Source organism: Polyodon spathula, chromosome 3, assembly GCF_017654505.1.
Source record: "Polyodon spathula isolate WHYD16114869_AA chromosome 3, ASM1765450v1, whole genome shotgun sequence".
Taxonomy (NCBI): Eukaryota; Metazoa; Chordata; class Actinopteri; order Acipenseriformes; family Polyodontidae; genus Polyodon; species Polyodon spathula.
Window position 1 is genome coordinate 83,514,353 of NC_054536.1, and position 68,514 is coordinate 83,582,866.

The 68,514-nt window shown below is 38.7% G+C and overlaps 1 protein-coding gene across 1 annotated transcript; it reads left to right on the forward strand.

Moving 5' to 3' along the window:
- Nucleotides 1-4,960: 4,960 nt before the first annotated feature.
- On the forward strand, nt 4,961-59,636 carry LOC121313518 (guanine nucleotide-binding protein G(olf) subunit alpha-like). The gene is made up of 12 exons (XM_041246167.1): nt 4,961-5,584; nt 23,214-23,286; nt 23,830-23,884; nt 24,031-24,150; nt 35,274-35,371; nt 49,731-49,785; nt 50,150-50,223; nt 50,672-50,730; nt 50,918-51,038; nt 52,098-52,228; nt 52,610-52,677; nt 59,008-59,636. The coding sequence occupies exons 1-12, from the start codon at nt 5,158-5,160 to the stop codon at nt 59,152-59,154; spliced, it is 1,428 nt and encodes a 475-aa protein (XP_041102101.1). The 5' UTR covers nt 4,961-5,157; the 3' UTR covers nt 59,155-59,636.
- Nucleotides 59,637-68,514: the final 8,878 nt, after the last annotated feature.

Here is a 68,514-nt window from a genome sequence, read left to right on the forward strand (position 1 = left end):
TGCCGCGAATTACAGGAGCAACTGTAATCATTTACCAATGAGTGACTGTATAAATAGGGGTCGAAGTGATGTATCTGTTCCTTCGTTTGGTTTAAAAGCTATTGAACCATAAGGACTGTGTGAGAGATCCCATGAGAAGTAATAAAGAGACGTGTTTTGTTTTGTTTGTCTGTCATTGTCTTCTTGTGTATTACTAAAGTTCAATTGGTGTGTTATTTTGTGTGTGTGTGTGTGCATATTACTGTTTCTTGTATATAACCATAAACCTATAATACTAAAAAAAAAAAGTAAGTACTTAAATGTGCCAAGGGCCAGCACTAACCCGAAACAGCACTGCACAATTGTCATTAAATAAACTGTATCACCCACCACAAGCACTGCTGCACGCACCCAGGACTGGTGATTGTGTTGGTATTACTGTGGGGCGGATATTTGTGCTTATATCTGGGACTGCAACCTGTTGTTATTTACGTCGCACAGTACACATTGTTGTTTATTGCCAGGGTCTTATTATTTGGTCAGCAGACCTGGATACAATAGAATACCTTTCCGAATGGATTATAACTCTCCTTGTTTGTTCATTGCACACTGCATCACTCCTGCACCTCTACACAATCAACCACTTTGCCAGTCAGTCATTATAAACTGGTGGAACTTTGCCCGCTCCTGAATGAGTGGCTTGAAACCTTATCAGCATTTTTTATGAGTCATTGCTAGCAACAAGATATGTCTGTTGTTTCTGTATTGAACAATATATTACAGTAAAGCAATTAGCCACTGTTGGCAGAGACAGTACCCTCTCCTTGAAAGATGTAATTCTGAAAATATTGAGGTGCCTCAGAGTATATTGCAACAAATCACTTTCACACAAACAAAATGAAACTTGTTTTAAAATAAACTGCCCATTTCAATTATAACTTATCCTTCCCATTATCTCTACTCAGCTTATATTACACTGGCAAATAAATAACAGGAATAATAAAGTTGTTATCTTTGGGGACTGTGATCTGGATGGCTGCAGGGGTGACGTCAGACCAGGAAATGAAACCAAAACAAGGAATTGCGGGGCAAAACTGAGACGCTATGGCGCTCAGTGCTTTTAAGAATATAAACACTTTCAAACAAAAGGGCACATTTGCCAAAAGAACAAACAAACAAACAAACTATCTAACTAACAGACAAACAATTATCGTGTTGGTTGATAGCCAGCATGTATGGCAATTATTTTGAATTATGTTTTTGTTTTTATTTCTCCTCCATCTCCACACCTGCTCCCCACTCAGGAACACAATAATCCTGAGTGAGTAATCTACTAATTAATCATTCACTTTAATCCCAGCACGTGAACTAATTTGTACATTCCTCATGCCCACATACTAATAAACATTTTATCTGCACGTGAAGTGTGCAATCCCTGTGCCTAAATACATATTACAAAACATGTGCTGCATAGCCCAATTTATATTTCAAATCATCACCATAACAGCTATTGATAATGACAGCACTGTTATGGTGATGTCTGAACATTGATGTAATTGTTAGACTTTCAATATAATAGGAAAAGTATATTTCATTTGACCATTTGGATATATAAATATAAATATATGACATTTCAAGCTCAAGTTATATTTGACAAAATGTATATTTAACTTTGCCAAGTTGTTTATGTTTATTAGTCTTTATCTAGATCCTCTCTAGATGATATATATATATATATATATATATATATATATATATATATATATATATAATATTATATATATATATTTGTATAACATATGTACAACATATTTATATTTCACTAAGTGATCTACAAAATATATATATTATATATCGTATATATATATTATATATATCGAGAAGCTCTGGAAAAAATTAAGAGACCACTGCAAAATTATCAGTTTCTCTGGTTTTACTATTTATAGGTATGTGTTTGGGTAAAATGAACATTTTTGTTTTATTCTATAAACTACTGACAACATTTATTCCAAATTCAAAATAAAAATATTGTCATTTAGAGCATTTATTTGCAGAAAATGACAACTGGTCAAAATAACAAAAAAGATGCAGTGCTGTCAGACCTCGAATAATGCAAAGAAAATAAGTTCATATTCATTTTTAAACAACACAATACTAATGTTTTAACTTAGGAAGAGTTCAGAAATCAGTATTTGGTGGAATAACCCTGATTTTCAAGCATAGCTTTCATGCGTCTTGGCATGCTCTCCACCAGTCTTTCACATTGATGTTGGGTGACTTTATGTCACTCCTGGCGCAAAAGTTCAAGCAGCTCAGCTTTGTTTGATGGCTTGTGACTATCCATCTTCCTCTTGATCACATTCCAGAGGTTTTCAATGGGGTTCAGGTCTGGAGATTGGGCTGGCCATGACAGGGTCTTGATCTGGTGGTCCTCCATCCACACCTTGATTGACCTGGCTGTGTGGTATGGAGCATTGTCCTGCTGGAAAAACCAATCCTCAGAGTTGGGAATTTAGGAGAAATGTTGTAGTAGTTTATAGAATAAAACAAAAATTTTCATTTTACCCAAACACATACCTATAAATAGTAAAACCAGAGAAACTGATAATTTTGCAGTGGTCTCTTAATTTTTTCCAGAGCTGTGTGTGTGTGTGTGTGTGTATATATATATATATATATATATATATATATATATATATATATATATATATATATATATATATATACACACACAGAAAATAGGAGGCACTTTTTTACACAGAGAATTGTGAGGGTCTGGAATCAACTCCCCAGTAATGTTGTTGAAGCTGACACCCTGGGATCCTTCAAGAAGCTGCTTGATGAGATTCTGGGATCAATAAGCTACTAACAACCAAACGAGCAAGATGGGCCGAATGGCCTCCTCTCGTTTGTAAACTTTCTTATGTCATTATGTTATAACACGGTACACGGCAGGGAGGGGGTTAATATCCTTCCTGCCAAAAACATGTGCGAATGCACGTTTGTGTGTTTAATTGTTCATTGTTTTATTATTAATTATCCCCTGCATGTGGTGATCATTGTAAATTAGAGCCAGGTGCAGGGTATTTAAAGAAAGCAGCCAGTGAGCTCAGGGCTGTTACTGTGATGAGGGCCTGGTTGATGGTGTTTTCAGCTGTTAGAAAACGGTACTGTGTGAAAACCTGTTTTGTAAGTTTTTAAAACAGGTAAATAGCCTAGCTGTCCTCTGTGATAGTTAGGTTCAGGTGGTTTTTAGTTATTGCTCAAAACAGAGCTAGGTGTTTTGGTGTTTATTAAAAATAGTGTGTAAGCGCTGAAACCACCATTTCCGTGTCCTGGGTCCTGTTTTACAGGGGCAATGAACCTGTGTGAGTTGCAATTGTGTTACTATCTATCTATATATCTATCTATCTATCTATATATATATATATATATATATATATATATATATATATATATATATATATATATATATATATATATCCCTTTAGTTATAAATGTGTTGTAGAAATGTATTTATTTTTTATATGTGGTGTTGTAGTGCGTATAATGAGTTACTTTACACTTTCATACATTACAGTAGTGAAAACAAAGACAAATAATGTACTTGTACACACTACAGTATTAAAAATAGATGCAACTTTAAAAGTAGACACACTTCAGCTTCTGAATTCATTCATGCTGGGTATAATACCACAAACCAGTGCCAGGGATTAAGCTCAAACATTTGTCTTGGTTTCATTGTACAGCTATGTTTGCATTTTTCTATTAAGCCAATAAATGAAATGTAGGAGGCAAACATGGACAACTTGTCACTCTTAAAACAATTGTGTACAGTTTGATTTTTATTTGAAGGTGTTTCATTGAAAAGATAAGGAAAAGATTAGAACTGGGTTTACATTTGGTGACAACAAGCACTCCCCTATGGGCAGCTTATGTTTACTGTAGTAGTCCAGGGGGAAGAGGGAGGGGTAAACAACAAACAATCAGAAGTCGCACTAAAATGCCACTGCCAGGAATGACTGACTCGGATGGAATCAATAAAACCTGTTTTGACCTGCATCATTTACTAACTTTAAAATGCATGTTCTTAAGCTATATTGACAAGCAATATTATCGCTGCCCCGCCCCTTCTAATGAAAAAAAAAAAAAAAAAAAAAAAAAAGCGAAAATAACTTTTTTCCAGGTAGGCAACAGGGCAGCCTTCCTGCAACAGTCTAGCTGTGACTAAGTACTAAGAAGTTTCATAGTTTTAAAGTTATTGATGAACTAACAAAAAGAATTCAGGAACTGCTATTCGATTGAAACCAGCATCTACCTTGTTCAGTTAATACACTAGGGAAACGTATTTTTTTACATAAAAGAACAAGTGAAGATATAACTGTTTCTCTGCACAATGAAAGGGAACTTGTGAACATGTGTCTGCACTGAGAACATCAGGATAGTAAGGTGTTCAAAGTGCAAACACATTTTCACTTTGAACATATGCAATGGTTCAGTAAAGTTGCAAAGAAAATGGCACAGAGTATACTGCCGATTTGTGGACACTTCTATCATAAAACCGTGTTATGCAGACGTTTTACAAGCTTGTTTAAAGACTGTAACGTTAACATTAATGATGGACATGTAGGGAATACAGACTTATTTTATTTGAAATTACCCTGTGGTTTGTTTGGGAGGGAGGAAATGTGATAATCCGATAATGAAAGGCAATAATCAAATGCGTCCCCATTATGTTTGGTTTGCTGTACTTATTTTGATGAAATGGTTAAAGGTCAATCACTGTCTTTGTTTGGCTGTATTATACTGTCCTGCAGAATAAGGTAATGTTTGCAGTACCTCGGAATTACTTATTTAACTCTTCCGTCTTCGATCCATTTTTCACTGGTTGTTCTTTTGGTTTATTTACGGTAAGGTGGACCAGTAATGTCCACTATGTGTGTGATCAGGTGATCCACCAACTACGGAACACAAGCGGACTAGAGAAAATGCGAAATGGTATATAGTAAATGTGAGGGCATAATTTACTCACCTTTTAGACCTGCATTTAGATTCAAATCCTATTTTTGGAGCTACAGAGCAACAATGAAACGCTGAAGCACAGTCTTTGACTTGTATGTAGAAGGGCTGCGTTTTATTATTTATTTATTTATTTTATAAATATATTAAAAAGAGAACATGGGGTCGTGTTACAGTCTTCGTCTATTTGGTGAACCTAGTGGGTCCATATCTGGTAGTACTTCGGACCGCCACAGGGACACAAGGGGATATGGCGAGACTGTGCCCCTCCGCGACGGCCAGATCCGCCGTAGGGACGCTGGCAAGCTGTCCTCTGGGGACCTCCGCCGTGGGGAGACTACTGACGGTGTGCTGATGCAGAATGGAGGGGAAGGAGGAGGAGGGAGAAGCGCAGGAGCGGAGCGTGATCTGCAATTGCAGCTTTTGCAGAAGCACAGCAATCGGAAGCAGCAGAAAAACTATGACAAACGGCGTGTCGAGGAGAAGGAAGCCAAAAAAGCGGCAAAGAAAGTCAGTAAAAACATTGACAGAGCACTGAAGGAGCAGAAACGTGAATACATACAGGCCCACTGGCTGCTGTTACTGGGTAGGTGGTGCAAATGCGCTTCTCTGTTGAAAGATAAAAGCTGTCACTCTGAACTGTGAGTCTTGAAACACAGTTACCAGTTCCATGGCATAATTGTAGTATTATTGTTTTATTTATTTTCTATGTAGGTTATGACATTCTTCGTTTTACACGCGTGGAACCTCGGCATGTGTGAAAGCAGCTTCATTTAGGAAGATTATTCGAAATGCCGATTCTTTAAATGCATATATATATATATATATATATATTATATATATATATATATATATATATATATATATATAATAAAATGTATTGCAGGTGCAAATCAGGAAATCCTTCCAAGTCTGCTGTGAAGATGTAAAAACAGAAATATTATTTAAATGTAGGGTTATCCCTTGTTTTGCAAACTGTAGTGCTGTCTTTTTTCTGAAAAGAGAAACGCGCACTCGTGTTACAAAACTAGAAATAAACACTTCAGAAATGTACTGTATTAATGAAAGTATTCTTTAGCTAGTAATTGTGTAGTTGTGTAATATCAACAGGTGTTTCTGTTTAAGAGCAGCCAAATTCTAAGAACATCCCACCAAGAGGCGCAAAACTACCATTTATTTTTTTAAATTGAAATACCTACAATTTCTTAATTTGACAGTATAATAGGCTTATATTTTAGTGATGTAACTGCTCATTAACTAGTGAAGCAATAAAAAAAGTGATATCTCAAATTTCTGAGCAACTGACGTGACTTAGTTGTGTAAGACTTTTCGGAGACATCATGTGAGTTTCCACAATATAAAACCACTGCAAGTATCGTCTTCAACAAGGCGACTTTAATCAGGCACCAACAATACAGTACAGACATTCAACATGAACTCAGGACTGAGCGCTTGCTGTGTGCGCACCGTCAACAAGTTACTTGCTTTCCTGCTGAGGGGGGAACTGTGTTACTACTAAATATTCCCTCCAGGAAGGCTATCTCACGTACTCTTGTGTTGATACCATTTCAGTATGTTCAAAAGCAACTTTTAGTTTCTATTTAAAAAAAGCACATGTATCAACTATAATTTGCTTACTTTTAAAGATTACATTTAATTTAACTTTCACTTGTTAACAATCAATGTTATTTAAAGTTTCTAATTGACAACTTCTAACCCTTGCTTAAACATTTAAATATACCCATAAATGTTAGTTATTTGTCCAGTTCGTGACTGCTTATTTTATTACAATGGGCAGTGTTGTGTGATACTCTGCCCTTACAGATCCTGCCCTGTGCCGGTGAGATGAGATGACGTTAAAAGCACTAAAACCATGACTGTTTTGCACCATGGTTTAGACGATCGCTTGAGGTGCGTGGGATTGCTGGTTTGTGCCCAGCCTCAGCCCTGTTACAACAGTATACTGTAACCCTTGTAAATTGTGTTGGATAAATGCGTTTGTTTATTATTTATTTATCTGATTCCATCATTATTGATGTTTTTGACATTACGTGCCCACACAAAGTGAAGTGTAACCCCCTCAAATTTTTTTCCTAGCCCCCCCTCACCCCCACAGCCTCCTCACCAGGAAGAGCCTGGCACTGCCACTGAACAACATATATATAATATATATATATATATATATATATATATATATATATATATATATATATATATATATATATATATATATATATTAGCATCAGTAGTTCTACAGCAGTAAAATATAATGTAAAATATTTTGTCTCTGCCGCATACTTCACAGTTGACTTTACAGGTAAATAGACGAGACACTGACTTCTGTGAGAACTCTTTTGTACATACGAGTGGTTATTAGTGTGCTTCTGAGGTGTGGCCATCTCTTGATTTATATTTATTGATTTATATTCTGCAATAAAAAGTTGTTTTTAGGTTTTGTACTTTGTGCCAAGCTGCATACATGAATTTAGCAGGAAGAGAAGCTCATGCTAGTCTTGCACTTGCTCTTGGACTTCAGAACTAACATTGTTTAGATACATTTTTTTTAATTGACCAAGTGCCAGCAGTCAGGCATAGCTAAATCTACTGGGCTGTGTTTGTACTCGCAGCATGAAGAAGTCTCACCTGTGTGTAGGTTCATGCAGCTGTAGAGGAGTGTGGCAAAGTGGTTAACTGTGTGCAGATGTAAGTAATGCAGCAGTGATTAATAAACAGACAGACAACAATAAACCAGGTGCAATGGTGTTTATTTTTATAATCCAATTGGATCAAAATACAGCAAACAGTAATGTTACAAGCAATACAGTGACATGTATTGCTTGGTTGTAGTCTGTGGGTTGGTCACAAAATAATAATAATCCCGTACTTAAACACCCGCTCTTAACACAAAACCCATACATAAGTCCACAGTGCGTGCTGAAGTACTCGTGGTGTATTTACAGTTTATTCATGACACAGTGCAGTGATGTCCGGGTAAGTGCTGGATCATTCAGCCGTCTAATAATAACAGTGTATTTTTTTTAGACACGACAGAACCAAAACAAAACAAACGCTCACGATAACAATTCTCCTGTTCTGCTTCCAGTTCACCATTAACCATACAAAGGAACATACCACTTTGCTTCGTCCCATTTTGTACCGTCTATCATGACGCCTTGGTTAATGAGTGCAGCAGCTCCTCCAGTCCACTACTGCCACATTGTTTCTGTTCCTGGTTGATGATTTAGTTTACTGGAGCTCACAGGTCGGGAGGGAGATGTATCACCAAGAATCATTTTGTCTTTGTCACAGATAAGGTGTCTGATTTTTAACAGATAAGGTGTCTGATTGCTTAAACTCCTGCCTCCTTATTATTTAAATATGTACTGAGGGCTGTGAGGCAGCCTTAGTCCTGTGTTTCCCAAACCTCTTTCTTGGGACCCTAGTGTTGTTATCTGGTTTTCGTTCCGCCTGAGCTCTCAGTTACTTAACTAAACCCTTTACTTATAAAACTTAAAAGAAGAAAAGACTAAAGTGTTTATTTATTTATTTAATGTATTTTAAGAGGTCAGTATGAAACAATCAGAAGAATTTAATTTAAGTACAGATAACTCTGGTCACCCTTTAATGATGTTGAAGATCTTTTGGTTCTTTATTTGTGTTTAATTCAATTTGGAATATGCAGCTATTTCAAAGACAATGCTAATAATACACTTTGAGTGTAGTTCTGAAACCCAGGACTGGTGTGAGATTCCTGCCTGATTTAGTGCATGTGTTTAGTATTAACTATGCCTCCAGAGGTCTCGACTGTTCATTGGATTTATTTATGTAATGTTTTCATTGAATCTAATGTGCATTGCCCAGGTCAAAACCTTGATCAGAAAGCATAAAAAAAACCCCCAAGCATATGAGGCGCCATTTCAGACAAAAGTATGTCCAATATGTCCAGTGAAGGGTTGTGTTTTTCAGCACACAAGGAATCGGGTTGTGCTGCAATGGGTCATGGTTGGCGAGGGAAGGGTCATGTTCCTAACCGTAACCCCTGGGTAAGAATACTGATAATAAGGATGTTGCAGCAAATGGTATGGCACCAGCAGTCCTTGTGATACATCCACAGCATGGACAGCTTGGCTCTAACATCTATAACTGGGATCTATAACTGGGACTTCCTAGTTGATCGTAGGTGAAGCGTTGTTGCACTCTTCTCTCTCTGGTAGGATGGACTCTGCTCTCTTCTGATGATCCTGCTGCTGGTCCCTCTGGATACATCTATGTTGGAGGCTGGTCCACATCTGTGGCATGATCCTGAAAGTGTGTCTTAAGGTCTTCTGCAATCTGTTTACCCTCATCATGGTTGAAGGTTGCAGGTATGCCGTCTTCATCTCCATTTTGGGTACTGGTAGGATCAGCAGCTTCAACATGAGTTTGTGGATAAAAAGGATCTACTCCTGGATCTTGATCTGTTTCAACAGGTTCAATTTCATAGTCACAAGCTTGTGCACGACATTGAGAGGGGGTGAAGTACTAAAACCTTCATTTTCACTGTCGCTAGTTTCACCTGGATGCTGTTTACCAATTTGCGGTTTGCTGCTGGACTTGGTTTTCTTCTCTTTTCTTGATTTTTGCACTGCAGTACCCAAGGGCAAATAATCGCAAGGTAGTAACAGATTTCTATGTAGCACTCTGTTATTGCCTTTTCCATCTTCTGGCTTGATTTCATACACTGGGCTTACACTTGTTCTGTTAACAATGACATAGATCCTATCTTCCCAATATGATCTCAATTTACCAGGTCCACCACGTTCAGTCAGATTCTTCAAGCACCCGATCTCAAGGCATGAGTACAGTACTTTGCACATTTAAATTGTAGCAGTTTTTACTGTGATGTGATTAATTCTTTGTACACTTGACAGTGCGATCGTGGGCTTTTTTTCATTTGTTGTTTCCACCTCTGCACTTAATCTGTGTAGTCCACCTGTGTAGCTGTGGGTTCAGGGGACAGTCTGAAAACTATCAATAGGCAAACGTGGAGATCTGCCTAATAACAGCTGGAATGGAGGAAACCCTGTTGGTTTGTGACGGGTGCAATTATATGTATAAATTACTTTATTTAGGGACTCTTTCCAGTTGGAAGTTTGATCTTCAGGAAGTGTCCTTAACATTGCTAACAATGTGTGATTCATGCGTTCTACTTGGTCATTTCTTTCTGGATGATATGCAGTGGTTCTGGGTCTTGCAGTTTGGCAGTAGTGCTGCAGCCTGTGAAAGAGCTGGTTCTCAACTGCACCACCTTGGTCGTGATGAAGCCGTTTTGGGAATCCAAACCTCAAAGTAAAGTCATTGAAGATTTTATCTGCGACAGTCTTTATCCAGATTTATTGGTGGATGGATAGGCTTGAGCGAATCTAGTGAAGTGGTCAGCAACAACCAGAATATACTCATAGCCTCCAGAACTCTTCTCCAAATGCAGAAAATCTATGGATACAAACACAAAAGGCTGTGATGTAACAATGTTGGTTAAGGGTGATATAACTGCACCAAGGCATCCATGTGTAAGATGAATGAGAGTGTGAAATGTGGATATACCATTACTGGGAGCTGTATTAAACAAGCAGTTAATTGGTTCAACACATTTTGGTGTTATGATGTCAATGTAATAGGAAGATGTGAAGAGACCTGGCATGACACTATACTTTTAGACTCAATTTTTAATTTTTTTTTTAGCTTTGCTTTGCAATTTGGGCTCTCTTTCAAAGCTGGTGAAACACTCAACAGATCATACAGAGTCCTTGATGTATTTTCGGTAGTAATTAAAGAATTCTAAAATTTTCCAGAATTCACTGACTGTTGATGGTGTCTTGTCTTTAAGTGCTTGTACAGCTGCTGTGTCATTTGGATCCATCTTGTAGCCCTGTTCAGATATAATCATCCCTAAGTATTTAACTTCCGTCTTGAAAAGCTCACATTTATCTGGTCTTAGCTTAATGCCGTATTCTTGAAGTCTGCAAAGCATTTTTCTAAGGTTTTCTACTGTTCTTCAAAGGTTGTGCTAAACACTAGGACACTATCTAAATAAGGGACACATACTTCATCTCTCAGGCCTTTCAAACACCCCTCTATGCATCTTTGAAATGCAGCTGGTGCATTCATTAAGCCGAATGGAATTCTAATCCATTCGTACAGACCCCACAGTGTTATAAATGCCATCAGAGGTCAACTGTCTTCATCTAAAAATCCCTGATGGTAAGCCTTACCTTGGTCTAAGATTGAAAACCAAGTCATACTTCCAAAACTGTCCAAGATGTCCTGGATGCGAGGTATTGGCTGTCGATCAATAACAGTCTATTCAGCTCCCTGTAGTCAATGCAGAGGCTGAAGGTGCCATCTTTTTTACGTACACATACTACAGGAGATGGTGAGTTTGATTTTTTTCACCCATCCTTGAGCAATTCAATCTTGTAAGTACTCTTTTACTTCTTTGTATAATGGTCGGGACACAGCAATGTACATTTTCTTTATAGGCGGAGTGTCATTCAGTTCAGTTTTCATTTTCAAGGAATCATTTTGATCCATAACATCTTGGTTTCTTGAAAAAACTTTTGACTCCCTGTTTAACATTTTCCTAAAAATTTCTCTTTGTTCTTCTGTGAGATGGCTGACATCAACTGGTGGCTCCCACTTTTCCATGTCAGGTAAGCTATCAGAATTTGTTTTAACTTCGCTGTTGATCTCTGCTTCAACAAGGGCATTCACACTTCCAGTCTGCTGTGGCAAGGTGGTAGACATTTCTTCATTCCTTCTAATATCAATTGTAATTTCAGATTTAATTAACTGCAGTTTCCCAGCACAGTTCAACTCCTTAGAATGACATTATGCTCAGTAGGATTACTAACTGGGATTGTTATGTCACACCATGGTCGTTTTGGAATCTTCACTAAGATTTCATTGATGTTCTGGTCTTCTAAGCTACAGGCAGTTACATCTGCCTCAAAGTGCTGAAGCCCTCTCTGAATTGAAACCTGTGAGTGCAGTACACTTCACATTGATACTTTTGCCTTTTGGAATTGTCACGCCTCGTTTTCCAACTTTTACTACACACAGATCTTCAGATTGATTACTCTGGATGATGTTTACAAGGGTGAAAATACTGTTAAGTTTTACACAAGGTAAAGCTTTTGTCAAGCGAATGACTAGTTGGTGAGATGAAGTATCTTGAGCCTTACAACTGTCCCTTTTAACAATCTCTTTAATGACATATCCTAAAATTTGTGTTTCTAAGTTGTAGCTACTCACCAACACAGGCACAGTCAGAGCTTTGTCATGTGGGTCCAGGTGAAACTGAATTTAATTCCACCCTTTGAAAGAAATTGATGTACCATTAACGGCTGTGAGGTCGTCCATTTTCAGACTCCATCAGTTCCTCTAGCTGTCGAACCTGCATATGTGGCAACATTTTCTCTCCACCAGTGTTCAGAGACCATACAAACTTGAGCTCATCTAAGGCTTCCTCTGAATCCTGTTGCTGGGCTGCACCAAGCTTTGGTATCTTATGTCGAGCACCTGCTCCAATGTTAAGATATTTCTCTCTCATTGCTCACTACAACATTCAACCTTTCAAACAAAAGCTTATCTGAAACATTATTATTCTGCAAATCTGGCTGCATTATAAGAACATAAGAACATAAGAAAGTTTACAAACGAGAGGAAGCCATTTGGCCCATCTTGCTCGTTTGGTTGTTAGTAGCTTATTGATCCCAGAATCTCATCAAGCACCTTCTTGAAGGATCCCAGGGTGTCAGCTTCAACAACATTACTGGGGAGTTGATTCCAGACCCTCACAATTCTCTGTGTAAAAAAATGCCTCCTATTTTCTGTTCTGAATGCACCTTTGTCTAATCTCCATTTGTGACCCCTGGTCCTTGTTTCTTTTTTCAGGTCAAAAAAGTCCCTTGGGTCGACATTGTCAATACCTTTTAGAATTTTGAATTAGGTCGCCGCGTAGTCTTCTTTGTTCAAGACTGAACAGATTCAATTCTTTTAGCCTGTCTGCATATGACATGCCTTTTAAGCCCGGAATAATTCTGGTCGCTCTTCTTTGCACTCTTTCTAGAGCAGCAATATCTTTTTTATGGCGAGGTGATCAGAACTGAACACAGTATTCAAGATGAGGTCTTACTAGTGCATTGTACAGTTTTAACATTACTTCCCTTGATTTAAATTCAACACTTTTCACAATGTATCCGAGCATCTTGTTAGCCTTTTTTATAGCTTCCCCACATTGTCTAGATGAAGACATTTCTGAGTCAACAAAAACTCCTAGGTCTTTTTCATACATATAAGAACATAAGAACATAAGAACATAAGAAAGTTTACAAACGAGAGGAGGCCATTCGGCCCATCTTGCTCGTTTGGTTGTTAGTAGCTTATTGATCCCAAAATCTCATCAAGCAGCTTCTTGAAGGATCCCAGGGTGTCAGCTTCAACAACATTACTGGGGAGTTGATTCCAGACCCTCACAATTCTCTGTGTAAAAAAGTGTCTCCTATTTTCTGTTCTGAATGCCCCTTTTTCTAAACTCCATTTGTGACCCCTGGTCCTTGTTTCTTTTTTCAGGCTGAAAAAGTCCCTTGCGTCGACACTGTCAATACCTTTTAGAATTTTGAATGCTTGAATTAGGTCGCCACGTAGTCTTCTTTGTTCAAGACTGAACAGATTCAATTCTTTTAGCCTGTCTGCATATGACATGCCTTTTAAGCCCGGAATAATTCTGGTCGCTCTTCTTTGCACTCTTTCTAGAGCAGCAATATCTTTTTTATAGCGAGGTGACCAGAACTGCACACAATATTCAAGATGAGGTCTTACAAGTGCATTGTACAGTTTTAACATTACTTCCCTTGATTTAAATTCAACACTTTTCACAATGTATCCGAGTATCTTGTTAGCCTTTTTTATAGCTTCCCCACATTGCCTAGATGAAGACATTTCTGAGTCAACAAAAACTCCTAGGTCTTTTTCATAGATTCCTTCTTCAATTTCAATATCTCCCATATGATATTTATAATGTACATTTTTATTTCCTGCGTGCAGTACCTTACACTTTTCTCTATTAAATGTCATTTGCCATGTGTCTGCCCAGTTCTGAATCTTGTCTAGATCATTTTGAATGACCTTTGCTGCTGCAACAGTGTTTGCCACTCCTCCTACTTTTGTGTCGTCTGCAAATTTAACAAGTTTGCTTACTATACCAGAATCTAAATCATTAATGTAGATTAGGAATAGCAGAGGACCTAATACTGATCCCTGTGGTACACCGCTGGTTACCACACTCCATTCTGAGGTTTTTCCTCTAATCAGTACTTTCTGTTTTCTACATGTTAACCACTCCCTAATCCATGTACATGTGTTTCCTTGAATCCCAACTGCGTTCAGTTTGAGAATTAATCTTTTGTGCGGGACTTTGTCAAAAGCTTTCTGGAAATCTAAATAAACCATGTCATATGCTTTGCAATTATCCATTATCGATGTTGCATCCTCAAAAAAATCAAGCAAGTTAGTTAGGCACGATCTCCCTTTCCTAAAACCATGTTGACTGTCTCCCAGTACCCTGTTACCATATAGGTAATTTTCCATTTTGGATCTTATTATAGTTTCCATAAGTTTGCATATAATAGAAGTCAGGCTTACTGGTCTGTAGTTACCTGGTTCAGTTTTGTTTCCCTTTTTGTGGATCGGTATTACGTTTGCAATTTTCCAGTCTGTCGGTACCACCCCTGTGTCAAGAGACTGCTGCATGATCTTGGTTAGCGGTTTGTAAATTACTTCTTTCATTTCTTTGAGTACTACTGGGAGGATCTCATCCGGCCCAGGGGATTTGTTTATTTTAAGAGCTCCTAGTCCCTTTAACACTTCTGCCTCAGTTATGCTAAAGTTATTTAAAACTGGATAGGAACTGGATGACATGTGGGGCATGTTGTCAGTATCTTCCTTTGTAAAAACTTGTGAAAAGTAATCATTTAACATATTTGCTATTTTTTTTTCTTCCTCTACGATTTTGCCATTTGTATCTCTTAAACATTTAATCTCCTCTTTGAATGTTCTCTTGCTGTTGTAATATTGGAAAAACATTTTGGAATTGGTTTTAGCTCCCTTAGCAATGTTCATTTCTATTTCTCTCTTGGCCTTTCTAACTTCCTTTTTGACTTGCATTTGCAGTTCTGTGTACTCTTTCTGTGTACTTTCTTTTTGGTCCTTTTTTAATGCTCTGTAAAGTGCCTTTTTTCGCTGAATATTTTTTTTTTAATTGATCTATTAAACCATTTTGGCAATTTAGTTTTACATTTAGATTTGTCTACTTTAGGGATATAATTGTTTTGCGCCTCTAGTACTACATTTTTGAAGAACAACCATCCTTCTTCTGTGGGTGTTTTCTCTATTTTACTCCAATCTACTTCTGTTAGTCTCTGTTTCATGCCTTCATAGTTTGCTTTTCTAAAATTGTAAACCTTAGCTTTAGTCTTTACTTTTGAGGATTTAAAAAACACTTCAAATGAGACCATGTTGTGGTCTGAGTTTGCCAGTGGTTCTCTGACCTCTGTTTTAGTTATTCTATCTTCGTTATTTGAAAAGACTAAATCAAGGCATGCCTTCCGCAAACTCTTTATCTTTGTGCGGGACTTTGTCGCAAAAGCTTTCTGGAAACCTAAATAAACCATGTCATATGCTTTGCAATTATCCATTATCGATGTTGCATCCTCAAAAAAAATCAAGCAAGTTAGTTAGACACGCTCTCCCTTTCCTAAAACCATGTTGACTGTCTCCCAGGACCCTGTTACCATATAGGTAATTTTCCATTTTGGATCTTATTATAGTTTCCATAAGTTTGCATATAATAGAAGTCAGGCTTACTGGTCTGTAGTTACCTGGTTCAGTTTTGTTTCCCTTTTTGTGGATCGGTATTACGTTTGCAATTTTCCAGTCTGTCAGTACCACCCCTGTGTCAAGAGACTGCTGCATGATCTTCGTTAGCAGTTTGTAAATAACTTCTTTCGTTTCTTTGAGTACTATTGGGAGGATCTCATCCGGCCCCTATAATGCACACACTGTCATTTTGCAGCCCAGTAAGTACTGACTGAAGAAATGTCCTTTGCACTAAAATAGGGTCATATTTCAAAATGCAAAAACAAACCTTTGCCTTAAATCTAGAGTTCAAACTAAAAAATCTCTCTGGGTGTCTATCTGTGCCCTTGGGATGCACTTGTCAACTCCTGATACAGTTCTCTTACATTTTTTTTCAAAACAAGAGAGATGTTTAGCACGTTAGTATAACTATGTACTCTGTATTAGGACTGTTTGGTAAAGAAACTTAATTTCCCATGATCCCAGTGATCAAAAGTCAGGTGACATGTCCATGGGAATTCAGGGGGTTTTAAAAGCATGCATAGTGATAGAGAGAAGAGAGAGGAGGATAATGGTGGTTACTTTATGCTAGACAGCAGCGAGCTACCGAGCGGTATTGTCAGTTTTCACCATTACAATTAAGTGCATTTTAAACGACAGCTGTTATAGCGGTGTGCATTATAGCGGAGCAGAGTCAAGAACAGCTATGTTTCATGTGCACAGAAAGACGGAAGCAATGAGATCGAATGGGTGACCCTGTTTGTGACCAGAAAAGGGTTCAGAACTCCAGAGCCAAAGGTATCTGTGTGGATGGACTACAAAAATACAAAGCAATCAAAGCCATGGTATTATATTGACGTTTCACTCATCTGCTTACTTCCCTGATGTGTGTATCATTCACTCTGCTTACTCCCGCTGTACAAGTTATATGCCAAACTGAACATGTTTTAACAGGCATTGTTCTTATCAGTGCAAACTGTGTGCACATGCTGAATGTACCAAAGCCTGTAGTACATAGACTGTCCCCTGTGTTCATTTCTTTTAAGCAAAGGACTTTACTATATGGACTGTGTTTTCTTAAAACAAGGCGGTTTTGCATAAAATGCGTTTAAAAGAAAAGACCATTATTTTGTATGGACTGTGTGACCACAAATTGGCCTAAGCAGTCTGGGTTAAAAGGAAGACCCAGACACTTATTTTCTTTAGTGAACAGGGGTGTAACCAAGTGTAACCAAAGAAAACCCCAAACAAAGCAACCACGACACAGACTGTGTTACATAAGTTTTATTTGGTCGTGGAATTTCAAGCGGACAGGCGGCTGCTCAGAGGCTGGCTGCAAGTCAGTGTCCGCCAGCAGGGTGCGCCAAACTCGCAACAAATGAATCCAAAGGATCTTTGAAACGCCGTACGTACCTGTTGTTCCTGTGTGGGCCACACAGCGGTGCAATCTTCCTGGCGCAGAGGGCGATACCAGCTGTAATACTTACCTGCTTACCTCTAAAAGGATTATAAATACAATTTTTTTTTTTCAGAGTAAAACAGGTTTAAAAAGCTCTGCAAATGTCCGTGATAATTCTTTGAGCGCTGGATGTGGAAGCAGCTATCTCCTTTGTTTGTGTCCATGTTTATATCTTTTTGGCTTCATTCGGCTCCTATTGGTCTCAGTCGGCAATTTAAGGGTTTTCTCGGCTTTTTCTAGTGAAAAAATTATTAGAGACCTGTGCTTTACGTCTTTTTGATGATGTCGGATTGGAAAAGGAAAATTGTAATGTCAAACCTGGTCCGACATAGTACTGCAAAAGGATAACTCGCAAGTATTTCCTGCCCAACTCATGTGATAACTCGGAAAACTGTGGAAACAACCTTTTTCACCCACTCGAGTTGTCCATCAACTCGAGTTCTGGGAGAATTCAGACCAATTCGGGCACACTCGAGTTGGCTGTCTGTTAAAACAAGGCAATAGACTGGAGAGAAGGCTCATAGTGGGAAACTAGAGCTCCCAAGGGAAGAACTATAGTTATCTTCAAGCTATTTAACAAATAATATTTAGTTTTTGAAATTTTTTTAACTGTACCCACCCAGCACGTGCACTTGCCATTTGATAAGACCTTAGACGAGGTTAGTTTGACATGTTGAGGCAAACCTGTGCCCCGTCTTTTAAAATCGCTTCGGTGAACAAGTTAATGAAGCCTCCCTGAATTTTGGCTTTACCGTAGTGCAGGATTAAAAACAAATTAAAGCATGGTACCAAAGTCACTTCCCTGGAAAACGTCTGATTGCAGCCATGTAGCGCTCTATAATCGGGCGCTTACAACATTTGCATTAGCGTTGGTGGCTTGTGCTATGATTAGAATTGGCCCCTGATCTTTATAGTTGGTACACAAAAAAAAAAACATGTGTTGTTTTTTTATTGCCTCATAGGATGTGATAAAAACAATATTGCATATTGTAAAGGCAAAGGGGCCCTGCAGCAGAGAATTGCACCCCTGAAAGGCCTTCACATTTCTTGTCTGTCAGAAAATCAGGTATCCGTTGGCTGGAATCCCCAATTTGCTGTTAAGGTATTTTGTTGTGCAGTACCTGCCTCAGGCCAGGGGAACACAAAACATTTATTTCCTGGAAAGAGGCATTTAATGGACAGATATTTATTTGTATTGAATGGTATTGCGAACACTGGGCTGAATGGAACAGCCGCAGCGGTTACAGATTCTTTCCTCTTCCGGATTTCCACCATTACAGTTCTGTCCCAAGTCATTAGTAACCAAACAGCGTTCTCCACAGATGGGAATTTAGACAGATGACAGTTAAAGGATTTACAGGGGACTTCCAAAACGTCTGTCTCAGTGCTACAGGTAGATAATGCATGTGTTTGTTAGCAGACTCTTGGGAGATGCTTTTTCTATTATCCCTAGAGAATTGCTTATCCAATTATGATGTGATTTGAAAAGGACTTTCTTTAGCACAGTTAATAAGTATTACATTGTGGGGGTAGATGAAGGCCTGCTGTTTTTTTTTTCTTTTTTGCATAAATCTAAGCTCTTTTCAATGTGATACAACTTTGTCAAAAGCGGTTGCGAGTTTCAGATTATGCAAGTATAAGAAGGCAGCTGTCCGCTTGTCTGTATGTTAAACTCAGATTTCTACATGTGCATTCAGTTTCTAAACGTCATGGGGATCAATTCTTTCAGTTTTCTTGATGGCACTGCTATAGTTTTTTTATTATTTGTGGCTTGGGATAAATGTCACTGACAAGCTTGTTTGTTTTCTTGCAAAATGCCTTTCAAATTCATATAGTATGGAGACCACAGTACTCTAATAGTCTGTGCTTGGCCCAAACTTCTATTCACATAAATTTGAAAGAAAAAAAATACATAAAAGCTGGAGTCCGTGGACTTGCCAACACAAGACATGGATTCCACAGTCATTAATGTTATAGAGAAAAGAGTATTTGTAACTTTGAAAAATATAAGCAGACCACAAGTCTAGAGGAGTTTTGTAATGGTTTGTGTGTATTCCTAATATATCCTGCAACCATTTATTGAGCATTCACTGTGTTTCTGCATCTGCTGCCCCCGCGTCAAGTTTAACCTACCCAACAATGCCAATAAGGATCACTGTTTTTATGTCTAACCTGTTTGCAATTAATCCATTTAGCATCAGTCACAGTAATCAAGATATTTGTTGGCTTTATTTTGGACCAGTGGTGAGTGTGTTCAACACCTGGGTTAAAAATCTGTTGTACAGTACTGTGAATGCTGATCTTGGTCATCTACTTTTGCATGATACTGATAGTTCTAAGTTAGCAATGGCAGCAATGAATATATTTATTTGTCTTCTATTGCATTTATAACACTAAATTGCAAAAATGTCTAGGTATTTGCAGTGCATGTAACAAGAGTTAGTATTTTGGTTTTGCTTAGTTTTTTTGTAGCAGTTGTGGCGATATCTTTCTGTTCGCATGTGTTCGTGTGCAGACACTGACCAACTCTCAGGAACCAGAAAGTCTGAACTTTTTATTTATGGTGTTTATATAACAGAACTATAAGAAGTTGTGGATGTCGCAGACACAGACGGATCTGTTCAATCTCTGGTAGCACAGCGTTTTTTCCAGTCTTAAATAACAGTTCTAAACTGTTTTTACAAACAATTCTCGGGTACAATGACCTACTTTTTAACAAAAGTTGAAACAACAACAAAAGGAACTTCTCTGGTACCGTGTCTGTGCGGCAGCCAGCAGCACGTCGACAAAAAACAATTTCCCAGACAAAAGGTTCCAGCCTATAAACTGTACCTGAGCCAGGCTTTACCATACGATTCATCAAAAAAGTAACTCTTTTTTTTTTTTCACATACACTCTCACCAGATATTGTACATACGGTTTACACAACCACACTATGGATGATCACAGTGTTTTTCGAGATTTACGATTATACTGTAAATACAGTATGGTGGTTTACTGTCATGATTCTGGTAGTTCTAAGATTGTATTTACTGTTGTGCCAGGGGTACTTTATTTTGTATCTTGTATTGCTTTTTTAAACACTAAATTGCAAACAATTGTGTTATCTAATTTGGATACAAACCACACTCCACAGAAGCAAACTCGGCCCATAGCAACAGCAGGCATACCTTCCTTCCTTCAAAGCTATTAGTCATGTGACTGAATGTCAATTCCAGGTCTTACTGTACGGCTTCCAGGTCTTACTGTATTGCCATACTTGATTGAAAGTTATAGAGGCGAAAAAAAAAAATAAAACATGTATTTTTGATGCGAGCGGTTCACACTGCTTGCGATGCAACGGGCGGCACAGAAATGATGTGGAAATTACGATTTTGTCCCAACGCAGCTAGGGAACTGACCAATAAGGAACAACTTCCCTTGCGCGTCTTCAGTAAACAGTGATGTGCATTTGAGGAGAGTTTTGGAATTCGGATCCGAACCGGGTATCTGTCATTTGAGTCTGATTCCAATTCCCAGAGAGCAGAAAATAAGTCAAATTAAACTCCTCATAGCCAACAAAATGCAAATATATAGTCTAGCTAAGTGCATGTTTTTTCTTAATTGAATCCCAGTGCTTATTACGAAAAAAGTCACGGCAAAGATAACACACAAAACAGAAATGAGCTAGAAGCTGATCAAAAGGGAGTTCATTGATGCTTGTTTATTTCGTCATTACAGTGCATTTGCTAGAAGTTGCAAAAACATAATTTGCTCCAACTCACAACCACACACTCTTGAGAGCGAGATCTTTTATAGCAGGTGATCAGGAGCTAATGAGACAACTGGCGATCATTTATCTCCTGACCACCTGCATTCCACATGTGAAGGCAGGGAGAGGAAGGTTAACCCTCTCCCTGCTGAAGCAACACAATATTAAATAGCGGGCGGCTTTCGGCCCCCTGCATACATTTAAACAAAAGGGATTTTCATCGTCCAATTTTAAATACACATAATAATAATAATAATAATAATAATAATAATAATAATAATAATAATAATAATAATAATAATAATATGTATGCACAGGGTCAGGGAGTAACCCGTCATAGCTTGCAAATAAAAAAGAATTTGGCAGCCATTTAACATGTAATGTAGACATAAAATTCAACGTGTCGTGATAGTATTGAATATCATGATACGTGTGCATGGTATCGTATCGATACTCCCTAAATGAACTATCGCAGAACACTACCACTAAGTATAAACGTGTCAGTTATAGTTATCAGTTCTATGTGTATGATTCGTTTACCTTTAAGGGCTATTCACACTATAATGTTTATTTGCAGCGTTTTCTATTGTGAAAATCAAACCTATGGAATTGAATAGCATCTTTCACACTTGAGCCTAATTGCTGTGAAAAAAAAAAAAAGCGAAATTCGCTGCGAAAATAAAAATAGAGATTTTTGGACAAAAAACACCGTGATCACCACCCTGTCCTGCTAAATGTGGATCTATCTGTGAAGGCAATATGGATCGGGTGCAAACTGTTGAATGGTTATTGCTCCAAAGAAGAGAATGATCTACACAAACGTGCATGTATGTGTATATCATATCCTACAAATTCTGTTGCATTTATTTAGGTAGTTGTGAAATTCAAGAGGTTATCTCTCTCACACACACACACACACCCTTATCGGAGTCCCGATAGGTTGGGTGTGTGTGATTAAAATATTTATCCTTGACTAGAATGCTGTAATACTTATGGAACAAGCATATTATGAAGTACAGCAATGTTCTGAAACGTCTGTGTGCTTGTGTGTGGGGTGGGGAAACACAAATTATTTATATAATCTAAGTCAGAAAAAGAATGAAGGATTTTTAAATATGGTGATTGTTTATTGTAAAAACAAAACAAAAAAACAAACAAAAAAAAGAGTATTCTATATCACACATGTAAATCTGCATGACATAAAACTATTGAAACGATCCAAACTTTGTATATTAGTGTCCCTACACTCATTTTCTGAAAACCTTCACTTAAATATTAAAGTGATGTATGATGAAAAACGTTTAAAGAAAAAAGCACAGTAAAATACGATGAGATCCTTTTAAACGTGCAACCAGCTCAGAGTTTGTGAATTGAAGTAATCGGTTCTCTAATGCTACTGATTTTCTTAAGTCTGAAATATTGTCTATGTAGTGCTAAACGAGATAAAAAAAAAAAAAAAAAAAAAACCATCGTGCCTGTGTCGGTATAATTTACATTTTCAAAAATGGCATTTGTGCGTTAAACAAGATGGCCGTCTGACACATTGTTGAAAAAAAAAAAAAAAAAAACTTTCAAAATATTCTTCTGTGGAACTGTTGAAGTTGCTGATTTTAAACTTGGCACATTGAGAACTGAACACGCTTAGACGGGTACTGATACTGGGGCTTGGGGGCCGTAAGACTGCCTGGCAGTTCTAGTATGTATTTTTACATTTATTATTTGTTTTATTATATTTGCTGTTTAATAAAGTAAAACATTGAAAGATGGATTGTTTAGGCAACAGCAAAACTGAAGATCAACACGTCGACGAAAAAGCACAACGAGAAGCGAATAAAAAAAAATAGAAAAACAGTTACAGAAAGAAAGACAAGCGTACAAAGCCACACATCGCCTTCTTTTATTAGGTAAGCTGTAAATGTGTCTTTCAAAACTATACATTCATGGTTTTTCCCTTACTTGTGTTTGACAGCTTATATGTCAGGGATAGGCTTTGTATGTATTGCGACGTTTTTGGTTTCAACAGCATTCAATAAGTGCCAGCGAGAAGGGAAATAAGATTTATTTTTTTAACTGGTCTTTTTTTTTTATTTTTATTTTTTTTTTTCATTTAAGGGGCTGGCGAGTCTGGAAAGAGTACTATTGTCAAACAGATGAGGATTCTGCACGTCAATGGATTTAATCCAGAGTGAGTGAACTATATTTAACCCCATTTGCACGTCTGAAACGACGTTTGTTACGTTGCGTTGTACTTGTAGGGTTTATTCTATTGTAAATGATATTATACGTGGAATGACATTACATAGATCAGTTGGAATAGAAAATGTATACATGTAGGGTTTCATTTTTATTTGTGTTATTACTGCAGCGCTTCTCGGGCCCAGAGTATAGCAACAACATGGCGACTACTTTCAACTGATTACTAATAACTCATAACCTGAAACATGGGATTTCATCTGCTATCACATAGGCTACTAAAATAGCTAATCATGAGAAAATAGATCATCATATTTCAGCTGTCATAACTGGATTTAATTTGATGTAGTTCAACATATTAAGTTACATAAAATGAATGAAATAAATATATAAATAAAGTGTGTGTGGAAGAGTCAGAATTAGTCACCCATTATTAAAAGACTGCAGAAGTTCCAATGAGAGCTCCCATTTTCATGAAAACATTACTTGTATTGAGTTTTGTAAATAAAATAAGATGTCCTCCTGTTTCACACAGAGAAAGGAAACAGAAAATCCAAGACATTAGAAAAAATATGAAGGATGCCATAGTGGTGAGTGTGCTATCATTTTTTGTGGTTGGTTGCCTAAAATTGCACACTTGCAATCCCATTTTGCTGATCAGGCTAGATTTTATTCTTATTTTATCCTGTATTTATGCAGTTTAATGCCTGTGTTTTTGTTTTTATCCGCTTTATAGACTATAGTTTCAGCGATGAGCATTTTAATACCCCCAGTTCCATTAGCCAACCCGGAGAACCAGTTCCGAATGGACTACATCAAAAGCATAGCTCCGCTCTCAGACTTCGATTACACACAGGTGAGAAGCATGGGAGTACCACCTCCATTACCTCATTAAGTATTCAACTTGCTGGGGAAAAATACCTGTTTCTAATTTTTATAAAGGTTTTTTTTTTTATGCTGTTGCTAAAAGCAGTTTTATGGCAGTTTTCTTGTTTGTTTTAGATAAAGTTAAGTCAGGTGTTTTAGATGCAACTGTTTTATTTCTAATTGTTTAGGTATTGTACCATCCTGCTTAAAGGAAGACAGTAGCAAAAGCTCCTCTGATCTCCCCAGGCTAAAAACTAAAAACAATATGTTCAGTCTTTCTGTGTGTTATCTTTTGCGCCTTAATACAGCAGAAACATTATCAACACTATCGGCCAATGGCGTACTTGGCATACCCAGGATAATGTGCTTACAAATGTGTTGACCGGAAGTCTTCATCTTATTGGTATGTGTTTTTGAAGTCCAAAATTGAATCCGGATGTTCATTAGCATGGATTTTTGATATCGGAAAACAGAATCAAAAACAGAATTGTTGATATCAAAAATAGCACCTTTTATTTTGATATCAATTTTGATATCAATTGTATTTACGATATTAGCAATTCTATTTTTGATATCAAAATTGTTTATCAAAAATGGAGTTGCTGATCTCAGCAATACATTGCTTGTATCAGTATTAAAATTGGCAGCAATGGTGGCATGGAGGATCCTCCACTGGAGATCCCCTGACCTCTTGGGGAGCGACAGTTTATACAGGCCTCGCCAGGCAGGTCTTGCGCTCTCCTTCACAGTGAGACGCTCTCTCCACGGGGTGTCAGGGAGAGACTGCAGCTGTGGATAGTGTTGGACTTTTACGCAGACTTCATACAACTGTTTTTTATCCACTGTGGAGAGAGAGAGACTAGACAGACTGTTAAAGTTCAGTAGGTGGCCTGGTTTATCAGGGTCCTGAGTAACAGAAGGGGACACTAAAAGAGAGGGGAATTTAGTGTCACTGTCTGGCCAGCAATGTTCGAGAAAAAAATGGTTTATTCTCTCTATTGCTGCAAGAGGGATGGACGCTCTCAAATCTGAAAGAAAACTTAAGACTCTTACAGATCTGAAATTTAGACAAGTAGATAGGGTGTCTGCACTTATCCAGCTAAAACTATTAAAATCAATAAAATCCCTCACCTGCTCTATCATTCCCTCCCAATTTCTTTGGATATCCCTCCTCTCGCCCAGGAAGACCCCCAGGATCTTAGGACTCGAGTGGCTCCACCGTAGCCCTACCGGGAGGTCAGGGGGGTGAGCATCACCAAGACCCCACCAAAGGGGCACTACTTTTATACCGGTTAATCTTAGCAGAGGAGACTTTCTCAAACTGATGTTGGCAGTCACACAGAATCTCCACATCCTGCTTACTGGACACAAACACTGTCGGGTCATCTGCACATGCAGACCTTGACAGCCTGGGAAGGGTTGGCGAGGATCGGGATGCCAGACAACAACTGCCTAATCCTGTGCAGGAGGGGTTCAAATGAAAGGGAGTAGAGCATACCAGACAGGGGGCAGCCCTGCCTGATACCTGTCTGTACTGGAATGGGTTCACTCAGGCCACCATTAATCTTTAGTACACTGAAATCGAGACAGTACAACAACTGAACAAACTCTGTGAAGCTAAGGCCTCTAACACCTTAAACAAATACTGGTGATCTGGTCTCCAGTTCTTCAAGTAGCTAAGTATTTCTTTCTTGGGGACCAGGGTGATCACCGCCCGCCAACAGCTCAGAGGTAGCAAGCCCTCCTTGATACTCTCCAGCAGCACCATGTACAGTTCCCACCCCAGCAGGGCCCAGCACTCTTAGTAAAATTCAACGGTGATCCCATCTATTCCCCGCACTCTACCATTTATTTGCTGCATTGCATCAGTGAGCCCTTTATATGTAAGCAGGGGTTCCAGGTCTTTTGCCTCCTCCTGTGGAATCTGTGGGAGATCTTGCAGGAACAGCTGGATCTCTTGTGCATTTCTCTCAGCTTCTGCTGCGAATAAGCTTTTATAAAAACTTGTAGCAAACCTATAGATCTCCACTGGGTCCTCCAGCACCTGACCAGCGGGAGTTTTCAAACAGTGAATCACCATGCTCTTTGCTGCTTTCTTCTCCAACCCGAAGAAGAACTTTGTTGGCTTGTCCACCTCTGTCAAATCCTGGAACTGGGCGCGGACCAGTGCTCCTTGTGCCTTCATGTCCAGTAGGTCAACCAATGACTGTTTTTTATATTTCAGATCTTCTAACAGCTTGCTGTTTGATTGAGATTCCAGGTCTTTAAAAAGCCCCAGAATCTCCACCTCCAGCTTCTCCATAGAGTCATTCAGGCTGCCTCTAGCATTCTCAGTGTACTGCTGACAAAAGATCTTTATTTGGATATTGCCTATGTCCCACTACTGCACTACTGATTTAAAACATGATTTTCTTTTTCTCCGCTCAGTCCAGAAATATTTAAAACAATCTTTAAAATACCCATCCTGTAATAATCTATTATTAAAGTGCCAATAAGCACTATGCATTTTTACAGAAGGAAGAAATAAGGACAGTGTAATCAGTAATGGTCGGACAGGCCACTGGGGGAGATAAAACTGCCTTTAATCAAATTTAAATGATGTCTGGAAATCTATCCAGCCTGGCCACTGAAATTAGATTAGGGCCAGGTTTTAACCAGGTATACTGTCTAGCAGTACCACTTGCATTGCTCCAGACATCAACCAAATTGTATGATTCAATAATGTGAAGAAGCTGTTTTGCTGACTGTGGACTGGGCTCCAAATTGTTCCTATCTACTTTATAATCCACAGTGCAATTTCAGTCACCCCCAATAATCACAGTCTCTTGTGTCCCACAGCCTGCCAGCATTTTATCAAGAACAGTAAACATATCACTCCAGTCCAGAGCATTATTAGGAGCATATATATTAATACAAATAAGTGTTATTTTTAAAATTGGCCTCTACCATTAAAATCTTGCCTCTAAAAACATCAATTACTTTACAATAATCAGGTTTAAAATATTCCGAAAATAAAATTGCTACCCCTGCACTTAAATTAGACCCATGACTAAAACAAATTTCTCTTTTCCATTCTTTCCTCCATTCATTTTCATTGGAAATATCAGAATGAGTCTCTTGTAAGAAACTTAGTTAATTTTTTCTGTTCAATAAACTTAGACAGCCGCTCTTTTATTTAAACCATGAATGCCATTTACATTGAGGCTGCCTATTTTTAAGAGTTCATGAAAGCAGAAGTGGAAAGAGAAACAAGAAAAAAAAACATACAGTAACAACAACAATACAACAGTGAAAGAGGGGAGTTTTAAAAAAACTCAACCTGGTACTTACTTTAGAACACTGCGGACAGTGCTTGTTCATTTTTTTAGTCTGTAACATTCAGCATCACTAAACCCAGCTAACCTGGCATTCTGTAATATCAGCCTGCCCATCGATTCAAACTGCTTCAAATCAGAGAAAAAATCCTCAATGACAATTTTTCTTTTACATTTAGTTTCAGTTAGAAAAGCTTTTATGCTTTGGGCGCTATACACTCTATCAATTTGTGACTCATCAGTAAAATCCCCTTCCCCTGCACTGTCAGAGTCTGTCTCATCAGCTGCGGAGCTCAACGGAGAACCCTTGCAAGAGACCTGCAAGCTCTCCGGCCGAGGAGACTGTGCTTCAATGCAGGCAGACTCCTCCACCTGGGCAGGAGCCTGTGACATCAGAGTGCTGAGATCCACTGTAGCCCCATTCAGCTTAGTTCTTTGCTGATCTATGTCGATCAGCGTTTTTTCTTTTGCACTGTCATACTTTCAGATGATTTTAACGTTCTTTTCTTTTTCCTAGCTTTTGGTGTTTTTAACCCCTCCTGATCTTCATCTGTATTCAGCATATTACTGACTGGTACGTTTACAGTGGGGGTTTTCACTGCAGTGTCCCCCACTCCTTCACTAACAGCTGGCTTCTCCACTGGGGCCGCCCCACTACTCTTAACAGGAGTGGCCTGTAGGTCAACACTTTCAGCTGGGGAAATCACTGCAGACTCCCCCGCTGTCTCACTAACAAATGACTTTTCCGCCAAGTTCACCCCGCTGTTCAGAGCAGGAGCACCTTGCAAACGAGATGTACCTTCACCCGAGTCAACATTCTTCGTCACCTTTCCTTCACCTTCCTCACGTTGAACATCCTCTGTGCTCCCCGACCCTGTCTCCTGCCCTGGCAGAGATGATATTCTTGTAACCTACCTCCTTTCCTACGGCCAAAGCACAGTCCTCTACCAACACCTGCTCCTGTGACAGTCTTAAGCCCATTTCTCCTCGTCAAAGAATCATATGAAAAGCTGGGAGATGATCTCACTCCCAACAAGGCCATAATGGCCCAAAAACAAAACAACTAAATAAAAAACAAATACTTTGAGAAACAAACACAAAGAAAAAAGAGAAAATATAGATTTCATGCACAGCAAACTCGAACACTCCCGCTTACACTCACTCACCACAGACTCCCAGCATGCAGAGAGAAAGAGACTTTTGACTTATGATCCTTTATTTAAACATTCCAAATAAAATCCATTAAAATTCAATAAAGGTAAAACTCAACAAAAATTAAGATTCCTACTGCCTCAGCAGAATTAAAAAAATCCTAAAATACATCTTGTTCTCCTTAAAAACAGATTTTAAACAGAATAAAAGGATTATAAAAAAAAAAAATAAAACATATTAAAGCCAAAATTAATAAACACTGTAAAACAATAAAAAATAAAAATAAAATTAGAACAAAAACTAGAGCTCCCCTCCTCACTCACATCACACGCCTCTCCTGGAAGTCCTCCAGGTTATCATTTAGTTTTAAAAATTCAAAATCCACTCTTATCCGGCCGACAACCAACACCCTGAACTGCAGTACCGCATCAGTCAGCCCGGTCCCAGAGATACTGTTCTTTCTGGATTTTAAAATGGCTCATTTTGCCTGACCCATTATAAAATTAAATAAAACACACCTGCTTCTCTTTTTATAACTGTAGGGAACTCCAAAGATAAAACGCTGTTTATTGAACTCCTCACCCAGGCCCTGCAAGGAGCTCCTGTAAGAGATGGAAGAGTGGTCCTAGCCTGACACACTCGCTGTACATGTGGAACACTGTCTCCTCTGCAGAGCAGAAACAGCGCTCTGAGCTATTACTGGAATCAGATCTGTGGAGAAACCTGCCGGTAGACACAATACAGTGCAGGATCCTCCACTGTAGGTCCCCCACTCTCTTGGTGAGGGGCAGTTTATACAGCACCCTCCATACTGGCCTGTGCCCCTCCTCTACCTCCAGACATGCCCTCCACCTTGAATCCACCAACCCTTTCAACTGGTGAAAATGTGACGTCTTCACACACAACTGGTAGATTTTCTTACTCCTTGTTGTGTGAAGAGTTAAGTCTTTAACTGTGTTAAAGTTGAGTAGCGTTCCCTCATTCTCTCCATACCCTTCTTCTTCACCTACTGCTGGACACACTAGCAACCCTGGAAAGGTGAAGTCTTGTCTCTGCCCTGTGCCGCTGGACATCCTGAGCTCGGGGGAGAGGGAGCTTCTCGGCTCGCCAACCATTTTCTCTGCCAGCCTCTCAGAGTGCCAGCCCAGCCACCTGGCCAGCTGTATAGCAGTCAACCAGCAGAAGAGGTCAAGGTTGATCAAATGGCTCAGCCTGGTCACTCCTGCCCTCACAAAACCGGCACAAAGCATCATTGACTGAAAGAAACGCACAGGGAAGAACGGAATGAAGAATAGGGGCTCCTCCAACAGGACCCTGCCTGTCAGAGACCCCTCATATCTCTCCACCCTCACTGCCCTCCAGGCATCTAAAACACTCAAGTAGAAACAAGGGAGACCTATTTTAGCTAATCCAGTACTCTCAATTAAAAACAGGTGTTTGCCTAACCCCAGTCCCCCTACTCTGCTGAGTAAAAAAACAAGCCAGCCTCTTCTAATGAGCCTCCTCTCCAGCATACAGGAGCCTCTGAACTGCCTGCAGTCTGAAAGCTGCTACCCTGCTGGCAATGCTGACCTGCCCCTGTCCCCTTTCATCAGTAGGGAGATACAGGACTGCTGGCCGCAACCAATGTCTCCCGCTTCAGAAGAACTCCAGCAGTATTCTTTGGATCTCTTGCACCATACTGCAGGGAGGGTCCAGACACACCAGCCTCTGCCACAGCATGGAGGCCACCAGATTATTAATCACCAGGACCCTTCCCCCTAAAGGACAGTTGGGCCAGCAGTCCTCTCCAGCCACCCCCTCACCTTGTCCACCAGGACCTCCCAGTTTTTCTGCACATAGGTCTCCACTCTGAAAAACACACACAACACTTTTATACCTGTCCTGTCCCATCTCAGCACCTCAGGCAGGACAGGAGGTGTGCAATCATGCCAACTGCCTGACAGGAAGGTGTCACACTTTGCCTAGTTAACTCTTGCCGTAGATGCTCTCTGGAATGTGAGCAGTAGTATCTCGATGTCTCCTTCACTGTACACAAACACATTCACATCATCTGCATATGCAGACACCTTCACTGTGACAGGGGAGGGTGAGGAGGGCACTGCCCAGCCAACCAGCCTACCCCTCAGCAGGTGCAGCAGGGGCTCTATGGCCAGTGAATAAAGCATTCCAGACAGGGAGCAGCCCTGCCTAATACCCCTGCACACTGGGAAGGGTTGACTCAGCCCATTGTTGAACTTTAAAATGCTAAAAACATTTAAGTATAAAAGCTGAATGTAAGAAATAAAAACAGGGCCAAACTCGAAGGCTGCCAGGGTTTTAAAAAGGTATGTATGGTCGACCCTGTCAAACGCCATCTCCTGATCTAAAGAGACCATCCCAACATTCAAGTCACATGTATTAGCCATTGATAAAAAGTCTAGAATTAAAAACAAATTATCAAAAATGGAGCATCCCGGTATACAGTAAGTTTGGTCCATGTGAATTACAGCTCCTATACATATGTTTAATCTATTGGCCAGACATTTTGAAATTATTTTAAAATCAGAACATAAAGTGAAACAGGTCTCCAGTTTTTTAACAAACACAGGTCTCCTTTCTTGGGCAGTAGTTTGTGATTGGTGCCCTCCTGCAACTGAGGGGCAGTTTTTTATCCTGGAGGCTCTCCCAGCACCTGCAACAAATCCTCTCCAATCACAGTCTAGAATTTTTTTTTAAAAATTCAGCGGGCAGTCCGTCAATACCAGGAGCTTTTCTGTTTGAAAGCTGTGTAACAGCAGTGGTCAGCTCCTGATATGTTAGTGGCTTATCTAATTGATGTTGTTCTTCTTTGCTAAGGTTGGGCAAATCCTGAAGCAGCAGGTCCATATCCTGTTGGTCACATGGCTGTTTACTATATAATTCAGTATAAAATTTTACTGCCTCCCTGCTAATCTCCTCCCGGCTGTACAGCTCCCTGCAGCAAGGCATCCGGATGCAATGCATCTGCCGGCTGTCTGCTCTCCTCCTCTCCAAGCCAAAAAAGAAACTGGAGGGGGTGTCCATGTCTTTTAGTTCCATGAAGCAAGAGCGCACCAGCGCCCCCTTCACTCTCTCCTTCAGCAGGCTGCCCAGCATGTGTTTCTGCTCCCTCAGGGTTTACAGGTTCTGCTTCTTGTGGTCTGTGTCCAGACAGCTCTCTAACTGGAAAATTTTAAGCTCCAACTCTCTCACCGCTGTGTTCAGTGACCCAGTTGAATTGAGTGTGTATTGCTGGAAAAAATATTTTAATCTGTGTTTTGCCAATGTCCCACCACTGCCTCATATTTTTATAGAGTGTTTTTTCTTTTTTCCATATGTTCCAGAATTGCTTAAATTGCTATACAACAACTGTGTCCTGTAATAACTTTACATTAAAATGCCAGTAGGAGGTGCTGTGAGAGTCAGTGGTAGGTATTTCTGTAACTAACAGGCAGTGGTGGTCAGAGAGACTACTGGGAATGATGTTGGCTTTAATGAATTTATTCAAATGAGTGTGTGACGTGTAGAAACGGTCTAACCTTGCTCTATGTATTTGTTGTGAGTGACAGTGAGACCAGGTGTATTGCCTTGCATTAGGGTGCAGAGACCTCCAGACATCAACCAGGCCACTGAACTGAAAAACTGCAGCTAATTCACTGGAGGACTGGGGATTGGGCTCCTCATTGTTTCTATCCATAGTAAAATCAATGGTGCAGTTAAAGTCTCCTCCCACTACCACCACATCATCATTATCAACCCTTGAAAGAGGTTGCTTTAGTTTGGTAAAAATTAAAATGCGTTCCCTCCCTCCCCTTATTCGGTCCATAAATATTAGTAAAAACAAATACAGTGCCACCCAACCTTGCTCTCTTTTAATAACCTCCTCTTTTCAGTCTCTTCGATATTTAAAATTGTTGCTCCTAGTCTGGGCTTAAATAAAATTGCCACTCCTGCACTGGTGTTTGAGCCACGCCGCCTATTCTCCCTGTCTGAGTGAGTGTCCTGCAGCAGCACTACCCCCGCCCGCTTCTGCTCTAAAAACTCACACAGTCTGCAGTCATTCATGTTAAAAGAAATAAAAACACACTTTTCCGTAGTGGCTAAAAATAATAAAACTGACAGAGTAAAACAAGCAACAATAAAAACATTCTTATACAAAAGTATCCATTTTAAAAATATTATTTAGCAACATTAGCTAAATCTTAATTATTTGAAGATATTTTTTAAGACGGTACCTTTTTTGCTGGTCAGATTCTTCTAGTGTTGCCTTTAGTGTGACGATGTGTGCTGAGAGGAGGAACAATCTCAGATCTGGGAAGAAGTTTTCAGTTTCAACCTCCCTTTTCCCTTTTGTATTCTCCATGAACTGTTTAAATTTGTCAAGGGTATAAACTTTTTTCTCTTCTGTTAACGGGTTGGCTGTCGGGGATGTCAGAGATAAGCGAGGCGTCAGAGAGCTTCCCCTCCAGTTCTGCTCCGCTGTCCACGGCTGTCCATTCCTCCGCGGCTCTCTCTACCTCCTCCACCCCGCTCTCCTCCTCCCAGCACAGCCACAGCCGTCACCGCTGCCTCTGCCTCTATCTCCGCTTGCTGGGGTTCAGAGAGAGAAAAGCGCTGCACAATACCGGGTTTGGAGCCCGTCACCGTGCCGCACCCCTCTCCCTCCATATCAGGAGGGACAGACACACCGGCTTGAGACTGCAGGCTCCCCTCCAGCACAGACTCGCTGTTAGGCAAATCTGCAGGTTCCTTATTTTTTACTTTTTTTAGTTACTATGACAAATGACCCATAATTTTCAGTAACTTCATTTTGTGAAGGACCGCGGCTGACTCTCTTCAGCCTCGGCTGTGGTGTCGGCGGCTCCATTTGATTCGGCGGCTCCCTGGTCTCTGCAGACTCCAGCTGCCGCTGCGACGGGGGAGCTGACTCATCCTCCCGCTCACCCCCAACATCCCCAGCCTCCTCCCTGCCATCAGTACCCTGCTCCTGCCTTTCACCATTTCAGTTTTTTCTCAGGCAGGCTCTCCTTTGGTGTCCCTGTTCCCCACAGTTGAAGCACTGCATTGTCTCTGAGCTAACAAATACAACACAGCCCGTACCCTCCACACTAAAGCTCCAAGCGACATCAATCACCTGCCCCGGGTTATTCAGCAGTAAAAACGCCTGTCTCCGAAAAGACAGGACGTGCTTAACATTAGCATTTTTACACCCTAATGGAATATGTTTCATTGGGGACACTAGCTTGCCATACCAGGCAAGATCATTCTCTAAAGTCTTATTTTTTATAAAACGGCAGCACGTTAGACATAATAACCTTGGTAACAGGGGTTTCTAAGGGGGACACTTGAATAAAATCTCCTTTCACTAAAAATCCTTCCTCCACCAGTTGATTGACCAGCGATACCTCTTAAAAAGATGACAAAGCTCTTATTCATACGGGAAGCCGACACTGTTTTCATTGCCGACTACCTCTCCTACTGCCAGCAGGCAATCCTCCACCGACACGACGGTATCCGGCAAGCAGCTAACCCTGTGTCAGCGGCTGAGAGCCCCCAGTTCTCCAGAGTGAGATCCCATAACGAGATCTACACACACACACACACACAAAACTACTCTGTAAACAGTAAAATGCAAACCAGAACAATGGAACAAAGATATATAAACAAACTAAATGATTAACAAATGATTATAGAATATTGCAAAAAATGGTAGCTAAAAAAAAAACACCATCCTACTGCACCAGCGTTCAAACACTACTGCCTCCCTGCAAGCTGTTCCCACAATCCTCAGAGAGAGAGTGTCTATGTAGTGCATATTTTATAACCATGAACCCACTGTGATGTCTCATCCCAGCTCTTGGACATATTTTGGTGACATAGTCACTTAGAAACAAAATGTTGCAATGATGTAGCTATCCATTTGACCTAACTCTTGCATGCTTGTGCAAATAATTCTGCATAAGAGAAAATATTGTGCCAGTACTCATTTTAAGATTTGGAGAGCCCATTGAGCCCACTGCCTGTCTGTATTTCTCTTTGAACCAAAAGGGTTGTTTTGCTCTGGCCATTGACAGGTTAAGTCCAACAATTGGTCAGCATCTACTGTTCTGAGGGGTTCTTTGAAGTTGTTTTGAATATCTGTAGCTGTTTGAATACCTGTCTCAACACTGATTACCAATTTCATTTATTCAAATTAACACTACTTTAAAAGTGATTCAGGCAAAAATGACAATGTCTCTCTGTTCCTGAAATAATTTGATAAATTACAGCATCAAAAGATGTGAAGAAATAATTCAAAACACACTACTGTTCAAAAGTGTTTCTCTCCTTTGTTTATAGTGTGCTTTCATGTGTGTATTTTTCTCCTGGATTTTTAAAATGTTATTATTTCATTGTTTTACTGTAATATTATTTTTTTCAGTTCAGTCAGTTAAACAATATTAATTTTAATGCATGTCCAAGCATTAGTCATAGTAATATAATAATCAAGCGAAGTACTTTTGAAAGTAAAAAACAAGAGCTCTTGCTGTTAGCATCATCTCTTTCCCCAGCTGGCAAAAAAAGTATTCATGCAATCAAAAACGCTTGGTTTTCAATTAAAGGGGATGCTTCAAGATGTAAGTAACGTTTTATTTTCCCTAAACAGGAATTCTTTGAGCATGCGAAGAAACTGTGGGGTGATGAAGGAGTAAAGGCATGTTTTGAGAGGTCGAATGAATATCAGCTCATCGACTGTGCACAGTAGTAAGTACCTGGGTTTCATTATGTGTGTGTAAAGCTGGTTTAAGTGAAAAATTGTAAACATTTGTGGCAATACATTGCTACCCTATTTCACCATATTCTCCCACCAACCCCACTCATAAAAAAACTAATTCTTGACAGCTCCCACTCTTCAGGTGCTCACTGCAATAAGGAGTCTGATCATAAGATTACTGCAATTTAAATGTGTGCTCACTTAACACTCTCTGCATTATTTATAAATAGCAACAAATGTATTGAAATGCAGCCTTTGAGGTTGTGCCTATAGAGTGCTGCGTGGGTCCCAAATGGTCAACACTCATTGCCAGTACAACTATACTTTTTTCATAGGTAACATTAATATGTGTCACCTTTTTTACCTGGAACACACTACTATGTCCACAATTGTCCCAGTTATTGATTTGGGGAAGGTTATAGCAGAGGTTTTCAAACTGTGGGCCGCTCCCATCTGCGCTGCCGTGACAAGGTTATTATGGGAGCGCCAATACCTGACTGCAAAATACTTTTTTTGACTTCCTGGCGATTTGTAAAAGCTCCGCGGTAAAAGGCAGACTCGGTGGGCCCGCCTCCAGGATGATTGACTGATCAACTACCCAGACAGGGATCATGTTTAATCTGACCAACACCCTGTTAAAACATCGTCAACAGAGCTTGTGTCGTTTCAGACCTATTGTAGCACAGCGAGTCTATAGCCCAACCCTCTTTAATTTGAAAGTTGTGGGGCTAATCACGGCAATAGTTCATACAAAGTGCAACGGCGGCAGGTTTTAATATGAAATACATTTTGTTCACAAATAAAATCCCCCCAAAAAACTAGATTTGCAGATTATAATATATTAGCTGTTATTTAATTTACTGGTTTTGTTGCGTACAGAATGTAGAAAACGGACAAACGAGGGTGCAACATTTTATTAAATACATATTTTATAAAGTTAAAAAAATTAACGTGGACAAATTTTACAAATACTGTTTATAATTGCATTAACATTGTAATAAAGACTAGTCACTTATTAAAATGTTGCACCCTCATTTTTGTGCTTTTTTTGTTCTGCTTTTATTAAATGTGGAGTAAGGACTTGGAGGATTTAAAAGCCCATTAGTTGCTTCACAGCAAAACACTGTCAATTAAACTGATTTTATAACTGTTATTGTAGTAGTGTTAAAACAATGTACCTTTTTATTCCACAAATATTAACACATTGAAATGCATTTCAATGATCGGAAATTAAGCACTAAGGGTGTTACTACTAGTAGTAAAACCAGGCCGTGATATAAATAAAATGTATACTGTAATAACAATGCTAGTAATAACAGTAAAATCATTTTAATTTATTGGGTTTGGCTGTGAAACAATTAAATGGGTTTTTAAATCCTCTGCGTCCTTACTTTCTCATTTAAATGTGGAATGAAGAAAGAGAATAAGTGACTATGTATTGATGATTTAAAGTGTATCCATCTTAAATATATATATATATATATATATATATATATATATATATATATTGTTATTAATTGTGGTCCTAATGCCATGCCCATGATTGGTGAAGGTGGATGGAGGGCGCGGTTTAATGCAAAGCGATAAATAAGGAGCGGTGTGACTAAAACACGTCTGGTACATGGTCTGATACACTTTGCCCCGTCCGGTACACGGTCTGATATACCTTTAGTCCCGCCCGGTACTGTCTGATACATATACTAATACATATACCAATACATATTAATAATAAATGGCGTCTTACAGTACAAGTGTATATTTAAAGATTATTTGAAATATTTTACATAGCCTAGTTTTTGCAGTAGCAGAACTCGAAACAGGAACATTGTGAACACGAGCTAGTCATGGTAGATAGATGAACCTGCTTATCTGTTTACATAATAATTTAATAACTATGTAAATATACATTTTTGTTATTTGTTGTATATATAAATTGGTTAATTTGAAGAAGCTGAGCACCTGGTATAAAAGCTCCTGGTTTCATCCATTCGGGAGATTGATTTGTCCGCTGTGATGGAACCCGATTTCTTTGGAGCGGAGACTAAATGTGCAGCCAGCAGGAGTGAAGGAATTGGCCCCTGACGGAGGGTTGCAAATCAAAGACAAAAGAGACGCTGAATTTAAGGGTGCATCTTACTACCTGCGCTTCTGGTCTCCCTCTGCTATGTATGTGTTTTTAAAACAAAAAAGAATCAGTGCCACTCCTGGGTTATTTTATTTAGATAGATAGATAGAGTATATATATATATATATATATATATATATATATATATATATATATATATATATATATATATATATATATATATATACACACACAATTTGTCAGGCAACTGAACCACAGCAATATACAAGGAAACGAACACTGTTTGCTTAGTAAAATATCCCAATTATCTAATTTCGGGTTTAAATTATTGCAAGATGCAGCAACGACAGCAACAGTGGATCTGACCAGTTTAACTGTCAGCGCTGACGACGACGTTGCTGAAGAACTAGGCCTGGGTGCAGAAAATAAACTAGACTTGCCACTAGACTCGCCTCCAAGACCACCATCTAGCCCCACTCTTGCTGTGCTTACCTTTAGTAATGATCCAGCCAAATGGAAAGTGGATGATGAGTCACTTCGTGTGTACTGGACAGAGCGGGGACCCACTGATTGTCACAATCGCTGTGAGAGGCATGTGGCTTTGGAGAGAAAATGCGAACAGGGTCGAACTCGACACGTTCCAACAGACATTTTAAAAGAACGCTGCAGAATAGGGGAATTGTTGATCGTGAGTGGTTGCTGTACTCGCCGTCAAAAGGGTGTATATTTTGCTTTGTGTGCAAATTGTTTTCATCAAAGAAAAGTGCATTGTCTGATTCAGGATTTGAAAATTGGAAACACGCTGCTATCAGAGTCGGGGAACGTGAAAACTTGTGTGGTGTATGAGGCGACAAGAGGCTTGGAGAATTGACACCTTGCTGGAAATTCAGCTCAAACAGGAGCAGCAGTACTGGCAAAACATGCTGAAATGTGTTGTTCATGTGATCACATTCCTTGCTGAACGTGGCCTTGCATTTCGTGGGACTAATGAAACTCTCAGCTCGCCACATAAAATAAACTTTCTTGGAGTTTTGGAGCTCTTTTCACAGTTTTTGAGCCATTCCTTTCAGACCATCTTGCCAGGTTTGGAAGTGTATGTGAAGAGCTAATTGGATTGATGGGGAATAAAGTAAAATCTGCAGTTATTCAAGAGATTAATGATTTAAAGTATTTCTCTATCAGCGTTGACAGCACAACTGATCAGTCTCACGTAGATCAGTTCACCTTCATTACGCGCTATGTAGATGTGACTGGAGCTCCAGTTTGAACGATTTCTGAATGTTTCCTCCAGATGAGAATGCAGAGGCTAGTCATATGATAATGCATCAAATATGTATCCAAGCACAGCTAAAAGAAGTTTATATTTGTGTTTACGTTCCGTTTGCTGGACATTCTTTAAATTTGGTTGGAAACAAGGCAGCTGAATGCTATGTGGATGTCATGTCTTTCTTTGGTATTCTAACAGGAATATATAATTTGTTCTCCTCTTCCTCTTACCGCTGGGAAATACTTTGTTAAAACCTGAGGAAAAATTACATTGTTTTCAAGTGATTGTCGTACACAAAGTGGTCAGCAAGACACGATGCTGCTAGGGCGTTTAAGACAGGATATGTGCAGATAAAGAATGCTGTAGATAAAGTTGCTCAAGACAGTGACCATCAACCGCCAGAAAGTAGACACATGGCTAAACACTTTAGCAGCCAGATGGACCACATAGAAACAGTCATTCTAGCTGACCTGTGGGATACAATCCTGGAGAGATTTAATGCAACAGTTAAGTCAGTCCAAGCAGAAGACATCAAACTGTCACTGCTGGTTAAATTACTGGGGTCTCTAAAATCATATCTTCAAAACATTCGCAATGATTTTGATGACTGAAGAATGTGCCATTCAATTAGCAGTTGTGAAGACAGAATGTAATGCGATGGGAAAGACGACTGCCCAGTTCTCTTCGAGATGATCACACTGAATTGCGTCTCCAAGGCGTACAAATTCTGGATGCCCTTTCAATGCAATGTGCACAACGTCTTTGGCTTTCTGACCGAGTTTCAAGACATGGCAGAATATGATATTCAGAAAAAAAGCTGCTGCCCTTGTGTCCACTTATCCTTCAGATTTGGATCTTTCCCAGCAGAAATGCTTCACTTTGCCGACTTTGTTGTGGGTAAAGAGAAGAAGATTTTAAATGCGGGGCGTTGGGGTCTCTTCTGCTGTAATGTCCCAGGGAAAAATATATGTAAATCTGTCCCTGGGCGGGGCGTCTGGACCATACAGCGGCTTTTGCAGTGAATGCAGACGGAAAGTGGCAATCCGACTGGCGATGTCAATCAGCCCCTGAGAGCGCTGCGTGTCTTCCTTCAGCACAATCTTTTCCCCATTTCATAATTTCAATTAGTTGTATCAAAAAGCTTTAAAATATGGTAATTCATTTTGTAATTGTTTATAAAGATAGAAATTATATTATTTACAATGTACAAACCCATCCATGACTTCAAACGGTCATAAAATCTGAAAAAAACAGGTTTCTGTGTCTTAGACATTAAGAAAAAAAACAAACATTTGTATACTAGGCTAAAGCTTTTGGGGTTTTATTCAAAATGTGCATTAAAGTGCATCATGGAGATTATCCCATTTAATGTGTAAGACGCTGTTCAGCTTTACTGAACCTTTTCTTGCGGTACTGATGTCGCCTTGTCTGCTTTTAATGCTCATTTTCCCTACTGCAGAAAAACTGAAGAAAAATTATATATATATATATATTATATATCTATATTATATATATATATATAACTATAATATATATATATTAATATTATTATTATATATTTTTTTTTTTTACTTGCTACCCACTTTTTATACAGTGTTCTCACGCAAGCAATGTAGGACCACCGAAAACGTATATATGGGATATAACTGTGGGATATTGTGTTTCCACTGGATTCAGGAATAGGGCACTCACTGTACTGTGTACTGTATTGTGACACAGCACCTTAGTACAGTACAGGTGTATCTCACATTATACATTGACCACATGACCTGTACAACATGGAAACTTTGGAACACTGGCACATAATGTGAAACAGTGGTGTTTCTTCATTAACTAAGAAGAACCTGAACTTGAAAAGCCTCTTCCTCTTTTTCCAAACCACTAGGGCATAGTGGTTAAATAGGGAAAAGGTGATATCACCTGGCTGCATGTTTAAATGCATATCTATTCTAAACGTGCAACCAGGGATGATTTTCCTTTGTAGCCTATGTCTAAACAGTTTAACCCTTTCAAGTTTATGCACGCCTGGCTGTCCGCAAACACTAAGCAGACAAGCTTTTGAGATCCATAGGGTACTCTACATTACAGCAGAAACCATTGTAATATAGGAAGAATATATTTTATGCTATGTGTTTAAATGATGTATTGTAATACAAGCAAATTAAGTGTGACTTTAATGTACTGTTTTCTCAGAGTAAAATTCAAACCCCAAACTGTTTACTTAAAAAAATGTGACGGTTTAGTGTCAGTTTTGAGCTATTTATTCCTTAGTCTGAGAGAGAACAGGTGAGAGCTTACCTCTTCATATGTGCGTAATACATAGGAAAGGCGTGCTCAACTAGATGAAACAAGCCAGAAAGGAACATCTCTCTGCTGGCTTCCCTATGGAGACTTCCTGGTTTCAGAAAGTCTACACCCCCTTGAACTTTTTTCACATTTTGTTGTGTCAGTGCCTCAGAGTTTCATGCATTTTTTTAAATTAGGATTTTTTTCCACTTATCTACACACCACACACCACACTGTTAAGGGGAAAAGTTTTTATTGAGGAAAAAAAAAAAATTTAAATACAAAACTGAAAGATTATAATTGGATAAGTCTCCACCCCCCTCAGTTAATACTTGGTGGAAGCACCTTTGGCAGCAATTACAGCTGTGAGTCTGTTGGGATAGTTTCTACCAACTTTGCACACCTAGATTGGTCAATATTTGACCATTCTTCTTTACAAAACTTACAAAGCTCTGTCAAGTTCCTTGGGGAGCATTGATGGACAGCAATCTTCAAGTCATGCCACAAATTTTCAATTGGATTTAGGTTGGGGCTCTGACTGGGCCATTCAAGGACATTTACCTTTTTGTTCCTTAGCCACTCCAGTGTAGCTTTAGCTGCTTGCTTTGTGTCGTTGTCCCTGGACTTTTCCATGAATTCCTTTTGGAATACTTACTAAACAGAAGGATTACATTGATATGTAAGTTATGAGGTAAACAAACAGTATTTTTATTTATTTATTTATTTTTAAGAGAAGTGATCTTTTTTTTCCACTACTGTATTAATTTATAATGAAATGGAGTACAGTTCAAGCTGTAGTGTGCAGTAGGGCACTAAGCAGCACAAAGCATTCAAAATATGGAAACTATTGATCAAAAAGTGCATTGCCCTTTACTAATTAAAGAAAAAACACACAAAATTAAATGAAAACACAATTGCTATCAGTGAGCACCTCATGCAGTATAAACGGTCACTTGAAGAATCTCTAAGGTTTGTTTTTTTCAATGAAGAAAGGTATTCACGTACTGCGCATCGCTTAACTGAGGAGACAACTTTTGTCGGTTGGAAATGCCAATTTCCTTTGCAAATGGGAAGCAATAAAAGGACTTCAGTTATCCTCTATAATATATATTCTCTCTTTATTTCGATCGAGGAAACAGTGTGCACAAACAGTTTCTTTCAATGTAGTTTTATTACACAGAAAGAAATAATTAAATCTCCAACCTACCAATCAGAAACCAGAGTGAGGCTGTGCTTCATCACACCAACATCTTCTTTAAAAGGCCAAACAAATGTTCATGGTTTAACATTAAAATAATAAAATGTAACCCTGCAACTAACATGCAGGTAAACAAGAGTTAAACAAATCAAATTGCTCTTCCTGGGTTAGCACTTACTGACCTTCTTAAAAACCTACTCACCCCCTCTTCGTGGCACAAAGAGTGCCAAGAGAGGGCCTCCCACCAAAACTCATGGACCAGGCAAGGAGGGCATTAATCAAAGAGGCAACAAAGAGACCAAAGATAACCCTGAAGGAGCTGCAAAGCTCCACAGCGGAGATTGGAGTGTCTGTCCATAGGACCACTTTAAGCCGTACACTCCACAGAGCTGGGCTTTACGGAAGAGTGGATAGAAAAAAGCCATTGCTTAAAGAAAAAAATAAGCAAACATGTTTGGTGTTCACCAAAAGGCATGTGGGAGACTCCCCAAACATATGGAAGAAGGTACTCTGGTCAGATGAGACTAAAATTGAGCTTTTTGGCCATCAAGGAAAACGCTGTGTCTGGCGCAAACCCAACACCTCTCATCACCCCGAGAACACCATCCCCACAGTGAAGCATGGTGGTGGCAGCATCATGCTGTGGGGATGTTTTTCATCGGCAGGGACTGGGAAACTGGTCAGAATTGAAGGAATGATGGATGTCACTAAATACAGGGAACTTCTTGAGGGAAACCTGTTTCAGTCTTCCAGAGATTTGAGACTGGGGCGGAGGTTCACCTTCCAGCAGGACAATGACCCTAAGCATACTGCTAAAGCAACACTGGAGTGGTTTAAGGGGAAACATTTAAATGTCTTGGAATGGCCTAGTCAAAGCCCAGACCTCAATCCAATTGAGAATCTGTGGTATGACTTAAAGATTGCTGTACACCAGCGGAACCCATCCAACTTGAAGGAGCTGGAGCTTGAAGAATGGATTAAAATCCCAGTGGCTAGATGTGCCAAGCTTATAGATACATACCCCAAGAGACTTGCAGCTGTATTTGTTGCAAAAGGTGGCTCTACAAAGTATTGACTTTGGGGGGGTGAATACTTATGCACGCTCAAGTTTTCAGTTTTTTTGTCTTATTTCTTGTTTGTTTCACAATAAAAAATATTTTGAATCTTAAAAGTGGTAGGCATATAACGTAAATCAAATGATACAAACCCCCAAAAAATCCATTTTAATTCCAGGTTGTAAGGCAACAAAATAGGAAAAATGCCAAGGGGGGTCAATACTTTCGCAAGCCACTGTATTTACAGGACAGGAAAGTGAGGAAAAACTGAATAATTCATCAACACTGCTGAGTGTAATGTTGTGTTTTCTTCTTTTGTGAGATGCCTGGCCAGCGTTTGTCCAGTTAACATTATTTAAAAAAAAAAAAAAAAAAAAAAAAAAAAGCAACAGTAGACAACAAAGCCTCATGGAACCTCAGCTGTAATTATCCAGCCTGCAACACCACCTAAAGGGATTGTTTTTATTCATTATTTGTATTGGTTCCCACTGGAAAAAGATATAAAAGTAACAAACGTGTTGAAAGCATGCACGGTACACAAGTTTTTATTATGCACATTTTCTAAAACTGTTCTCTGCCAGAAAATCAGGGGAACTATCTAAATACTCATGAACAAATCTGTCATGTAGTGTAAACACTTTTTAAATTTTTTATTTTTTTTTAAATGCCAACGTCCAACTGGAAATTACATTAGAGTCACGCAACAGATGCGAAAGGGAGGCAGCACCTGTGTTGAAAACTGGAAGAAAGTGGGTGGCAAAGAAAGCCAAGGAAGATGCAAAGGCTGCTCTTCGAATCGGTGATATCATCAAGTTCAGCTCCTCCTACATGGCACAAGGCAGCCCCAGCTCAATGGAGGAAGCTGGTAGTCAACGAGGTGCAAAAGCAGGAGGAGAGGATGAGGTGTGTAAAAGGCAGTTTCCTAGGCCAAGCAGGGAGAATGGATGAGCTGGCAGAGTGTGGAACAACGCCAGATCATCTGGGAAGACCTATGGACAGTGGAATATAGCAGGATCAGTTTTCTCATCAGGTCTACATATGATGTTCTCCCATCACCACAGAACCTAAACCTCTGGGTGTTCATCACCTGCAACATTTAGGCACATTTTGACAGGATTTAAGGTGGGTCTTAGACAAGGATGGTTTACTTGCTGCCATGACCAGGTGCTGCGATGTTTGGCCTTAGCATTGGAAGACAAGCATAACATGACCAATAAGTTGCCACCAGTTCCATCAAAATATTACACAGAAAAAACAACATTCTTCTGCCCAGGAGAGCAACTGCCCAGAAAAGGTGTTAAAACCAAGCCTCTCCCAGGACAATTGAAAGCTGTTAAAGACTGGAAAATGCTGGCAGATGTTGGTGAACAGCTTATTTTTCCACCTAAGATTGCCACCACTAATCTCCGACCAGATATTGTCTTGTGGTCTGGATCAGTACACCTTGTTCACCTGGTAGAGTTAACAGTGCCATGGGAGGATGCTGTAGATGAGGCGTATGAGAGGAAGAAACTGCGATATGCTCAACTAGCAAGAACTAGAACACAGCAAGAACTTCAACAGTATGTGCTGCTTTCCTGCCTGCTAAATAATAAAATGACTGCACATGTGCAGCCATGACTATCACTGTTTCACAAAGGTGAGGGGGTGGCATTGCTGTATGAGGATTAATATCAGACTTATGTCACTGCATAGGTAGGTTTACAGAAGTGCAAAATCTAGTGTTTTCTTAAGGATTGTCTGCCCTCTGCTGGCCAATTGTTTGTTTATTTACTTAAGGCAGTGATCTACTCTAAAACAATAAGGTTATTATTTTTTAGCCTGTTAAATAACATACAGTGTATTCATATGTAATTAGGAAGTGAAATCAATGAATAGTTGTGTGTTAATATTACAAATGTTATTCCATTGCATACATTATGGTGTTTTATTGCACTAATTATTACTTAAATGGCACTCAGCCATCTGTGCAAATTGTATGATGAAAAAATATGACAAAACATGTGCTCTAGGTTAACTGCATAGCAGCACATGAAATGCAAACTTTTATCAAGAACCAAAAATGCTGGCATATCACCCAAATGTATAGTGTGCTGTAACATACTGCTACCGCTGCATCTGCTACTGCTGATGTCTTATAATTGAAACATTATATTTTCAATTATGGTAACTCTTTGGGTAAAATCTTTGACATGTGACCTAAGAAGGCCACTACATCGGGGTCATGCGACTTTGGTTTACAGGTGACAAAGACCTGCTGCAAAGCTTCAAGATATAAAATTGATACTCCGATGCATTCTGTGATTCCATAGGTGTAGTTCAGATTCTAATGTGGTGATATTAAGGTTGTGTGACTTTTGAAGTTCCATATTGCAGAGAGACAGGACACTTTGAGTTATTGTCTCAATGTTCAGCACACCGCTGTATTCTTTAATTTTCTTACTTAAGTTCCATTACCAGTGTTATCCATTAACAATGATCCCTTTCACTGCCTCATTGCAATAACATCTGGCCATATCAATGATATAGACCACATACTTTTACATATGGTTTTATAGTTGGTACACAGTTGAGTTCTATGATTCTCTCAATTAAGTTCCATTATCGATGTGGTCTGGTGAGCATTAACCATTTCAGTGCCACATTCTGTTAACCTCTGACTATATTATTGATCAGACCACTCACTTTCAGACAGGATCTTTACAAGCTGTATTCTGTGGTTGTCACAATAAAGTTCCATTACAGGTGGTGTTCAGTACAAATTAACCGTGCCACTGGTCACATTTTATATAACTACAGTGGCTGTTAAAAGTATTTACCCCCTTTGGACTTTTCCACATTTTATTGTGTTACAACATGAAATCAGAATGGATTTAATTAATGAGTTTTTGCCACTGATCAATACAAAAAAAGCCCATAATGTCAAAGTGAAAAATATAATCTACAAATTGTTCTAAATTAATTACAGATACAAAACAGAAAATAATTGATTGCGTAAGTATTCACCCCCTTGAGTCAATATTTGGTAGAATATTTTACAACCTTTGGCAGCAATTACAACCATGAGTCTATCTGGATAAGTCCCTACCTGTTTTGCACATCTGGACACTGCAATTTTTGCCCATTCTTCTTTGCAAAATTGCTCAAGCTCTGTCAAGTTGGATGGGGACCTTTGGTGAACAGCAATATTCAACTCTTTCCACATATTCTCAATTGGATCGAGGTCCGGGCTTTGACTGGGCCACTCCAGGACATTGACCTTTTTGTTTTTAAGCCACTCCAGTGTGGCTTTAACAGAAAGAGTACACAGAACTGCAAATGCAAGTCAAAAAGGAAGGAGAAAAGCCAAGAGAGAAATAGAAATGACCATTGCTAAGGGGGCTAAAACCAATTCCAAAATGTTTTTCCAATATTACAACAGCAAGAGAACATTCAAAGAGGAGGTTAAATGTTTAAGAGATACAAATGGCAAAATCATAGATGAAGAAAAAAAAATAGCAAATATATTAAATGATTACTTTTCACAAGTTTTTACAAAGGAAGATACTGACAACATGCCCCACATGTCATCCAGTTCCTATCCAGTTTTAAATAACTTTAGCATAACCGAGGCAGAAGTGTTAAAGGGACTAGGAGCTCTTAAAATAAACAAATCCCCTGGGCCGGATGAGATCCTCCCAATAGTACTCAAAGAAATGAAAGAAGTTATTTACAAACCGCTAACCAAGATCATGCAGCAGTCTCTTGACACAGGGGTGGTACCGACAGACTGGAAAATTGCAAACGTAATACCGATCCATAAAAAGGGAAACAAAACTGAACCAGGTAACTACAGACCAGTAAGCCTGACTTCTATTATATGCAAACTTATGGAAACTATAATAAGATCCAAAATGGAAAATTACCTATATGGTAACAGGGTCCTGGGAGACAGTCAATATGGTTTTAGGAAAGGGAGAGCGTGTCTAACTAACTTGCTTGATTTTTTTTGAGGATGCAACATCGATCATGGATAATTGCAAAGCATATGACATGGTTTATTTAGGTTTCCAGAAAGCTTTTGACAAAGTCCCGCACAAAAGATTAATTCTCAAACTGAACGCAGTTGGGATTCAAGGAAACACATGTACATGGATTAGGGAGTGGTTAACATGTAGAAAACAGAAAGTACTGATTAGAGGAAAAACCTCAGAATGGAGTGTGGTAACCAGTGGTGTACCACAGGGATCAGTATTAGGTCCTCTGCTATTCCTAATCTACATTAATGATTTAGATTCTGGTGTAGTAAGCAAACTTGTTAAATTTGCAGACGACACAAAAATAGGAGGAGCGGCAAACACTGTTGCAGCAGCAAAGGTCATTCAAAATGATCTAGACAAGATTCAAAACTGGGCAGACACATGGCAAATGACATTTAATAGAGAAAAGTGTAAGGTACTGCACGCAGGAAATAAAAATGTACATTATAAATATCATATGGGAGATACTGAAATTGGAGAAGGAATCTATGAAAAAGACCTAGGAGTTTTTGTTGACTCAGAAATGTCTTCATCTAGACAATGTGGGGAAGCTATAAAAAAGGCTAACTAGATGCTCGGATACATTTTGAAAAGTGTTGAATTTAAATCAAGGGAAGTAATGTTAAAACTGTACAATGCACTAGTAAGACCTCATCTTGAATATTGTGTTCAGTTCTGATCACCTCGCTATAAAAAAGATATTGGTGCTCTAGAAAGAGTGCAAAGAAGAGCGACCAGAATTATTCCGGGCTTAAAAGGCATGTCATATGCAGACAGGCTAAAAGAATTGAATCTGTTCAGTCTTGAACAAAGAAGACTACGCGGCGGCCTAATTCAAGCATTCAAAATTCTAAAAGGTATTGACAGTGTCGACCCAAGGGACTTTTTTGACCTGAAAAAAGAAACAAGGACCAGGGGTAACAAATGGAGATTAGGCAAAGGGGCATTCAGAACAGAAAATAGGAGGCACTTTTTTACACAGAGAATTGTGAGGGTCTGGAATCAACTCCCCAGTAATGTTGTTGAAGCTGACACCCTGGGATCCTTCAAGAAGCTGCTTGATAAGATTCTGGGATCAATAAGCTACTAACAACCAAACAAGCAGATGGGCCGAATGGCTTCCTCTCGTTTGTAAACTTTCTTATGTTCTTATGTATGTTTGGGGTCATTGTCCTGCTGGAAGATTAATCTTCTCCCAAGTCCCAGGTCTCTTGCAGACTTCAGCAGGTTTTCCTCCAGGATTTCTCTGTACTTTGCTGCGTCCATTTTTCCCTCTATTTTCACAAGCTTTCCAGGCCATGACGCAGAGAAGCATCCCCGTAGCATGATGCTGCCACCACCACGCTTCACGGTAGGGATGCTGTTCTCAGGATTATGTGCGGTGTTAGGCCTGCGTCAAACATAGGCCTTAGCGTTGAGGCCAAAAAGCTCTAGGGGACCAAAGAGTCTCCCACATACCTTCTGGCAAACTCTAGCTGAGATTTTATGTGAGGCTTTTTCAACAATGGCTTTATTTTTGCCACTCTCCGATTAAAGGCCAGTTTTTTGAAGCACCCGGGCTATTGTTGCCGTATGCACAGTGTCTCCCAGCTCAGTCGTGGAAGACTGCAACTCCTTTAGAGTTGCCATAGGCCTCTTGGTGGCTTCCCTAGACTAGTCTTGCCCGGATACTCAGTTTTTGAGGATAGCCTGTTCTAGACAGATTCACTGTTGTGCCACATTTTAATAATGGACTTTACTGTGCTCTGAGGGATATTCAACGCCTTGGAAATGTTCTTATATCCTATCCCTGATTGGTGCTTTTGAAGAACCTTATTCCGGATTTGCTTTGAATGTTCCTTTATCTTCATGATGTAGTTTTTGTTAGGAAATGTACTAACCAACTGTGGGACCTCCCAGAGACAGGTGTATTTAACGGGAAATCATGTGAAACATCCTAATTGCACACAGGTGGACTCCATTCAACTAATTATGTGACTTCTAAAGACAGCTGGTTGGACCAGAGCTTATTTAGGTGTGTCATAGCAAAGGGGGTGAATACTTATGCAATCAACTATTTTCTGTTTTATATTTGTAATTAATTTAGAACAATTTGTAGATTTTATTTTTCACTTGGACATTATGGACTTTTTTTGTGTTGATCAGTGGCAAAAACTCCTAATTAAATCCATTTTGATTCCATGTTGTAACACAATAAAATGTGGAAAAGTCCAATGGGGGGGGGGGGGGGGGGGGGGGGGGGGGGGGGGGGTTGAATACTTTTGAGAGCCACTGTATATATCAATGATACAGATCTTTTTCACATTTCCATATTACTTCATGCTTACAAACCATTAAGTCTACCAGGGGTGCTTTCTTTTTGTTCTCAAAAACTCCTGTTGTGCTTTAGTGGTGTTTGTGGTATAGGTACTTATCATTTTCTTTTCTTCTTTGTGCAGCTTTTTGGACAAAATTGATTTCGTGAGAGAGAATGACTATACACCCACAGACCAGGTAAGCTAATCAAGTTAATATTTTCAAAATAATTATCAGGTTTTTTTTTTTTTTTTTTTAAGTTGTTGTTGTTATTATATAGATGTTACAGGAAAAATGTATTTTATGCTGCTATTCATGTGTATAATCGTGTACAGAAATGTTGCATGAGATTCTGTGTAAAATGTGTTCAGTCAACGCTTTACTTGGAACCTGGTTGACTGAGAAGGAAAATCTTCCTTAATGCCAAGTATTCCTGACTTGTGAAGTACAAATCCAGCCCAGTTTGTTTTATTTAATTTTTTTAAGTTTCATTTTGCAAACTGTATATGAAATTGAAATGTTACCAACGTAAACAATGTGCACTGTTTCTGATTTGCTTTAGGACCTGCTCCGATGCAGAGTGTTGACATCAGGGATTTGTGAAACACGATTTCAAGTAGACAAAGTAAATTTCCAGTAAGTATGTAGATAGAGATCAGTAAAATGTTACAGTGGTAGGCCTAATTTCTTTTTATTACAGTAAGTGTCCTCGTCTTGAGTCCACAGTGGTCAGTTTCTAGAAGGCGATTCCAGCTGTGCTAGATAGTAATGTTGGCATATACAGTGGAATGCCTTTTTTTCAACAAAGAGAGAGCAAGAGAGAGCTATATCAGAATCTGGGGGTATGTGGAGACAGGTGTCCATCTGTATGTTACATTTGCACATGTGCAAACAGTGTATATAGGTCATCGTGGTGGTCCAGTTTTTTATGTTGCCTCGAATTTTGAATTAACAATTCAGTGGCGATTAAAATCACTGATATGCTTGTTTTAAATTACATGCCCATGACTAAAGAAAAGTGATCCCCTCACGAGGTAGCAGCCTACATCATAATTGTGGTATTTTGTGTTTAATTTTTTTCCAGCATGTTTGATGTGGGAGGACAGAGAGATGAAAGGAGAAAATGGATCCAGTGCTTTAATGGTGAGTTTTATCACATCATGCAGTTGTTTTGCTTGCTGGTAGAGGGCAAGATTTTGATTCATTTTTCACAGTATACCTATTTTTTCCAACAGTGACATATTGACTTATTGTATTTTGTATTTTTGTACTGAAGGTCCAGATTTGGAGGTGAAAAAATAAGTTTTGTTCTTTTTCTCTTTCATTCCAGATGTCACTGCTGTTGTCTTTGTTGTGGCCTGTAGTAGCTACAACATGGTGATAAGGGAAGACAACAACACAAACAGGTTGCGGGAATCGCTTGACCTCTTCAGGAGTATCTGGAATAACAGGTAAAGGTTTTCACAGCAGATAAAACTGAACTAGCAGTCAACACGTTCTAATAGTTAAAAAAAAAAAAAAAAACCTGTGGTCCAGTCCTGAAAAATATCCTCTGAGTGACGCAATGAAACAGATGATTATAACCAGTGCTTAAGTTAAAAATACCATAAAATGCTGTGATCTCAAATGTGTCAAGACGATTTTATCCATTCTGCTAACCTCCCCCATTAAAAAAATTAATAACAACGGTGCGGTTCTCTCGATTTTTTTCAATTTAATAAAGAATGAAAACAAACTAAGCGAACAACTACCTAGTGTACGTTCAATTCATATTTTTTTGTAACCTCCACAAACTGTCCAGCGGCTTCAGTTGCAGTCACAACGCTGAGATGTTAACACAGTGCAGACAGTGGCTCAAACCAATGGAAGGGTGTGTACGGGGCGGCTTGTTGTGTTTTTTTTTGTTTGTTTCTTAGTCCTCCTGAATGCTTTCCGTTTTTTAAATTTGATTTTAAATTTGTTAAATGCAAAACCATACCAAGACGTAGAAAAAACATTATCAGAGTGGGGGTGGCAATGGGTTAGACAGCTATGTATACAGGCTTTATTTATTTATTTATTGTCCAGCGTTTGCTTTTAACTTATTTTTCAGCACGTACTACTACGTTGTATATGATGTAGAATACATGATTGTAAACATCTAGTTCATACAATTCTCTTTCTAATAAATCTGGTTTTGAATGTGCGGTTCTTAAGAACGGTATTATTGTCATTGCTTGCGCTCCAGCACCTCTGTCTGTACAAGTTAAGCACTGACTGTAACCCAAGTAAGAGCATTGAGGCAGTAGGAACTGAGTGCACTAAGTGACCTGCAAGGGTAAGTACAGTGAAAGATTACTGTTAGATTAGAGAATATAAAGCTGGGAAGGCTAGCAGTACCCATTATTCTCTTGAAGTGATTCACACCAGCTTTGATTCTTGACTGGCTTCTTCAAAATGGGAAATACAAAAATAAAAAATTACATTTTAATAAATAAAAAAAAAAAACAGACTCTCTTTTTTTTTTGCAGGTGGTTACGGACGATTTCAGTCATCTTGTTCCTGAATAAACAGGACATGCTTGCTGAGAAGGTGTTAGCAGGGAAATCCAAAATTGAAGACTATTTTCCTGAATACACACGTTACACTGTACCAGATGATGGTAAATGTATATTTTCACAATTTGCAAATATATTTTATTATTTGTATTATTCTATATCGCAGAAAAGCCAAATATCTTGTTTTGAAGCAGGAATAATTCACTTTTGTTACTGTTTATTTTATTTTGATATATAGACCACATATATTTGGCTATCCACATACAGTGCTGTATGTTCAATAGAACCAAGTAGAAGAATGAAAGCAGTGCAAAATATAGATCTGCAAAATGTAAAGAGACTGATCAGACCAGAGATAAGCATTCAACAGCTTACAGTGGTTGTTATGAAATATCAAATGCTTTGTTATTGTAGAGAAAGTAAAATATTGTCAGACAAGCCTTATTAAAATATTCATTTACTTATTGCTTTTCCCAATTGAACAGCAACACCAGATCCTGGCGAGGACCCCAAAGTGACAAGAGCTAAATTTTTTATTCGGGATGAATTCCTTGTAAGTTTTTTAAAATGTATTTATTAATTTTTTTTTGTAAAAGTTTAAAATGACATGGCTGATATATATATATATATATATAATATATATATATATATATATATATATATATATATATATATATATATATATATATTAGTAGTAGTACATATATAATATCATATAATAGTAAGAGTTGTTTTTGAGTCAAAGTATTTTTGTTTACTGTACGAAGATAAAATATAAGTATCTCAGTTATTTGTCTAAAAGGGTGCTATAGTAAGGCATTGTTTTAAGTTTCACATTTAAAGTGTCATAGAAAGATCAAGCTGCAATGATGAAAGATTTCCCCTTTACTTCCTGGCATTCAAGCTCAAGTTGACAAAATTCTGGTGAGGTGTTTCCTCCATTTGTGGTTGAAGATACAAACCACATGTGATGGAGAAACTGGTTCCAGGGTAGGTGTTGTGTGTATGCAAAAGAAGAGCTTTTTAGTCCAAAGGAACGTGTTTTGAAGGTGGTGAAAATGCCTCATATAAGTTACCATAATTTTAAATCATGTTTCAGAGGTGGTCCAAAAATATATTGGCATAAGGCGTTAAGCAACTCGGCCTGGTCACTTGAGCTGTAATATACGTACTGCCATGCACCAAGATTTCTCAGAGTACCAATCTCTGCAGAGCAATCTGCTAGTACCAGCCATAAGCTCCTTTATGACTAAGGCCATGTGAAAATCGTGGAAAAGTTATTTAAAATTCACGGCAGTGTCACAGGTAAAATATTGTATTTTGCGGAATGTGCACGGAAATATGTTACAAATTACGTGTACAGATTTTTATTTTATTTTTTAAACAGCAAATATACAGGTAAATGCACTGACATCAAATTTAACATCAAAGTTATTGAAGTACTTTACAATAGGTTGTGAAACGGTGTTGTAATTGACAGCCTGTAGGTAAAGTGTATCTGCAAGGACAGCTTTCAGTTCCAGTACATCAGATGCATGTTAACCATTTAGGTCTTGCAAAACAAATCCAACATGTAACCCATACTAATCTTGGGCATCAGTCGACTCCTCAGTGTGTGACCACTGACAAGCAACCAGACTCTTTTACCAGTTCCATAATCTCCTGCTTGTGATACTCCGCAACTTTAGGTAAGTATTCATGTCTCAGCTGGGTGGATGAAGGAATCGATCCACCATTTGCTACACTCTGTCTGAAGAATTTCTGTAACTTTTGGTTGTTCAGTTTTTCAAAAGGGATATTTGCGCAAACAAATGCCTCTCAGGTCAAAATGTAATGTGTTTGGTGCTTCACGGTTTTTAGTGGACTTTTGGAGTAAAGCATTCGCACTACTGCTCTGGATTTCTGCCATTATCTGTCAGCGAATACTTGCTGTAACTGACGAGTTTCAGTAGTGATCTACAGTGACTTTGCACAGCGTACAGAAGAGCTTACACCTCTGTCGCTGTGTAAACTCCTGCTGGATGCTGCTTTACGTGATCTGCTGCAGACACATTTTTAGGCTTTTTAGACATCCATTTTCTTGTTTACAGTGTGTAGTATTTTATTTCCTGCTTAGATTGCATATAGTCACATGACAATCACTGTGCATGGCGAATATTATGCACAGGCACATAGAGCTGTAAAATGTTCTTAATGTGATTTTTTTTTTTTGTATGAAATACAAATAATTCTGAAATGATTTTTATTTCTTGTAAAAATCATGGGATTGGGCTAATTTCACGATTTCCGCGCAGCCTGTGAAATCGCAGTTTTCACTATTTATGACCCACTCACATTAGGCTTGTGTGACAGTGGACCATAGTGTTGAACACTTCAGGATATACTCCATCCATATCTATATAGGGAATTGGTTCTCAGTAGGGCCGCAGAACATACAGTACGGAAATATTTTTCCAAATGACCCAGACACCTGACAAAGCAGTGTTCCCTAGGTCAGGGCTTTTCAACCGGGGGTATTCTTACCCCTGGGGGTACTTCTAGGGGCATACAGGACAACTCAGAAATGCAAAAATAAGTTTTTTTTTTTTTTTTTTTACGGTATTATTATATTATCTCTTAAACACTGCATAAATATTTCATTGTTGTTCAGCAGCTCAAAGGTTAGTATAGCATAGTTAAAAATTTTGAGTGGATTTCCACTGATATTCGAGTGGGTGAAGGAGGCGTCTTGCGATTCTGCCTATGGAGAGCTCTGCTCAGAGTGCTCTGTGCTGCTCATGAACTTTGCAGTTTTCAACTTGTGATATAATTTAATACTAGTGAAGCACAATCATTCTGTATATTTAGGGGTATGTATGCGCCAGTAAACATAAATAATAATTACAATGCTCATATTTTGACTGTTTTTGTTTATTAAATACGACTGCATTTTAATAACCGCAAAAGCCGCTGGTTGAATTTGTTTTCGGAGTTTGATAAAGTACATGCAAATTATCCTGTATATCGTTTCTTGAGTCAAAAGAAAAACGAAGGAAGAAAACACAAAATATTCTACAGAAGGTGCACAGTGACAGAAAGTTCTAGCGGTCCCTTTTGGATGATAAAAGTTTATCGTTATTAGTTATATAAGCAATAAGACACGTCACAGTGTTGGCTGTGCTAGAATAACCGCATGCCCAGGGGCGCAGTAAGGCACAAGTGTCTCGTGCTTATAAAATGGGTTAGTTGTTTTTTAGAAATAAAGATAGAAACACATTTTTATTAAAAAATTAATATAGGTTCATTTTTTCATAAATATTTTACTACGCTAGGAAAAATAGTTCCAATAAATGTGATAGTTCCAGTTAATTTTAATAGATAAACAAATTGTTTTTAATAATAAATTAAATTCACATACATTAAATAAATTATCAGAATATTTTCAGTGTCTGAAACTAAATTATGCCCTGTTCAAACTAGCATTTTTATACAGGTATTGTTGCAGAACCATACTGAAACATCCAGACTGGAGTTCTTATCAGTGTCGTACCGATATAACTGTATCGGTACGAAACTCAAAAAGACCGGGTTTCATACCGGTACTGTTTCGATATGACTCGGAACAGCTTAAAGTCTGCTTCACACTGGGCATACGATTTAGACAGACTCTATGGACAGGTGCAGACTGTAGTTCACACTAAGCGATCTTCTACCTGCGTTAGTTCATTCTGATTGGTTTAATAAAGACAACATTCTGGTGGTTTGGGGCGTCTTGCACACAGCCGCATTTAACTGTACCGCAGAGCCCCTTTTTATAAACGGCTGATCCAAAAAAAGCAGTACCTTTTATCACGGCTGCACCAAGAAATGCCAAAGTGACAAAAAAATCTCCATAAAATTAGTGATAATGTCTACGAGGTAAAGAGTACTCAAATTAGTGATGATGACTACGAGGTAAGGAGTACTCAAATTAGTGATGATGACTACGAGGTAAAGCGTACTCAAATTAGTGATGATGACTACGGGGTAAAGCGTACTCAAATTAGTGATGATGACTAGGAGGTAAGGAGTACTCAAATTAGTGATGATGACTACGGGGTAAAGCGTACTCAAATTAGTGATGATGACTACGGGGTAAAGAGTACTCAAATTAGTGATGATGACTACGGGGTAAAGCGTACTCAAATTAGTGATGATGACTACGAGGTAAAGCGTACTCAAATTAGTGATGATGACTACGAGGTAAAGCGTACTCAAATTAGTGATGATGACTACGGGGTAAAGCGTACTCAAATTAGTGATGATGACTACGAGGTAAAGAGTACTCAAATTAGTGATGATGACTACGAGGTAAAGCGTACTCAAATTAGTGATGATGACTACGGGGTAAAGCGTACTCAAATTAGTGATGATGACTACGAGGTAAAGCGTACTCAAATTAGTGATGATGACTACGGGGTAAAGCGTACTCAAATTAGTGATGATGACTACGGGGTAAAGCGTACTCAAATTAGTGATGATGACTACGAGGTAAAGAGTACTCAAATTAGTGATGATGACTACGAGGTAAAGCGTACTCAAATTAGTGATGATGACTACGGGGTAAAGCGTACTCAAATTAGTGATGATGACTACGGGGTAAAGAGTACTCAAATTAGTGATGATGACTACGGGGTAAAGCGTACTCAAATTAGTGATGATGACTACGAGGTAAAGCGTACTCAAATTAGTGATGATGACTACGGGGTAAAGCGTACTCAAATTAGTGATGATGACTACGGGGTAAAGCGTACTCAAATTAGTGATGATGACTACGGGGTAAAGCGTACTCAAATTAGTGATGATGACTACGAGGTAAAGAGTACTCAAATTAGTGATGATGACTACGAGGTAAAGCGTACTCAAATTAGTGATGATGACTACGGGGTAAAGCGTACTCAAATTAGTGATGATGACTAGGAGGTAAGGAGTACTCAAATTAGTGATGATGACTACGAGGTAAAGAGTACTCAAATTAGTGATGATGACTACGGGGTAAAGCGTACTCAAATTAGTGATGATGACTACGAGGTAAAGAGTACTCAAATTAGTGATGATGACTACGGGGTAAAGCGTACTCAAATTAGTGATGATGACTACGAGGTAAAGAGTACTCAAATTAGTGATGATGACTACGAGGTAAAGCGTACTCAAATTAGTGATGATGACTACGAGGTAAAGCGTACTCAAATTAGTGATGATGACTACGAGGTAAAGAGTACTCAAATTAGTGATGATGACTACGAGGTAAAGAGTACTCAAATTAGTGATGATGACTACGAGGTAAAGCGTACTCAAATTAGTGATGATGACTACGAGGTAAAGAGTACTCAAATTAGTGATGATGACTACGAGGTAAAGAGTACTCAAATTAGTGATGATGACTACGAGGTAAAGAGTACTCAAATTAGTGATGATGACTACGGGGTAAAGCGTACTCAAATTAGTGATGATGACTACGAGGTAAAGAGTACTCAAATTAGTGATGATGACTACGGGGTAAAGCGTACTCAAATTAGTGATGATGACTACGAGGTAAAGCCTCAAATTTTTAGTGCCCCTAAAAAAAAAAAACAAAAAATGTATTCCCAAAGCCATGATGCAAGCCTGTTGTCTTGGCAAACTCTTGCTTTTAAGACATCTTTGTTTTCAGCTTTTTTGTTCGTGTTATCCTTTCGCGTTCTTAATGATTGAACACAAAAACAAAGTACAGACAGGACGGCAAAACATGCTGTATTACATACTGTAAAACTTCAAATAATTGCCTGGTCTCAAATAATCAATGTCTCCAATACCTGCCCAGTCGACTGGCAAATACTGTAAATAAACACCTGGTCTCTACTAAACGCCAGGTCTCTGCATTGTCATTGAAGCTGAGCAAGGAGGAGCTTGAGCGGAATGAACTGCTAATAAGTGACAGTGATGAAAGCGACTCTCAGGATTAGTAATAATAATAATAATAATAATAATAATATAGAAAATGTAATTTAAGGTAGGCCTACATGCAATGCATATTTGTTCAATACAGTTATTATGTTATTAAAAGTTTTGATAATTTTAAGTGTGCTGAAAGTAGGCCAGATACAAACCTCTTGGTGTATTTCAGCATGTGTTGTTACATTAACACTTCTTTGTGTTTTGCAACATGTGTTGTTGCATTAACAATGAGATTAAACAATACATTTTTGATAATGATACTTATTGCTTTTGTTCATTTTTAAAAACAGTTTAATGTTATTATTATTATTGTGCTATAAGCGTAGCCTACACGCCTGTGTTCTGATATCTACAGGGCTGCCTTTTAGTGGACTTAACTGTTTATTATTATTATTATTATTATTATTATTAACAATGGTAGATCTAGTTTTAAGTAGGCCTACTGTGTGGTATTCTCTCTTAAACCAGCATTTTGTCAGTTCCAAACTATTGTTGGGGGGGGGGGGGGGGGGGTAACATTTGTTAATCAGATTACAGTTTTAAAAAAAAGATTGAACACCACTGCCCAAGGTCGTGGGATCCTTTTTTTTTTTTTTTTTTTTTTTTTTACATCAGAGATAGCTGTTTAGGGATAACACTTACTACCTTGACTTCAGCTCTGTTGTACATTTATAATCTTCAGATGTCTGCTCGAACACTATGTACTATTATTCAACCCCTGGCATAGTATGTAGAATTACTAAAAAACATTCAGTGTCTTCAAATCTGAAGTACAGATCTTTTTATAACCTGTGTGAAACCTAGAGGGCAAAGTTCCAGCATTTGTTTCTAGACAGGACAGGAAAGGTTTACATTATCTAGAAACATCTAAAAGTACAATAAACGGGCATGACATTTACCTTTCTTTTGTTTGTTTTTTTTATTTCAGAGGATCAGCACAGTAAGGGGTGACGTCAGGCACAACTGCTACCCTCATTTCACATGCGCAGTAGACACTGAAAACATTCGCAGAGTGTTCAACGATTGTCGAGACATCATTCAGAGAATTCTCCTGCACAAACATGAACTGTTGTGATTGGGAACATCTTGGAACCTGTGGTTTTGAATTATTTGTTCCACTCTCTGTAACTAGCCCACACAGGGTAGAAGAGTGTGTCAAATCTTTTTTTTTTTTTTTGCATTCTGTCCCAAAGTGCAGCCTTTTTTCCAGGAAAGGGGGGTGGGGGGGTTGATTTTCCATAATCCTTCTTTCTTCCCTGTCATTCCACTAAGGCTTTGTCTGCCTCTGTTTTCTTTTCTTTTTTTTCTTTTTTTTTTAATTGGACCTCAGCCTGCTGATTTTAAAGTGGGTTAGTATTAGTACAGTCCTGTGTCTCGGGAGGCACGACATTCAGACCTATGCCTGTGTGGGTTTCTGTTTTTCTTTTCAGCACTGATGAGTACTTGATGGGGAAAAAAAAATGATATAATGCACTTTGCATCAGGTTACTAAAATACTGTTGAGGAAGTATACACACAATGTAGCAGCACCACAATATTTATATACAATACACTAATGTTTGTTCTGTCCACAAATGATCCTTTTAGCTTTGATCATTCTTGGACAATATGGAAACAATAATATATATATATTATATATATATAATATATATATATATATATATATATATATATATATAGTATATATATATATATATTGTATATATATATATATATATATATATATATATATATATATATATATATATATATCTATAATTATATATATATATATATATATATATATATATATATGTGTGTGTGTGTATATATATATATATATGTGTGTATATATATATATATATATATATATATATATATATATATATATATATATATATATATATATATATATATATATATATATATATATATATATATATATATATATGTATGTATGTAGGAACCAACTTTAGGAAGCATGATAGGAAGTATGATTGAATATAGATAGATAGATATAGGAAGCAATACAGTACTGTGAAAAAATATTTGCCCCCTGTCTGATTTTCTGCATTTTTGCATATTTTTGACACTGAATGTTATCAGATCTTCAACCAGAATCTAATATTGGATAAAAGGGACCCTGAGTGAACAAATAACAGAAAACTTTGATACTTCATTTATTTATTAGGCAATTATGCAAAACCGAATGCCCCTGTGTGAAAAAGTAATCACCCCCCCTTAGACTCAATAACTGGTTACGCCACCTTTAGCAGCAGTAACTGCAACCAAATGCTTCCTGTAGTTACTGATCAGTCTGTCATAGCGCCATGGAGGAATTTTGGCCCACTCTTTCATGCAGAACTCCTTCACCGCAGTGATATTTGTGGGTTTTCGAGCATAAACTGCTTGTTTCAGGTCCTGCTACAATATCTCAATGGGGTTTAGGTCTGGACTTTCACTAGGCCATTCCAAAACTTTAAATTTTGTGTTCTTCAACCATTCTGATGTAGACTTGCTTTTGTGTTTTGGATCATTGTCTTGCTGCATGACCCAGCTGTGCTTCAGCTTCAGCTCACGGACGGATGGCCTGACATTCTCCTGTAGAATTCTCTGATACAGAGCAGAATTCATGGTTCCTTCAATGATGGCAAGTCGTCCAGGTTCTGATGCAGCAAAGCATCCGCAAATCATGACACTACCACCACCATGCTTGACCGTTGGTATGAAGTTCTTACTGTGGAATGCAGTGTTTGGTTTTCGCCAGACATGACTGGGTCTAGGTTGGCCAAAAAGTTCCAGTTTTGACTCATCTGTCCATAGAACATTGTTTCAGAACTCTTGAGGATTGTCCAGGTGCTTTTTGGCAAACTTGAGACGAGCATTCATGTTCTTCTTAGTGAGCAGTGGTTTCCGCCTTGCTACTCTGCCATCAATCCCATTTTTGCACAGTGTCTTTCTGATGGTGGAGTCATGAACACTGACCTTAGCTGAGAGGAGAGAGGCCTTCAGATCCCTGGATGTTGTTATAGGGTTCTTTATGACTTTCTGGATTATTTTAGGCCTGTCTTTTGAAGAGATTTTGGCAGGATGGCCACTCCTGGGAAGATTCACTACTGTCCCAAACTTTCTCCATTTGGACAATATGGCTCTGACTGTGGTTTGGTGGAGCCCCAGAGCCTTAGAAATGGCTTTGTAGCCCTTTCCAGACACATAGGCATCAAAAGCTTTTTTCTGGAGGTCTTGAGGAATTTCTTTGGATTGTGGCATGATGTGCCTCTAGAACCTGTGTGCTGACAACTTCACTCTGATGGTAAGGGCCAAAGTTAGTTAGATTTATATAGGGCAGGGCTGGCCCAAATCGGGCCTGATTGTAACCAAAGTATTCAAACAGCTGACCCTAATTATCCCTTTTAATACGGTTGAGTTAACTGGGGGGGGGGGGGGCATTAATTTTTTCACACCTGAAGATTGCATGTTTGACTACCCTGCACACCAAACAAATGAAAGCAGCACCAAACTGTGGTGTCATTTTTTCTCTTAGACTCCCTCTGGGGGGGGGGGGGGCCCACAAAAAGGGGGGGGGGGGGGGGGGGGGATACTATTACAGCCCACAAAAAGATCTGACCAAATTCAATGTGAAAAATGTGCAAAAATGCAGAAAATCAGACAGGGGGCACTGTATATAGATAGTTTGGTAATTCTTTGGTCATGAGTAGACCTTCACAATTGCATAGGCTCCATTAAGTAGGCTCTTAAGTTCTTGTGCCAACAGCAGCTTTTATTATGCAAGTAAATAGTAAGAGAAAAAAAAAAGTAAGGTGTAAACCCTTGTCTGGCCTACGAGAATTACAAAATGATACTTTTATTTCTCTTTTAATAGAGGCACATTAGAAAAGTTTGTTTTATTTAAAATATTGTAGAATTGAGACGTGTGACTATTTCTCAGACTTGAATAATTTATGCAAATAAAGTTTCTCAGGAGAAGTTTAAAGAATTTAAACATTTAAAGAAGAAAAAAAGCTAAAATTGCTTTAGCAATAACACACATACATTTTTTAGTAACTATTACACTGCTTTATATTTTACACATAGGTGTTATATGTATCTGTGAGTATCATTTTCATGTGTCCAAGATCATTTGTACAATGTTTAAAATTACAGTTGCAACCCAGATAGCAACCTGACATTCATTCTATGTTGATAGAAGGCCTCAAAGTCAGCGACCATCACAGCAATTGATACAATGTTGACACAACATTGTTTTTTCAATTAATTATTAGCGGTCTTTCTAGAGCCAGGAAACAAACATTGATTCAACAAGGACATAAATAAAGTATTTCGAAAATATACAAAAGTAAAATTCCCAATTAATCACAACATCTTAATATTGCTGTTCTGTTTACAGTATTTTCTTAGGTTATATTATGTAGATTTTAAACAACCTTGATCTTTTTTCTTGCCTTTATAGTTATTTAAGCAGGACTTACCTTAAGACAGTTCATATGTTCAGCAGCAGTGGAAAGTAAATCAAAATGGAGACTCTCACATTGTTTACACGGTGAAGTGGAGAGTTAAAGAAAGCCCCACAAAGTGGCTGTTAAATATGCACCTTATGTTTTCGTTCAGTAAATTGAGTAATAATTACTTTCCTTATACAGTACTCTGTATCACCCAACTGCAACTTTAAATTCCTCTCTTTTTCATGCAAGCTCTACATTAGCGAGTTTTGCTAAGATATAAAATCAGTTAAACTAAGAGGACTGAAATAAATCTCAAAACCAGACAAGGTTATTTAGGCGGATTAATAAACAATGGTGCACGCTTCTTTCAAAACAAATTCTCTTTAAACCAATATTGTAAATGTATTTGATTTCTGACTTTCAACTATTTTTATTTTAGAGATGTGTCCCTTACTTTTATTGATTTGTAAGAGCATGAATATATGCCCTTACTTCGAGCTCAGTGTCTTTCTCGTTTAGTGTTTCCTGCCTGCTGCTGCACTTCCAGCCCAGGATTCTTTTTCAATTAGCTAATTGGCAGGAAGTAGTAACCCATAGCGAACTGTCACTCTCTTTATTTTTTCCTTTTTTTTTTTTTTTTGGTCTAATTTCTATTTTGATTATACCATAATTTATTTTCCAATTTTTGTAATTGGTTGAACAGACAACAATTTGTAAAGAATATTTGTATTTTAAATAATATTTAATGTAAATTTGAAGTTCTTTATATTTTCTTAATGTGTTTGTATTTGATTTGGGGATGTTAATAACAATTATTTAATACTTGAGAGGAAAAAAAACTTAGGTTTTTGTCTTAAGAAATGTTTACATTTATAATACAATGTTAAAAACTTTTTGAAGATTTGCATATCTGGCATTTTTTTACATCTCAGATATATGTTAAATAAAATACTATTTTATTTGAACGTTTAGTTTAATTAGAAAAAAATAAGTATATTGATTTTAATCTGTCTTAAAATTGTGTGAGTTACTTGAACTGCAGGTGCAGGAATTGTTGCTGTTTAGTACTGATGCAGTGGGTGGTGCTTGTACTGACATATTGAGGGGTAACTGACAATCTATCTGAAGTTCATAATTAATAAAATAAATGCAACAGGATTAAGTGCATACATAAAATACTGCAAATGTATGTACAATTTCATTTTTAAAAGTTATAAATTGTTGTAAAAAATACACTTTCAAAGCTTGAGTTCATTGCTATATATTGAGCTGTTTTTCCTCCTTCGATAGAACAAATATGTTACATTATTCAATAAGTGTTGATCAGTTCTGAATGAAATGTACAGAGTCTGTTTCACAATTTCATCTTAAAATTAAACTATATTGGATATTGGATGGAAAGAAGGAAAATTAGAGATGGTGTACAAAACCACATTTCTGAGTCACACTCTGATATCCAGGTTAATGTAGATGTGGAATCTGGGCAGTCAGAAATCAGGTACCACATTCCCTGCCAGAGCTACTTTACTGGGTACTTCAGCAGCATATAACATTAATGAAGTAGCTGGTGGTTTTTATTATAACTTTGGAGTAGTCTTGTGTGAAACTCAGCTGCAAATCCCAATTATGCTGCATGCCACTTTAAGATTTTACTATCAATATTGATGGCCTTACTTAGGTACACATAAACCTACAAATGTATATGCATGATTTCGTTGAAGAAATTAACAGGCTTCATGCTGATGTATTTGAACACCAAGAACAACATTATGCAATCACATTATCATCAGTAATTTGTGACACACCAGCTCATACCTTCATAAAACGGACAAAATACCACACTGGATATTGTGCATGTGAAAAATGCACCCAGGTTGGTGAGTGGCATGGCAAGATGACATTCCCTGAAGCAAACGCACTGATGATTCATTTTCTGAGAAGGCAGATGAAGATCATCATGTAGGCCACTGCCCCTTTTTTGATTGTAATATAGGCATGGTATCTCAATTCCCAATTGATTACATGCATTTGGTGTGTTTGGGTGTGGTAAGACGCTTCCTATGTTGGATTAAAGGGCCCCTACAATTTAGATTGATAGGTTTGATCAAATTGGATCAAATTGATAGGTTTAAAGAAGTTTCTCGCCAAAGAGTTTTCAAGAAAACCACGTCCACTGAGGGAAACTGAACGCTGGAAAGCAACTGAATTCCAACAGCTTTTGTTGTACATAGGTCCGGTAGTTTTGATGAACAAAGTTCACGAAACTGTACATAAATATTATATTGTTTTTTGTTTCCATCCATATCCTTGTTAACCTATCACTGTCAGACATATACTGATTATGCAGAAGCTTTACTGATCCAGTTTGTGGAACATTGTGGTGAGTTATATGGCAAGAGGATGTTAGTCTATATTATACATTCATTATTAATTTGCCAATGGATGTGAGAAAGTATGTCTACACAGTTTTTCCTCATTTCCCTTTGAAACTTTTCTTGGTCAACGAAAAAGGTTGGTAAGGAAACCATCACTTCCACTGCATCAAGTTGTGCGTAGACTATCTGAAATGAATACAGGCACGTGAGGAAGTGCCAAAATGAAAAAAAAAAAAAAAAAAAAAAAAACACACACACCACACCCTGGTCCAGTGCTGGATGTGTTCCCCTACAGCAGACAGTATAAGCAGGTCCACATAGAAAAGTACTGTGTTGCAGCATGACAACATGATATTTGTGTGATAGTTCTGTTGAAATACACTTGGTCATTGAAGCATTTCAGAAAGTTGCAAATTTCTTCAACTATCCTCTGGGATCTGACCAGCTTGGAATTCATAAGGTTTCTCATCTTGGTGGTGGATTGTATACTGAAATCAAAGACATTCAGGCCAAATGTACATTAACGTAGCTTTTAAAGCGTAGTTCGGGAGGTGCTGTCTGTCATCCAAGCTGCTTCCAATGGCTGTCCCATCTGTTAATTTCTCTCTAAGCTGTGACTGCTTCCTTCTCTTGTCTTTCGTTTTGCATTTGTGTGTGTTGGTTTTTCACACACGTTGCAGGAACCTCTCTGCCGGATTCTCCTCAAAATATTTTTCATTTCTCAGATGGACAGTTTACTTTTAAAACCGACCTCTACCTAGCAACCAGACCTGCTGCCTGCTGCTCTACGGAGATCAGAACGCCCCCCACAGGCTCAGCGTTTCTGAGCTGCTATTTTATAAGGATCGGCCACTCAACAAACTTATTAAAAGCCCTGCATGACAACAATATTGAAATCCCTGCTGGAAGCAAGCGTATGGCATTGCTCATTAATAAATGTATCTTTATATCTGCTTTTTCCACGTTGCCTCCTTCTCTCAAGCACGTCTCAGAAAACTCACTCACAGAGTTCCAGGATAGGCTGCAGTTCTCATCACAGCAGTGCAGTAACCAGGAGACGTACCTAAACTCATCCTTCAGCTTCATAACAAAATTTCAACAACATAAAGTCCCTCATTCATCCCATCGCAATCTCAATTGCTCAGTAAATACACTGTTCTACGATATGGACAAACGGGTTGCTTCTCCATTAATTCATCAGTATTTGCCACTCCAATTATGGCTGTCATCTCCAGGCTATTTTCCAAGCTCATTTCATTTTATTTTTTCAGAAAAGGAACATTTTCAAGTACAGTTCTAATTTATACTGCTTGTAAGAAATGGCTAAGTTATTGTTATTTTCAAGTAAATTAGGCTAAAACAGGCTTCACACTGCTATTTTACTGAACTTTCCCATCCTGTACACTTCCAGTTTTCACAGCTACTGAACTAAAGATATTTTCATAATTTTGATTTTACCCCAGTAAAGCCTAATTTCACTTTCAGTTGCCCCTTCTACCTCAGCAGCACCAGTCACTTGTTTAGATGGCATAGACAATGGCTCCAGCACCATTGCTCTTCCTCCTTCAGCCTCTCGTGCCAACCACTGCCCCCTCCTTCATTACATCTTCTGTTTCAGTAGCTCCATTGCTTGCCCCAGCCCAGGCAGTTCTGGCGCGCTCCCATCTATCAGCATTCCAGAATACAACCTGGTTACAACATCTGCTTCAGGCTCCAATCAGCAGCTGCTATCCAACATCACGCCCTCTCCCAAAGGCAAGTAATAGAAGATAGTTCCACACATGCCCCGTGGCTCTGCACCACCTTGCGGTCACATACACACATACGCTGTGCACAGTCCCGTGGTCACAGATTCACCCCAGTCTCCCTCTGTTCCATTCGTGCGGAATAGCGACCCGCAAAATATCGGGAAAAGCGCCTATTTATCTATCTTTCCGCCCCGAGAGGCAGTTCCACTCCAGTCTCAATCCCTAATTCCCCACGATCAATTCTTCCCTCATTACATTACAGCGTCTGACGCTATTAAATCCATCAAAGCAGCAGGCCACAGTGCCTAGCTCTCAAATGTGGATATTTTAGATGCTTTTAAATCATGCCTATTCATCCCTCCCTTTACCACCTGTTCGGGATCTGCGGGGAAGACAACTTTCTCTTTATATCCCCACCTTTTGGACCCCCCCCCCACTCAAGAAATCTTCAATCTGCGATCCCTGTTTTCTTCAGTAGGCATCCTCTCAAGATAAACCATTGGCCTGACTAGAATTCCTCGAATCACCCAGGTCACTGTCAAATCTGAAGCCAGCCTCCCACTCAACAATCCTGGAATGCATTCATCAGATCATTATCAAATTCCAAGTATCAAAATCAATCTCTAAAGGCAACACGTTATCTCCCCTCGGCCACTTCAATTTCACAATTCGCATTATTCTCAAGACAAGACATTCATATCACACATTCTCAGTTTTGCCTCAAGGGCAAAACCTGGATTCTCATGTAAAAAATATCTTTCATAAGTAAGAAACCCTCCACTTTCAATGCTCCAGCTTTCCTCCAATACCCGGACCGTGGCAGCCATTTCCACAGTCAAGGCTAACGCCAATTCCCATCTAATATGTCCACTCATCCTCTCAAATACTACAAACATTAATACACGGTGAGAGACTGGAAAAGTGTCTTGATTATGAGAGTTCCACTATTAGGAGAATGATTGGAGTTGTGAAACCCAAATCTTTGAATGTGAGTTCACTTTTACCATTCCAAGCAGACATGATAGTAGCAAACCACTGATCGATCCTGTAATAACTAACGCATGGGATGGTCAGCATTTCATCTCTCTAGACATCAGAATGTGGTATACCTTGCTGCAACACTGGAACAGTGCCAGAGAGAGGGATGAATGCTGGATAGCTACTCTGAGGAGCAGCGCTTGGAAGTGACATTAGCTGTATTAAAGGAGCAATTGGTCCTCAAGTTCCAGAGAATGGTTCCCAACGTGGACTCTCTTCCCCCAGTTCCCACTTTCAAGGACCTGATGTTCGTCTGAACCCTACCCTCTCCTTCCCACAGCATGGCAGTTCATTTCTAAGGCTTTAGCTCCTTCCACCTGGTCCGCCTTCTCCACCACCTGGTCAACATTCCTCCTATTCTGCACCCAGAACCGGATCTCTTTTTCAGTTTTCAACCTGGACCACTTCCTTGGATTCATTATCTACCTGTGGGTCTCCTTGAACCTCCTCCCTTCATCTATCAGATGCTATGTCTCCGGCGTTAAACATAATTTCCGTCTTCTGTCCATCCCTACACCACAGCTCCTGTCTGTACCGGCTATCTGCGGCTCTACACGGCTTGGAAAAAGCTCTCCTGGTAGTGGCGGCTTCCAGGTTCTCACTGTGTTTGGCCATCCTTCAATTAATGATTCACTGATCTGTCCAAATGCCTCACGTGGTGTGCCTTTCTGTCCGGGGCTAAGGGAATAAGTGGCTTGAACGGACAAAATATAATGGTTAACTTTATGAAATGGTGTTCACAGGCAAAAAAAAAAAACCCAAACAATTAGTCCAAATATTTGGTCACCTGCAGAGATAAAATATCAGGTCAGTATTTGTTGAACCCAAACAG

Bases quoted from the DNA above. Each gene is read 5' to 3' on its own strand.
- LOC121313518 (XM_041246167.1), top strand. From the start codon at position 5,158: ATGGGGTCGTGTTACAGTCTTCGTCTATTTGGTGAACCTAGTGGGTCC. The intron at 49,786-50,149 runs GTAAGCTAATCA...GATTTGCTTTAG, and splicing joins ACTATACACCCACAGACCAG to GACCTGCTCCGATGCAGAGT. The intron at 52,229-52,609 runs GTAAATGTATAT...CCAATTGAACAG, and splicing joins TTACACTGTACCAGATGATG to CAACACCAGATCCTGGCGAG.